The following is a 69,706-nucleotide window of genomic DNA, read 5'->3' as shown; positions in this document are numbered from 1 at the left end:
GAGCACTTGCTGCTCAAATATGAGAGCCTCTAAAGCTGGAGACCACCAAGTTCAACTCCCCAGAACCCACGTAAAAAGCTAGTCATGGGGCTGGAGAGATGGCTCAGTGGTTAAGGCGCTTGCCTACAAAGCCTAACATCCAGGGTTCAATTCCCTGGTACCCATGTAAAGCCAGATGCACAAGATGGCACATGTGTCTGGAGTTCGTTTGCAGCGGCTAGAGGCCCTGGCACGCCTATACTCTCTCTGCCTCTTTCTATCCCTCCCTCTCAAAAAAATAATAAAAAAGTTTTAAAACAATTCTGGCTGGAGAGATGGCTTAGCGGTTAAGGCGTTTGCCTGCAAAGCCAAAGGATCCCCATTCAACTCTCCAGGACCCATGTAAGCAAGATGCACAAGGGGGCGCATGCATTTGGAGTTCATTTGTGGTGGCTGGAGGCCCTGGCATGTCCATTCTCTCCCTCTCTCTCTCTCTTTCCCTCTCTCTCCCTCTCTCTCTCTCACTCTCTTGCGCTCTCTGCCTCTTTCTCTCTCAAACAATTCTAACTTGTATTTACATGCTGCCCTTATTTAGAGATACAAAGTGGAGAGGTGATTAGGCCATGTCAGACAAAGCTGGCTGAAGATTCAGAAGGCAACCAGACAGGGATCTACTTGGTCACCTCAGGAACAACCAGCGAGCCCACTCCTGAAAAGGCTCTCTGGGATGCCACCATCTGGAGGTGCTGTCACCCTTTTGTGATGATATGACATAAGTCAAAACAAGACAGTGGCCAGGCGTGGTGGCGCACGCTTTTAATCCCAGCCCTGAGGAGGCAGAGGTAGGAGGATCCCTGTGAGTTCGAGGCCACCCTGAGACTACATAGTGAATTGCAGGTCAGCCTGGGCTACAGTGAGACCCTACCCCAAAAAACCCAAAAAATTTAAAGATTAAAAAAAGAGAGAGAGAGAGAGAGAGATGGGAAGAACTTACTGTGGCGTTTGGGCTCTTCTGGCTTGGAGATGGTCTTGGGAGTGGCCCGGTAAGGAAGGGACTGTCTCCCTTGAGGTTGCGGTCACAGCTCCCCTGCACGCTTGACAATGCTGGCTGGAAAAGTGCCCACATGCTCTCAAACCTGCTTTCTCATCCAGCACCCAACAAAAAATGCTCGCCAGCCCAGCACGCCATAACATCCAAACCAAATCTGTTGTGTTTTTTCCCAAAATCTAGCTCAAGTCCATTGAATGCAATCCTCTTCTCAGAGGAAGCAAAAGGCTTCCTCATCTCAAGAAAAAAAAAAATGCCAGCTATGCGCTCCCACAGACTTCCAGGCCTGGAGGCCAAGGGCCCAGGGGCTCTCTAATGAAACCTCCCGCTCATCTACAATTCAATTCTCCTTTGTGCACAATCCCAGACGCTGTCCAGCTCTTCAGAGCCAAGCTTCCATCTCAGGGTGGCTCACCCTGGCCCTCAACCTTGAAGCATTCCCTGACCTCAAAAGCAAACTCAGGGGCTGCAGAGATGGCTTAGTGGTTAAGCGCTTGCCTGTGAAGCCTAAGGACCCCGGTTCGAGGCTCGGTTCCCCAGGTCCCACGTTAGCCAGATGCACAAGGGGGCGCACGCGTCTGGAGTTCGTTTGCAGAGGCTGGAAGCCCTGGCGTGCCCATTCTCTCTCTCTCCCTCTGTCTTTCTCTCTGTGTCACTCTCAAATAAATAAATAAAATAAATAAATAAATAAATAAATCCTACTTTAAAAAAAAAAAAGCAAGCTCAGAAATGGAGACAGCCTAACATTGGACCACAGGCTGACATAGCTCTGCTGTCTTGGGAAGAGAGATGGATTTCCTATTTAGCCCAATATGTGCCACCTTGAATGTACCAGGCCCTGGAGGGAAGGGGCACGGTGAGTGGAGAGTGGGCAGAGTCGAGCTATGAAACCTCAAAGAGCTTTATAGACAAGACATAGATTAATCACACACATACCCAAGAAAGCGAGCTAGGCAGTCAGATTGGGAGCTGGGAATGCGCTAGGTGCCAGGGAAGTAACAGGGTGGCACAGAGAAGACGGATCCAGCCTAGGAGCATTGGTTAATGTCAGTTCCCTCAGGAGCTGTGCACCTCATCTCCTCTTCCCTCTGCCTTAATGCCACCATCAGACCCAGTCCTGTCGCTTGTCCCTCCACAGCCACCGTACAGCAACTTACTTAGATCACCATCCAAGGTGAGCAGTGTTGCGTCTATGCTCATAAAGAGCTATGAAGTAGGAAAGATGGGAAGCCGGGCATGGTGGCGCACGCCTTTAATCCCAGCACTCGGGAGGCAGAGGTAGGAGGATCGCCATGAGTTCAAGGCCACCCTGAGACTACAGAGTGAATTCCAGGTCAACCTGGGTTAGAGTGAGACCCTACCTCGAAAAACAAAACAAAACAAAAAACAATAGGAAAGATGGCATAAATTCTAATGGTGGTTACTCATCATATTTGTTGAGCAACCCTCTCACAAAAAGAGGTGGGTGGGACTGGAGAGATGGCTCAGCTGTTAAGGTGCTTGCCTACAAAGCCTAAAGATCCAAGTTTGATTCCCCAGTACCCACATAAAGCCAGACGCACAAAGTAGTGCATGCATCTGGAGTTAATTTTCAGCAGCTAGAGGCCCTGGGTGCCCATTATTTCTGCCAGGCATAGTGGTTAATCCCAGTATTCAGGAGGCCGAGGTAGGAAGATTCCTGTGAATTCCCTGTCTGAGACTACATAGTTCCCACCCTAGGATTACATAGTGAATGCTAGGTCAGCCTGGGCTATGGTGAGATGCTACCTCACAACAAAACAAAAAATCTTCACCCCCCCCCAAAAAAAAAGGCTAGACATGGTGGTGCACACTTTTAATCCTAGCAGTCAGAGGTAGGAGGATTGATATGAGTTCGAGGCCACCCTGAGACTACATACTGAATTCCAGGTCAGCCTGGGCTAGAGTGAGACCCTACCTTGAAAAAACAAAACAAAGAGGTGGATGGCATTCCTAAGGATAACACCGATGAGTACTTTGGCCTCCACATGCATGTATACACATATGCAAATGTGCATGTGTGCATCCACGTACATATAAATACCCCCCACACGCACACAGGAATACCACACACGAAAAAAGAAGAGTATGAGCCGGGCGTGGTGGCCCACGTCTTTATACTCCCAGCACTCAGGAGGCAGAGGTAGGAGGGTCTCTGTGAGTTCAAGGCCACCCCTGAGACTACATAGTGAATTCCAGGTCAGCCTGGAATTGGAATTCACTACCTCGAAAAACCGAAACTAAATATAAATAAATAAGAAGAACATGTGTAAAATGAAAGCACATCTCTGTGTACTACTTGCCCCCTAGGAAGTGACCCTTTCTGCAGGTGAGAAGGATGAAGGTGGAGGAGAGTGACTTAGACTCTTCTGGGCTTAGGTGGGGCTCAGCGGTGGAGTGCCGGCTTCGCACACACAAGAAAATCAATCCCAGCCGGGCGTGGTGGTGCGCGCCCTTAATCCCAGCACTCGGGAGGCAGAGGTAGGAGGATCACCGTGAGTTCGAGGCCATCCTGAGACTACATAGTGAATTCCAGGTCTGCCTGGGCTACAGTGAGACCCTACCTCAAAAAACCAAAACAAAAGACTTAATCCCACTTCTGCTTTTCCGTATTTGTAACTGAAGGCGACGTTTCCTGCCGCTTACCTGAAAGCCCAGTGAACGACGTGAGGTTGGAGCTAAGCTTGTTGAGTAAACAGCTGAGGGGCAGCGGGTGGGCTTGTTGCCCCTTAGACCCTCACGCACCAGCCTCTGGGGTGGGCAGACCAAGACAGTGGCTTCTGATTCCGAATAGATTACAACTCTGCCCAAGGAGGGCCTTGCGACTGGCAGGGGGGCTTCTGTGAGGATTTGGGGTGCCCAGGATTCTCCTCCCTTGAGGTCAGCCTCTCCCTGCTCACTAACTCATTGAAATGACTCAGCCTAGGGTGGCCCTGGGCCAGGACATTCCAGGACGGAGCCGTGGGTGCCCTGTGGGTGAATATAAGCTCCCGGAGTGAAACTCATGGGACCTAAGCATGTGGACAACTGGGAGACCTGTGCCAGCTCAGACGGGGATGTCGGAACAGGGCACCCGTGGAAAACAAGGGACGGCCCAGACGCAGGATGCGATGAGGAAGAAGGTAAGCGTACGAAATAAGAGGTGAGATCATAAAAAAGAACTGGTACTCTTACGCATAGAACATGTAATATAGGTTACTGAAAAATAAAACTTAGGAACCGGGCATAGTGGTTTTTGTATTTTTGTGGGTTTTTTTCTAGGTGTGGCAACACACACCTTTATGAGAGAGAGAGAGAGAGAGAGAGAGAGGGAGGGAGGGAGGGAGAGAGAAGAAAAAGAGATAATTGGCTTGCCAGGGCCTCAACCAAACAATCAAACTCCAGAGGTGTGCGCCACCTTGTGCGCATGTGCGACCTTGTGTATTTTCATCACCTTATGCGTCTGGCTTACATGGGACCTGGACAGTGGATCATGGGTCCTTAGGCTTTGCAGGCAAGCGCCTTAACTGCTAAGCCATCTCTCCAGCCCCACAGTGGTTCTTTAATAATATTTTATTTATTTATTTATTTATTTTTAAATACTTTATTTATTTGAGCAGGGAGAGAGACAGAGGGGGCATGCCAGGGCCTCCAGCCGTTGCAATACGTGCCACCTTGTGCTTACATAGGTCCTGGGGAATCAAACCTGGGTCCTTTGGCTTTGTAGGTGAATGCCTTTAACCACTAAGCCATCTCTCCAGCCCTATTTTATTTATTTATTAGGGGGCCACATTGGATCCTCTAGCCACTACAAACAAACTCTAGATGCATGTGCCACCATGTGTATTTGGGCTCTGTGGGTTCTGGGAAAAACCTGGGTCCTTAGACTTTGCAAGCAAGCGCCTTAACCACTAAGCCATCTCTCCAGTGCCATAGTGGTTTTAGGAGGACTGCCATGAGTTCAAAGCCAGCCTGGGCTACAGAATGTGTTCCAGTAAAGCCTAGGCTAGAGTGAGATCTTGCCTAAAAATGACCAAAAGAAAATTAAAATAAAAAAAAAAAGCTAGGTAGTGCTTGGTTGGTTGGTTTAGACAGGACTCCCAAAACCACAAACCATAAAAGAAAAAAATAATAAACTTCATTAAAATATCTGTTCTTTTGTATTGTCTTTTCCAGGTAGGGTTTCACTCTAGCCCAGGCTGACCTGGAACTCACTCTGTAGTCTCAGGGTGGCCTCGAACCCACAGCCATCCTCCCTACCTTTGCCTCCTGACTACTGGGATTAAAGCATGTGCCACCATGCCCAGGCTTTTTTTTTTTTTTTATTGTTGTCATTTTTGAGACAAAGTCTTATGTTGCCCGGGCTTGCCTCAAACTCACTATTTAGGGGATGGAGAGTTGGCCCAGTGGTTAAAGGAACTTGTTTGTAAAGCCTTTCAGCCTGGGCTCAATTCTAAAGTACTCCTGGAAAGCCAGATGCACAAAGTGGAGCTCATTTGCAGTAGCTCACTGTCTGTCTCTCTCTGCTTGCAAATAAATAAAAAATATTTTTAAAGGTCTCAAGAGATGGCTTAGCAGTGAAAGCAGTTGCCTGTGACACCTAAGGACCCAGGTTTGACTCCTCAGAACCTATGTAAGCCAGACGCACATGGTGGTGCATGTGTCTGGAGTTCGTTTGCAGTGTCTACAAGCCTTGGTATGCCCATTCTCTCTCTATCTCTCAAATAAATAAATATAAATAAAGCAATAAAATATAGATTAAAAATATTTGAATAAGAATACACATTTCTTACAATTAGCAAAAATGACTGGTGACATGGAAACCTGACTTTTTTTTGGTTTTTCGAGGTAGAGTCTCACCCTAGCTCAGGCTGACCTGGAATTCACAATGTAGTCTCAGGGTGGCCTCGAATTTACAGGGATCCTCCTACCTCTCTGCCTCCCAAGGGATTAATCCAAGGGATTAAAGGCATGTGCCACCATACCTGGATCCAAGATGAGTTGTGGGGTTTTTTTTTTACATTTTTATTTATTTATTTATTTATTTGAGACAAAGAGAGGGAGAGAGAGATAGAGTGAGTGAGAATGGGTGTGCCAGGGTCTGTAGCCACTGTAAACGAACTACAGACACATGCACCACCATGTGCATCTGGCTTATGTGGGACCTAGAGAATCGAACCTGGGTCCTTAAGTGTTGCAGGCAAATGCCTTAACCACTAAGCCATCTCTCCAGCCCCCAAGATGCCTTTTTATTTATTTTTAAATTATTTTTTGTTTATTTTTATTTATTTGAGAGCGACAGACAGAGAGAGAAAGAGGCAGAGAGAGAGAATGGGCATGCCAGGGCCTCCAGCCACTGCAAACGAACTCCAGATGCATGCACCCCTTTGTACATCTGGCTAACGTGGGTCCTGGGGACTTGAGCCTTGAACCAGGGTCCTTAGGCTTCACAGGCAAACGCTTAACTGCTAAGCCATCTCCCCAGCCCTGTTTTTTTGTTTTTTTTGAGGTAGGGTCTAACTCTAGCCAGGCTGACCTGGAATTCACTATGTAGTCTCAAGTTGGCTTCAAACTCATGGCTATCCTCTTACCTCTGTCTTCCAAGTGCTGGGATTAAAGACCTGTGCCACATTTGGTGCCAAAATACATTTTTAAATAGAAAAGCCGGGGGGCTGGGGCTGGAGGGATGGCTTAGCTGTTAAGGCACTTGCCTGCGAAGCTAAATAACCCAGGTTCTATTCCCAAGGACCCACATTAGCAAGATGCACAAGTGGGCGCATGCATCTGGAGTTTGTTTGCAGTGAGTGGCTAGAAACCCTGGTGCGAACATTCTCTGTCTCTCTCTCTCCCTCTTTCTCTGTCAAATAAATAAAAACAACATATTTAAGAAAAAAACAACGCTGGGGGCTGGATAGATTGCTCAGTGAGCAGTGCTTGCCTGCAAAGCCTACCAGCCCGAGTTTGATTCCCCAGTACCTTTGCAAAGCCAGGTGCACAGAGTGCTTCTGGAGTCTGTTTGCTGTGGCTGGGCGCCCTTGGTGCTCCCATTTTCTCTGTCTGTGTCTCTTCTCTCTCTCTGTCTGCTTACAAATACATAAAACATTGTAGTTTTCATTTTTTAAAATTTTCTTTCTTTATTTGTTTTGTTTTGTTTTTGTTTTTCAAGGTAGGGTCTCTCTCTAGCTGACCTGGAATTCACTATGGAGTCTCAGGGTGGCCTCGAACTCACGGCGATCCTCCTACCTCTGCCTCCCGAGTGCTGGGATGAAAGGCATGCACCACCATGCCTGGCTTCTTTCTTTTCTTTCTTTAATTTTAATTTTAATTTATTTTTTTATTTGCATTTATTTATTAGAGACAGAGGGAGAAGGAGAGAGAGAGAATAGGAGCACCAGGGTCTCTAGCCACTGCCAACAAACTCCAGACCCTTGTGCCACCTTGCGCATCTGGCTCACATGGCACTTGGAGAATTGGACCTGGAGAATTGAACCTGGGTCCTTAGGCTTTGGAGGCAAGTGCCTTAACTGTTAAGCCATTTCTCCAGTCCAAATATTTATTTATTTATTTGTTTTTATTTGACAGAGAAAGAGGGAGAGGGAGAGAGAGAGAAAAAAAAAGTGGGTGCACCAGGGCCTCCAGCCACTACAAACAAACTCTAGGCGCATGTGCCCCCTTGTGTATCTGGGTCTTGCGGAATTGAACCTGGATCCTTTGGCTTTGCAGGCAAATGCCTTAACCATTAAACCATCCCTCCAGCCCCCAGATAAGATATTTTAAAGGGGAAAAGTTGGTGACATTCTCCCAAGGACAGTTTACCTTTGTGAGGTTGCTGGTGTGGCCTAGTAAACCTTGAGAAGTGGACCCTTCATTGCTCCCAGGTGTTTCAGGGGTTGGCCCACGCAGCCGTAGGAGATGTCTGCCCACTCTGGAGTTCCATTTCTGCCTCAAGGGTTCTGTGATGCCATCAATTACTTAGAATGGTCAAGGTTGCCTAGATACCTCCAGGGCTCCTTCTTCTTCTAAGAGAGCAGAGCAGAGTCATCCGTGGAGAAGGAGGCTGGGCAGCTTCCTCTGACCGCATACATGTGCTGAGAGACCATGACAGGAGGATTGCGACACGGTGACCTGAACCTCTGAGCCAGATCACCTGTCCAGGCAGGATGCTGCAAGCCCAAGGGAAGTGCAAGTGGAAGCTGAGGGTGTGGGGCCCAGAAATGGGAGGACCATGGCTGGGTTCAACTCCCGAGTACCCCCACAAAACCAGATGACCGAGCGGTGCGTGCGTCTGCAGTTCGTTTACAGTGACTAGAGTCTGTGTTGGTACGCTCTTCCCCCGCTTCTCTCTCTCTCTCTCTCTCTCTCTCTATATATATATATATATAGATAGATATATAGATATATAGATATATAGATATATAGATATATAGATAGATATAGATAGAGATATAGATAGAGATATAGATATACACATATTTTTTATTTTTTTCCCCTGGAAGCTGAGGGTGAGGTGCCCAGAAATGAGGGGACTGGGGCTAGAAAGCAAGGACAAGCCAAGTTTCTGGCTGAGACAATCTAACAAGATTTCCCCGGGGTTTGCTGGGTGTTGCATGTCCACCAACCCAGCACTTGCAAGGCAGAGGCGGAAGGATTGCCACACATTCTAGGGCCGCCTGGGCTATATAGTTACAATGTCACAAAAACACCAAGAAGGAAGAAGAAAAGGAAAAGGAAGAGGAGAGGGAAGAAGGAGAAGGAGGAAGGAAAAGGACAAAAAGAGAATAGGAGCCGGGCGTGGTGGCGCACGCCTTTAATCCCAGCACTTGGGAGGCAGAGGTAGGAGGATCGCCGTGAGTTCGAGGCCACCCTGAGACTCCATAGTGAATTCCAGGTCAGCCTGGGCTAGAGTGAGACCTTACCTTGAAAAAGAAAAAAAAAAAACAAAAAAAAAGAAAAAAGAGAGAATAGGAGGGAAACGAGAAGGAAGAGAAGTCTCCAAAGAGATCTAACCATCAAGTGCACACATACATGCATTTGTGCATACATGTATGCATACATACATACATGATTTTTTTTTTTTGTAGTAGGGTCTCACTCTAGCACAGGCTAACCTGGAATTCACTATGTAGTATCAGAGTGGCCTCAAATTCACAGTGATCCTTCTACCTCTGCCTCCCGAGTGCTGGGATTAAATGCGTGCGCCACCACGCCCGGCTTGATTTTATTTCTTTTATGAGAGAGAGAGAGAGAGAGTGAGAGAATTGGAACACCAGGGCCTCTAGCCACTATAATAGAACTCCAGACACATGCACCACCTGTGTGCATGCATGACCTTGTGCACATACATGACCTTGTATGTCCGGTTTACATGGATTCTAAGGAGTCAAACCTGAGTTCTTAGACTTTGCAAGCAAGCCCCTTAAACACTAAGCCATCCCTCCAGCCTCATACATGAATTTTTTGAGACATGGTCTCATGCAGCCCGGGGTGGCCCCAAACTCCATTTTCCAAAATGTTTATTTATTTGTAAGGAGAGAGGAGAGAGAAAGAATGGGTGCACCAGGGCCTTAGCCACTACAAACGAACTCAAAATGAATGTGCCACTTTGTGCATCTTGGCCCCAAACTTTTTAACAAAATATTTATTTGAGAGAGAGAGAGATAAAGAAGCAGATAGATAAAGAGTGAGAAGTCAGGGCCTCCAGACACTTCAAGTGAATTCCAGATGCATGCAGTGCCACCTTGTGCATCTGGCTTACATGGATCCTGGGGAATCGAACCTGGGTCCTTAGACTTCACAAGCAATCACCTTAACCTCTAAGCCATCTCTCCAGCCCCCAAACTCTTTTTTTTTAATTTTTATTTATTTATTTATTAAAGACAGAGAGAGGGAGAGAGAGAGAATGGGCATGTCAGGGCCTCTAGCCACTGCAAATGAACTCCAGATGCATGTGCCACCATTGTGCATCTGGCTTACGTGGGACCTGGAGAATCAAACCTGAGTCCTTAGGCTTCACAGGCATACGCCTTAACCGCTAAGCCATCTGTCCAGCCCCCAGCTCCCAAACTCTTTATGTAACCAAAATGATCTTGAACTCCTGATCCTCCTCCTACCTCCTCAGTGTTGGGATTACAGGTGTATACCACTAAAACTGGCTCTAAAACAATAATTTTTTTTCCAAAAAATTTTTATTAACAACTTCCATAATTATAAAAAATATCCCATGGTAATGCCCTCCCTCCCCCATTTTCCCCTTTGACTTGAAACAATAAATTTAATAAATCCTTTCCAGGTGTGCTGGCACACACCTTTAATCCCAGCACTTGGAAGGCCGAGATAGAAGGATCGCCATGAGTTTGATGCCCCCCCTGAGACTACAGAATGAATTCCAGATCAGCTTGGGCAGGAGTGAGACCCTACCTGGAAAAACCAAAATAAATAAATGAACAAACAAATAAATCCTCACATTTCTTCAAAGAGACTGCCAGAGTTCTATCTCCAGGTCCCACATACCCAGCCGACCACAGGCTCCTTTAACCCCAGTCCCATAGGGGAGCAGAGATCTGACCACTGTGGGAGCCCTGCACGCTCCAGAATCCATAAAGAGACCCCAGCCCAAAACCAGACAGGGCAGAACAGTGGTGGAGTGGGACACCCCATGTTCCACTCCAGCCACCTTACACAAATGCCCCCTGAAGCAGGCGAGCATGTGGGGCACTACCCCCATGGCACCTTCTGGTTCTAGAGGTCCATCATGCCACCAGCTGCACCTGCAGATATCAAGGAAGCCTCCCAGAACAAAGACCAACACCTCACGCCAAGTTCTGTGGGAAACCAGATATGTTTAATTCATTGGCTGGATGTCATATACCTCACAGCCCTTGAAATGACTCACAGCACAAAACGCATCACAGATGCTGCAGTCGTGAGCCACCCGCGACACGCACCTGCTAAGGAATGAAACCCGGGGGCCTCACACAGTCCCTGAGATGGAGAAAGATGTCAGCACCTCTGTGTTCTGAGCTGCCCACGCCCAGAGATAACACAAGTTAGGCCAAGTTACATTTGACCCCCCCCCTCCCAGTTCATCACAGTAGCCTCTCCCTCTCAGAGGTGCGTCCATCAGCCTAGGGTCCAGTCTACTGGCAGAGATAGCTTTCAATATCCTAGGGAGGAGTTGAGCCAGCTGCCTGGGCAAATTCTGTGTACAGTTCTGGGTCTACTAGCCACGGGACCCAAAGCCACGAAGATCTGAGAAAATCAGGCCTCAACTAGAAATTGTTACCAAAAAGTGATCCCTCAGGCCAGATACTTTGATTTCAAACGTTGGCCCGTCTTTGTCCCAAATATTCCAAATAGGGGTTGCTGATGAGTATCATTGCAAAACCAGTAACAAGACGCTAAAAGTACCCCGGGAAACCTGAGGTTCTCGTTCAGCCACGGACGAGGGAGAGCAGGCAGGAGCTCCTTGCTGGTCCCTGGCCCACGGGTGGGCAGAGAGGGCTGGTTGGCACTGGCAGTGCATCGGGCCCAGCAGGGACCCCTAGTTCTCCTTCTGTGTTTGCTGTAACCTCTTGGCCACAGCCGTGATTAGAGCCGCTCCCTTGCCGCTGCCGTCCTCTGACAGCATGAAAGTCACATCGCACTTGGGGGCAAGCTCTTTCACCGTCTCCTGCAGTATCCGAGAAAAGCTGTGGTAAAGAGAGAGAAGTGTCATCAGGCTTTGGGGTGGGATCAGTAAGGTATCCATCATTGTGATCTCATTTCTTCCACCCTGGCCTTAAGACGAAAGGACACGCTCTTTGGTTATTTGTCTGTTTTTCCAGGTAGGGTCTCACTGCAGCCCAGGATGACCTGGAATTCACTCTGTAGTCTCAGGGTGGCCTCAAACTCACGGCGATCCTCCTACCTCTGCCTCCCGAGTGCTGGGATTAAAGGCGTGCGCCACCATGCCCGGCTAGGACACACTCTTTGACCAACCAAGTGGGAGGTTGCCTGTGGCAGGGTAAGAGGATTGTCATGAGTTCAAAGCCACCCTAAGACTACAGAGTGAATTCTAGGTCAGCCTGAGCTAGAGTGAGACCCTACCTCAAAAAACCAGAAAAAGAAAAGTGAGACATTTACTCAAAATAATAGCTCTTGAGCATTCATTGCTCGCTTGTTGCTTCACAATGGACTGAATGTGACCTGCTTACCCCAAGCTCCTACTGCCAGTCTTCCCCACCATGAGCTGTAACCTTGAACTAGACACTGAAATAAGCCTTCCCTTCCTTCCTTAAAAAATATTAGTAGCTCTTATTATTATTTTAAAAATATTTTATTTATTTGTAAGGAGGGAGAGAGAGAATGAGTGCACCAGGGCCTCCTGCCACTGCAAATGAACTCCAGATGTGTGCGCTACTTTGTGCACCTGGTTTACATGGGTGCTGAGGAATTGAACCTGGACTGTCAAGCTTTGAAAACAAGTGCCTTTTTCCTAAAAATTTTTATTACTTTTCTTTAAATTTTTATTTATTTATTTATTTGAGAGCAACAGACAGAGAGAGAAAGAGGAAGAGAAAGAGAGAGAGAGAGAGGGTGGGCCAGGGCTTCCAGACACTGCAAACAAACTCCAGATGTGCGTGCCCCCTTGTGCATCTGGCTAACGTGGGTCCTGGGGAATTGAGCCTCGAACCAGTGTCCTTAGGCCTCACAGGCAAGCGCTTAAGTGCTAAGCCATCTCTCCAGCCCCACATTTTTATTATTTATTTACTTATTTGAGAGAGAAAAAAGCAGAAAGAGAGAGAGAGAGAGAATGGGCACGCCGGGGCCTCTAGCCACGGCAAATGAACTCCAGGCACATCTGGCTTACATGACCCCTGGGGAATTGAACCTGGGTCCTTTGGCTTTACAGATAAGTGCCTTAACTGCTAAGCCATCTCTGCAGCCCCACAAGAGCCTTTTTGAAACTTTATTTCCAAGAGGAAAGGAGTCATGATGTGTGCACCCTGAGGACGGTGCCAAACTCTTGACAGGTGCTGACCCCTTTAATCTACATGCATTTCACCATAAGGGGCAGAGGTCATTGTTGGTGACCTTGTTCAGATGGAAGCCTGGAGTTACGAGACTGGTGCACATGGATAGCCAGGCAGCAAAGACCCCTTGTCTCAGGTTCAGTAGGGTCACCATGCCGGGGTACCTTGCTACCAAAGGCCAGGACCTCCTCCTCCCTCTCTGTGTAGCTGAAAGGCTGTGTGTGTCCATCCCTGGCCACCAGAGTGGCCACCTCCTGCCCATCCCTGTCTCGGGCACTCACTGAGGGTGCAGCTTGTACAGGGTGCCGTCCACACCCACGGTGATCTTCAGGTGCTCCAGGCCCTGGTCCTCCCGCCTTTTTTCCACGATGGCGGCCAGGCCTGCGCCGCAAAGCTGGGCTGCCCGCCGGGACACGGCTCCGCACACCTCTTTCACCACGATGCTGTCTTCGCACGTGCTGTCCAGGCCCAGCTGCTGCAGGATCCTCCTGACCTGCAGCAGGGCCAGCCGGTCGCTGTGGGTGAGCAGAGCCGGCCGTCAGTACCTGCTTCCTGGGGCCTGGCACCTTCTTGCCATGACCCAGGGCCTCCACCTCCCGCCAGGGTCTAGCTGGGGCCAGGGGAGGAAGATCCATGTAGTCGCTGAGGCTGCATGCTGTGGTATGCCCTAAAAGCTAGGACATAAAAGGTCCAGAACCTCAGAAGTCTCATCCTTTTTTTTTTTTTTTTTCTGTGGTGTCTCGCTCTAGCCTGGGCTGACTTGGAAATCACTATGCAGTCTCAGAGTGGCGTCGAACTCACAGCATCCTCCTACCGCTGCCTCCCAAGTACTAGGAGATAGCCCAGTGGTTGAAGATGCTTGCTTGCAAAGCCTGCTGGCCCAGATTCAATTCTCCAGCCACTCACATAAAGCATTCATTTGCAGTGATGAGAGTTTTTGACACTGGCATGTGTCGGACAAAAAAAGAGACAGACAGAGAAAATGGGTGCATCGGGGCCTCTAGCCACTGCAAACTAACTCCAGATAAATGCACCACTTTGCACATCTGGCTTTCATAGGTACTGGGGAATTGAACTGGGTAATTAGGCTTTGCAGGCAAGTACCTTAACTGCTTAGCCAGCTCCCCAGCCCTCTAAATAAATAATGTTTTAGAGGGATGATATGTCAGGCATGATGGTGCACGCCTTTAATCCTAGCACTTGGGAGGCAGAGGTAGGAGGACAGCATAGTGATTTCCAAGTCAGCCCAGGCTAGAATGAGACACTACCTCAAAAAAAAAAAATGATGATAACACACAAAAATTTTTAAAAATTGTAATTGGTAACAAGGGTTCCCTTCCCTGACTTTTCTTTCATGTTATTGGCATATCATCTTTTTGTTTCTTTGTTTGTTTTTCAAGGTAGGGTCTCACTCTAGCTCAGGCTGACCCAGAATTTACTATGTAGTCTCAGGGTGGCCTCGAACTCATGGTGATCCTCCTACATCTGCCTCCCAAGGGCCGGTATTAAAGGCGTGCACCACCATGCCCGGCTTACATCATCTTTTTAAATTAATTATTTATTTGAGAGAGACAGAGAGAAAGAGTATAGACCGTCTAAGGCCTCCTGTCACTGCAAATGAACTACAGGTACAAGCACCACTTCATGCATCTGGCTTACCTGAGTACTGGGCAATCAAACCTGGGCCATCAGGCTTTGCAAGTAAGCACCTTTAATCTCTGAGCCATCTCTCCAACCCACATATCATCTTCTCAGGAATAAAGGAAGATTATTTTTTGCACCTTTTAATTTAATTTTACTTTATTGTATTTTGCCCTCTGCAGTATTTTAGGAACCTCAATGGAGAGCCCGGTCCTTCTGTCTAAGTAACCGAAGACCACTTAGGCAATTGCCTGACGCCTGCCTGCCAGCCTTCCTGTCTGCCTACCTTCCTGCCCTCCTTCCTTCCTTCCTTCCTTTTCTTTCTTTCTGGCAAGCCCAGCAGATTGACCTTCTTTTTAAGACAGAGAAATGGGCATGCCAGGGCCTCTAGTCACTGCAAACAAACTCTAGATGTGTATGCCACCATGTGCATCTGGCTTACGTGGGACCTAGAGAATTGAACTTGGGTCTTCCGGCTTCACAGGCAAGCACCTTAACTGGTAAGTCATCTCTTTAGCCTTCTCCAGCTCACTTGCTCCCTCTTTCTTTCTTTCTTTCTTTCTTTCTTTCTTTCTTTCTTCCTTCCTTCCTTCCTTCCTTCCTTCCTTCCTTCCTTCCTTCCTTCCTTCCTTTCTCTCTCTCTCTCTCTCTCTTTCTCTCTTTATCTCTTCTTTTTGTTTTTGTTTTTTGAGGTAGGGTTTCACTGTAGCCCAGGCTGACCTGGAATTCACTATGGAGTCTCAGGGTGGCGTCAAACTCATGGCGATCCTCCTACCTCTGCCTCCCGAGTGCTGGGATTAAAGTCATGCGCCACCACACCCAGCTTTTGTCTCTTTCCTTTTTTTTTTTTTTTTTTTTTTTTCCTTTTTCATTTCAGATAGGGTCTCTTTCAGACTAGGCTGGCCTCAAACTTGCTGTGTAGCCAAGGATGACCTTAAACTGCTGCTCCTCATGCTGGGATTCCAGACATGCATTGCCACATCCGGTGCATCAGATGCTAGAGAAAGAATCCAGAGCTCTGAGTGTGCTAGACAAGCACCCTGCCATCAGAGCTACATCCCAGCCCTGTTTCCAGTTTGTGAGTGTGTGTAACGTGTGTGGTAGGGTGTAGGGTGTGCAGATACACGCGCCTCGTGCACACATGCAGAGGTCAGAGGAGAATGCCGGACATCTTCCTCTTTTTGCTCATCCACGTTTCCTTGAGATGGAGTCTCTCACCAAACCTGGACCTGCGGTTTCATGAGCTCCAGAGATTCTCTGATCTCCGCTCCTCACGGGACTTGGGGAAACAGAGTCTAGCCTAGCTGTTTCTGTGGGTGTTGGGGACTCAAACTCAGGGAGAGCCAGACCTTCTCAGGCCTTCATGCTCATACAGCATGCGCTCTTAGCCGCTGAGCCACCTCCCCCGACCCTGCTTTCATGCCCCACCGTGGCAGGATGACAGCCCATCCCCTTCAGAGCCTCCCACACTAAGCAGGTCCATTTGAGCACACATCACCTTTCAATCTGAGACAGGAACTTGGTTTCAAAGATAGCCCTGGTCCGGAGGCGCTCTGAAATCTGGCCTCGGAAGAGGAACCCCTGCCTGGTGAGGTCGATCAGGATCTGCCGCACAATCTCCCCCAGGTACATCCCACTGGTCATTTTCTCATACCTGTTCGGGGAGGAAGGATGAGGCTGGTGAGAGTGAGGGACGGGTTTCTGAAAGGAGCCAGGACTGGGTATGGAAAGCGTGTCGCTGGTTCTTCTGGTCTGTGGTTCGGAACGGCCTAGGGAGGCTCTCTCCACAGCAGACCCAGAAGACAGTGCGATGTGAGAAAGGCAGGCGTTAGAGCCACGTGGACCAGGGCTTGGGTCCTGACTGCCCCCACCTTGGCTACAGGGTAAGTGCCAGCTTTGTGAGCCCTCACGAGACTGCAGGAGGCACCGGGAGAAGTCAGTCCTCGCCTGGCCCCAAAGCCAGTTCTTCCTGATGGCTTTGCACTGCCAGTCTATTCTGATGGAGACGGTCTCAGTTTTATCATCTTCGTGTGTGATGTGGTGTGTGTGCAGATACAAGCATCTTGCACACACGTGGGTGCAGGCCAGGGGAGAGCGTCAAGCGTCCCCTTTCACTTCTCCCCTTGTCTCCTTGAGATGGGGGTCACTCACTGAACTAAACTATTTTCTTGGTCTCTGCCCCACAGGACTGGGGTTACAAGTGTACGTGACCGCCTCCAGCTATTTACGTGGGTGCTGAGGACTGAACTGAGTCTTGTTCAGCAAGAGCTCTTCCCCGTTGAGCCATCTCCCCACACCCTCTTTTTCATTTTTTTTGTCTTAGATATGGGCCATTGGCTCTGCAAGAGACCTTGTCTTAAAGGAAGCAAAGCATAGACACCTCAAAGTTGTCCTCTGAACTGGGCATGGTGGTGCACGTCTTTAATCCCAGCACTCGGGAGGCAGAGGTAGGAGGATCACTGTGAGTTCAAGGCCACCCTGAGACTACATAGTGTATTTCAGGTCAGCCTGGGCCAGAGTGAGACCCTACCTCGAAAAACCAAAAAAATAAAATAATGAACCATAAAGAACTCTATGTCACACATCCCTGCTCCGTGACACCCAGGCCCTTCGCAAGCAGACATGTGACAGCTCCTGCCTCACTTCCAGAGCCACCACTGACCCTTATGATGCCTGACGGTAACTAGGAAAAGGGACCCTGTTCCTTCGGCCTATCAGAAACATCATACTGGCCTTCCTTCACTCCAGTCAGACCCTTCACTAACACAGACACGTATGAGCTCTCCCAAAGCTATCATGCCCGTGCTGTGAAGACAGACCGCTCCCCAGGTTGAAGTTGCCTCCTGCACAAGTGACATCAGTGCAAACATCTGCCCTCCTCACCTCTGCTTGCCAGGAAGTGACATCAGCGCAAACATCTGCCTCCTCACCTCTGCTTGCCAGGATTCAAGGAGCCCTCGTCCACCTCCTCGTCATACTGCGTGCGGATATCGTCTATGCAGCCGTTATCTCCAAACCCTCCCCACTCCGTGTTGATGCACATCTTCCCCTCGTCCCCATCCACCAGCTCGATGTTCCTCATCTCCTCCATGTAGCACACGTTGCTTCCTGTCCCTGGAAGGAATCGAGACACCACTGGGTCTGAGAGAGGCAGCAGAGTGCCGTACGTTGGAGCTGAGCTAGAGCTGGGTGGCATTCCAGCTTTACACTCGGCGGCATGGCTTAATGGATAAGGGGAAGGGAAGACTGGTCTTCAGTGGTGTAGCCAATGGTATATTATCCATCCCCCCACCAAAACCTCACCCATGTTCATGCAAGCAACGCTAATTAAACTCATTGGATCAAAAAAGCAAAAAGGCACCAAAAAAAAGAGCTGGGCATGGTGGCGCACGCCTTTAATCCCAGCACTCGGGAGGCAGAGGTAGGAGGATTGCCGTGAGTTCGAGGCCACCCTGAGACTACAGACTGAATTCCAGGTCAGCCTGGGCTACAGTGAGACCTTCCCTTGAAAAACAAAAAAGAAAGAAAAGAGAAAGAGGGGCTTGAAAAATGGCTCAGCGGATAAGGGCACAGGCTTGCAAAGCCTGCCAGCCCGGGTATGACTCCCCAGTACCCATAAGGAGCCAGATACAAAAAGTGGCACATATATCTGGCATTTGTTTGCAGCAGCAAGAGCCCCTGGCAGATCCATGCACACACACACACACACACAAATTAAAAAATAAATAATTTTTAAAATATTTTATTTATTTGAAAGAGAATGGGCATGCCAGGGCCTCCAGCCACTGCAAATGAACTCCAGACACATGTGCCCCCTTGTGCATCTGGCTAACGTGGGTCCTGGGGAATAGAACTGGGGTTCTCAGGCTTAGCAGGCAAATGCATTAACCACTAAGCCATTTCCCCAGCCCAAATAAATAATTTTTTAAATATTTGTTTTACTTTATTTTAATTATTAGAGAGAGAGAATGGGCACGCCAGGACCTCTAGCTACTGCAAACAACTCCAGACACCTGCACTCCTATGTGCAGCTGGCTTATGTGGGTTCTGGGGAATTGAGCCTGGGTCCTTAGGCTTTACAGGCAAGTGTCCTAAGTACTAAAATAAAAAAGAGCGGGCGTGGTGGTGCACACCTTTAATCCCAGCACTCAGGAGGCAGAGGTAGGAGGATCACTGTGAGTTCAAGGCCACCCTGAGACTACAGAGTGAATTCCAGGTCAGCCTTGACTAGAGTGAAACCCTACCTCAGGAAAAAAAAACAAACAAACAAACAAACATCAAAAGGGACTGGAAAGATGGCTCAGCAGTTAAAGGTGCTTGCTTGCAAAAGCCTGATGACCTGGGTTCGATTCCCCAGTACCTACATGAAGCCAAATGCAGAGGCAAGTAACCCTAATTAAGCTGCACATGCATCCAGTTTGCAGTGGCAAGAGGCCCTGTCATGCCCATTCTCTTTCTCTGTCTCATCTCTCTTTCTTTCTCTTTCTCTGCTTACAGATAATAACTTTCTACGTTTTTATTTTATTTTTACCTATTTAGAGAGAGAGAGAGAAAAAAAATGGGCAGAGCAGGGCCACCGACCACTGCAAATGAACTCCAGACACATGTGCCACCTTGTGCACCTGGCTTATGTGGGTTCTGGAGAATTGAATTTGGATCCTTAGGCTTTGCAGGCAAGTGCCTTAACTGCTAAACCATCTCTCCAGACTCAATTTAAAAAAAAATTTTTTTTTTTTGGTTTTTTGAGGTAGGGTCTCATTGTAGCTCAGGTTGACCTGGAATTCACTTTATTGTCTCAGGGTGGCCTCAAACTCATGGCAATCCTCCTACCTCTGCCTCCCAAGGGCTGGAATTAAAGGAGTGACCACCACACCCGGCTCAGAGGACAACTTAGAGGTGTCTGTGCTCTGCTTCCTTTGAGACAAAGTCTCTTGCAGAGCCAATGGCCCATATCTAAGACTGAAAAAAATGAAAAAGAGGGGCTGGGGAAATGGCTCCGTGGGTAAGTGGGTCTGTTGATCAGTGGAGTTTAGAACTAGAAGAATTAGCTGGGCATGGTGGTGCACCTGTCCCCCTGCCTTGGAGGGAGACTCTCCCTCAGGAGCCCTCCCTTGGCCTTAACCTAACCACCGCCAACTTCTTCTCCAGACCCAGGGAGGGCCTGCACCTGCCCAGGCCACCCTCTTCCCCATGTCTAACTTTCCTTCCAACTTTCCACCTCCACATGTACCAGGAGAGCCAGAAGAGTCCCGGGAACAGAGAGATGCCCAGTTGACCAGCGTGAGAACCCATCCAGGTCCCTCCACGATTTCCTTCCCCCCAAGACGGCCAGGCCCACGGCCATAAGCTGAAAATCCCTTCTTCAATGAAAACAATGACCTTGGTTCAGAGCCTTACTGGAGAAGGACGTTAAGGAGAGCTTTGGGAATTCAGCAACCTGGAATCCCAGTCGGTGAGCGAGCGTCTGAGCCCTCACGCCCTTACCTGGGTTCCAAGGGACCCTCAAGAGGGCTGGATGGGGTTGGGCCAGTGGACCGTGCCTGACCACTTACCTGCGATCAAGCCGACCTCACAGTTAGGGTCTTCATAGCCACAGGTCATCATAGTGCCCACCGTGTCATTCACTACTGCAACGATGTCCAGGTCAAACTCCTGCAAAAGAAACAGCCTCTGACTGCAAGCAGAACGCACAAGGGGTGGTGTCAGACCAAGGCAGGCATGGGCCTGCATCACAGGGCCTGGGTGTAGGATGGCAGAACAGAGAGCTAAAGGGAAAGGGGCAAGGTTGGGCATAGCCTACATTTCTCCTCTTGATGGCTTCCCTGAGCATGTCCACCACGTCTTCCCCTTCACATTCAGTGGCCTTGAAGCCTTTGGTCCACCTTATGAGCCGTCCCTGAAAGAGAGGAGCGTTCACCTGGAGCCCAGACAGAGGAACTCAGCCTCTGCTAAACGCAAGGCGCCAACTGTGGTCACTGGTCCCGTGCGTGTGTTTGCAACTCAGTGTCAACCTTCTCGGCCCTCATGTGGCCCAGAGGTGGAGCCAAGCACGATGCCCACACAAGTGCCACTGCCGAGCAGGTTACAGAAGCACTGCGCATTCTCCAAGGCTCAGATGTGTCCCTGCCATGCCTGGGGTCAGACTGACCCCACTTCCAACAGACTGAGACACCATCACATGCAGAGCTGCAGAATGTCTGTCAAGGGCTGGAGAGATGGCTCAGCACTTGAGTATGCTTACTTGCAAAGCCCGCCAGCCCAGGTTCAACTCCCCAGTGCCCACATAAAGTCAAGATGCACAAAGTGGCGCGTGCATCTACAGTTTGTTTGCAGTGGCTACAGGCCCTGGTACACCCATCTGCTTGCCCCCTCCCCTCTGTAAAATAAATAAAATAGTAAACAAAAAAAAAAAAAAACCTTTTTGTTGTTTTATTTCGAGGTAGGGTCTAACTCTAGTCCAGGCTGGCCTGGAATTCACTATGTAATTTCAGGGTGGCCTTGAACTCATGGTGATCCTCTACCTCTGCCTCCTGAGTGCTGGGATTAAAGGTATGCACCACCATGCCCTGCTAAAAAAAATTTTAAAGGAAAGAAATGCATTTCCTTTTGGGGGAAGATGGGTGAGGCAAGGACTCTCAAGTAGGCCAGGCTGGCTTTGAACTCCTTATGTAGCCAAGGTTGGCCTTCAACTCCTACCTCACCTCCAGCTCCATCCTGAATACTGGGGTAAGAGGCATGCGCCACCAGGCCCAGCTCAAGAAATGCATTTCTTAACCAGACATGGTGGAATACACCTTTAATCCCAACACTCGGGAGGCAGAGGTAGGAGGAATGCTGTAGTTCAAGGACACCCTGAGACGACATAGTGAGTTCCAGGTCAGCCTGGGCTAGAGTGAAACCCTACCTCAAAAAAAACAAAATCAAAATAAAGAAAGAAAGAAGAAATAGGACTGGAGAGATGGCTTAGCAGTTAAGTGCTTGCCTGTGGAGCCTAAGGATCCCAGTTGGAGGCTCTATTCCCCAGGACCCACAGAAGCCAGATGCACAAGGTAGCACATGTGTCTGGAGTTCATTTGCAGTGGATGGAGGCCCTGGTGCACCCAATTCTCTCTCTCTCTCCCTCTTTATCTCTCTGTCTGTTGCTCTCAAATCAATAAATAAAAACAAACAAAAAATAAGAAATAAGTAAAAAAGAAAAAGGGGGGGCTAGGAAGCCAGGCATGGGGGCGCACGCCTTTAATCCCAGTACTCGGGAGGCAGAGCTAAGAGGATTGCCGTGAGTTTGAAGCCACCTTGAGACCACATAGCTACAGAGTGAATTCCAGGTCAGCCTGGGCAGGAGCAAGACCCTACCTTGAAAAAGCGAAAATAAATAAATAAGCGGGCTAGGGATATAGCTCAGTGGTAGAGCACTTGTCTGGCAAGGGTTCGATTCCCAGAGCCACAGAAAATTGTAAATGTGGGGGTTGGGAGATGCTCGGTGCATGAAGCACTTGCTGCACAAACCAGAGGGACTGAGTCCGGGTCCCCAGAGCCCACTCGAGACCGCACCCGGGAGCGCACGGGCCAGCTAGCCCGGTGTGGTGGTCAGAACGTCAGGTGTCCCCCATGGCTCAGGGGCTCGTGATGAAGATCCCTACTTAGTCCCCAGCTGGAGGAGCCTTTGGGAGGTGGAGCCCCAATGCAGGAGGTGCACCTCGGGGGACAGGCCCGCTCTCGCTCTGCCACGGCTGTGTGACGTCGTGAGCCAGCTGCCTTTCTGCGCCACGGCGACGCTCCTCCTCCCGACACGGTGAGCCTGAAGTAAGCCCTGCCCTCCCGTGCGCTGCCCTTGCTTAGGTGCTTGGCCCAGCCACAAGAAGATTAACTGCCACACCTGGCATACACGAGAGACCCCCCTTCTCCAACAAGGTAGGAGGAGAGGACCACGCCCGAGATGTCTCTGACCTCACCATGCTGCGTCAGCACACTTACACACACTTTTTTTTAATTCTTTTTTTTTTTGTTTGTTTGTTTTGGTTTTTTAAGGTAGGGTCTCACTGTAACCCAGGCTGACCTGGAAGTCACTCTGTAGTCTCAGGATGGCCTCAAATTCACAGCAATCCTCCTTACCTCTTCTTCCCAAATGTTGGAACTAAAGTCATGCATCACAATGCCTGACTTCATTTTTTTTTCTATTTTATTTATTTAGTTGAGACAGAGAGAGGGAGAGAGAGAATGGGTGTGCCAGGGCCTCTAACCACTGCAAACGAACTCCAGACACATGTGCCACCATGTGCATCTGGCTTACATGGGACCTGAGGAATGGAACCTGGGTCCTTAGGCTTCACAGGCATACGCCTTAGCTGCTAAGCCATCTCTCCAGCCCCCAACTTCAAATTTTAAAACCTGTTTAAAATTTTTATTTATTTATTTATTAGAGACAGAGAGAGGGACAGAAAGAGAGAGATGGAGAATAGGAACACCAGGGCCTCCAGCCACTGCAAACAAACTCCAGACGCGTGCACCACCATGTGCATCTGGCTTACGTGGGACCTGGGGAGTCAAACCCGGGTCCTTGGGCTTTGCAGGCAAGTGCCTTAACCACTAAGCCATCTCTCCAGCCCTTCAATTGTTTTTTTTTTTTTTGTTTTTAATCCTCTGCACCATTTGTTCCCAGCTGCCCTGAACCTCTGACGCCCTACATAATACAAGAGAAATAGAGAAGAATCTTGGGATGCCCATGGTGGAGGATGGCAGCCCCGGGCTGGCTGAGCCTCACCTTGTCGATGCTCGTCTGATCGCAGGGAAAGGAGAAGGTAAAGCCCAAAGGCAGCTGGGCGCCCTTGAGGCCCATGTACTCCAGGAAGTCGGCAATGCACTGCACGATGTGGTCATACAGCTGCAGGGAGAGAGCGGCGTTCGGGCGAGGCAGGCTGCGGCGGGGGCGGCAGCGGGCATGCGGGCCTGGCACCCACCTCCTCCCCAGTGCCCTGCATGATCTCCTGGCACTCACCTCCTCCCCAGTGCCCTGCATGATCTCCTGGCACCCACCTCCTCCCCAGTGCCCTGCATGATCTCCTGGCACCCACCTCCTCCCCAGTGCCCTGCATGATCTCCTGGCACCCACCTCCTCCCCAGTGCCCTGCATGATCTCCTGGCACTCACCTCCTCCCCAGTGCCCTGCATGATCTCCTGGCACCCACCTCCTCCCCAGTGCCCTGCATGATCTCCAGGGGGATGGCGAAGATCTTGTTGTACATCCGCACCGACCTCCGTCCGCTTCTGATCTTCACCAGGAGGACTCGGAAGTTAGTGCCTCCCAAATCCAGGGCAAGAAACTTGCCTTTCTCTGTGGTGGAGAAAGTGGGCGGGGGGGGAGGGGCTGCATCTACCCGTGTGAAGTGCGCAGGGACCTGGGCCACGCGTTACAGGAAGAGGAGATGGCAGGCCCTGGAAGGCAGCCCGAGCCTGTCCTGGGCCAGAACACTTTTCTCAGCCTCGCCTTCCCTGGACACCCAGGCACCACCTACACTATCTAATGAGGTGAAACGCCAAGGGGCCTGGTGCTTCTGAGAAACAGGTTTTCATTGTCAGCAAGGGTGGCGTCCTCGGCGTCCACAGATGGACAGGGAACAGCCTGTGGTTCTTGTGGTCTGCACTAGGGTGCGAGAGTAAAGACCCCCATGATTCTGCCTGTCTTCGTGGCGCCCCGATTGACCTGGGGACTACGTCGGCACGGTAGGAAAGTTGTGCGCAGGTTGGTCCTGTTTCCACAGTAACGCACAGGCGGTGCTCTGCCCCTTTCCCCCGTCATCACAGGTGGCTGCTGCTGCCACCCACCCAACACCCGGACTAGACGAATGGAACTGATACCATCTGGACTTCTGGTTTTGACAGATTTATTTGGACCAGAGGCATTGTTGATTTTTGTTTTTGTTTTTTGAGGTAGGGTCTTGCTCTAGCCCCGGCTGACCTGGAATTAGTCTCAGGCTGGCCTTGAACTCAGTGATCCACCTACCTCTGCCTCTCAAGTGCTGGGGTTAAAGGTGCATACCACCACACCTGGCGAGGCATTGTTTTTTTGAAGAAAAAAAAAAAACGTTGTATAGGTTGTCTAAAAATAAAGTGCATTTAAACTAAAAAAAGGGGAGGAGGGGGCTATAGAGATGGTTTAGTGGTTAAGTGCTTGCCTGTGAAGACTAAGGACCCATGTTCAACTCTACAGGTCCCATGTAAGCCAGACACACAAAGGTGAGGTCAGCGCAAGGTCGCACATGCCCACTAGGTGGCTCAAGTGTCTGGAGTTCGATTGCAGTGGCTGAGGCCCTGGTGTGCCAATTATCTTTCTCATAGAAAAAAATTATACAACAACAAAAAAATTCTTTTAAACATGTCATGTAGGTTGTCTAAAAATAAAGTTCATTTAAATTCAAAAAAATAGAAACAAGAAAGCAGCCAGGCTCTTGTCTCTTGTCTTCCCATGTGTGCAGGAGGAGGTTGGACTTCCATGGACTCTTCTAGTTCTTTTTCTTTTTCTTTTCTTTTTTTTTTTTTTTTTTTTTTTGAGGTAGGGTCTCACTCTAGCCCAAGCTGACCTAGAATTCACTATGGAGTCTCAGGGTGGCCTTGATCTCACAGCCATCCTCCTGCCTCTGCCTGCCAAGTGCTGTGATTGAAGGCGTGCACCACCACACCCAGCCCATTCTTCTAGTTCTAAACACTGATCAACAGACCACAGCCACCATATTCTTGGTGCAATGGACATCCATCCTTCTATCCATCACATGTCTGTCTTTCACCCATCCATGACGTGTCTAGCCTTCTATCTATACTGAATAGTGCAGGGTCCAGGGTCCACTCATGTTCTTACCTGCACACATGTGCATGCACACGCGCACACACACACACACACAGTCTAATCAAGACACCCAGATTCAAGACTAAACTGGGAATTAAGCATATGGCTGTGTCCTGCACACCTGGTATTGGTTTCAGAAGCATGAAAAATGCGAGGAGTGGTCGTGAATTGCACACAGTTCCAGGAGCCGCTGCGGAGATGCGGCATGAGGCAGGGCCTGATGCCCTGATAGGCTGAAGGAGCCCTTAGAAGATGAACCGTGGTTTACAGGAAGACCTGAAGATGTTTTGGGTATTCCAGGACTATGCAAGGGCTACCATGGAGCGCACTGTTGGCCTGAGATGGAAGTGTTCCCTGGCTACTCTGCCCAGCTGGAGGGGCAGAACTGGAAAATCTGGAGACTGTCAGTCTCTGGTTATATTGAACTTGAACTGCAGAAGTTTGATGTTTGTTTGATGGTGGTTGAGTTTGCATTGTTTTAGTCTCTCCTTGCTATGCCTTATACCGACTGAAAATGTTTACTCTGTGCCTTTATATGTTGGAAGTATTTAACTTGTTTGATTTTATAGGACTCAGTATCTTAAATTGATCAAGACTGTGGGGACCTTTGAAATTGGACTGAGTAGTACAGTTTACAATGTGTGATGGTTATGAATCTATTGGGGGCCAGGGGCAGAATGTGGTAGTTTGAATAGATGGCCCCCAATATATTCACTGTTTTATTAGTTTATAGTTTGCATCTGCAGCCACCTGGCTGGAGGCGGTGTCACTGGGTGGATCTTAAGGTGCGGTGGTGGGATTCAGATGTCAATCTAAAGACATGCAAAGCGTGCCTAGCTGGAGCTCCTGAAGTGTGCTGTGCTGTGTGGCTTTTAGCTTGTGGCTTCTCTCTCTCTCTCTCTTTCTGTTTGGACCTGTGAAAACAGGGCCAGCTTCTTCTGCCACTATGGAACCTCCCCCCAGATCTGTAGGCTTCAGTAAATATTCCTTTCTCAAAAAAAAAAAAAAAAAAAGAGAAAGAGAGAGACTAATCTGTTCTCTAATTCCTGTTCCCTTCATTCAAGACTCTAAAACCCCAACTTCCACTGCATTTACAGGCCATGGACAGGGGCTCTGGTCACCCCTTCAGAGCACATGACCATGCCAACCCACCTGTGCCATCAGGCATCCCGCAGACATAGGTAGGGAGCATCTTGACCGTGGCCAGGGCGTGGGTCTTCCTCTTGAGTCCATACTCGAGCTCAGCCCGCATCTTGTCCCGCACCCTCACCAGTCGCTCTCGAGTCATCTGGAACAAGGCTAGCACCTGGTCAATCTGCTTTCGCTGGGTCTGCACGCGGGAGGCCACTGCGGTCACCATGGCAGCCCCCTTGGCACTGCCACTCTCAGACAGGAGGAAGCGCACATCGCAGTTTGGGACCAGTTTCCTCACCACCTTGTGCAGGCGTTTGGGGTACCTGTAGATACAGATCGATGGGATGATAGATAGGCAGATAGATAGACAGACGGACAGATGTGCGTGTTGATAGAAAAGTAGGTGGATGCATGATGGATAGATGGATGGATGACAAAACCTTAAACAGTTATGTGGCTAATCATGAATAATAACAAGAGAGATCTTTACTGCTACACAGCGCTGCGGCGCACTGCACGCTCTGTAAATATGAGCGTGTTTCTGTTGTGTTGCCGTTTGTATTTGGAATGTGATTTCATAGTTTTCCTGTACATGGCTTTAATTCGATATTATCTTTTGGAGATATTAATATACACTTTCCCATAAAAGATGTATCACAGGTCTCATTCAGTCCCTATAAGGTAACAGGGAACCATAGATCCACTGATAAGGCAAGAAGATAGCCGGCTGCCCACCATGAGACTTTCCACCTCTACCACATCTGCCAGGGCCCAGGAGAAATTGCAGAGGAAGTGATGTCATGAATATTGTTCTTACTGCTAGCCTGACAACCAGCCCCAGGATGATGGTGACAGACACTTAGAATAATCCAAACCTATGCAAGCGGAAATCCAGAGGCTACAGAGAATTCAGCACTAAATCAAACTGCCAACCGGCCTGCCATGGCTCAGGGAACTTTGTGCAAGTGAACCCTGGGCAAGGGGTGTCAGGGTGAGGGGACAATAATGTGTAACCTGTTATACTATATATATAATTAAATTTAAAAAAAGAAAAATGTATATTGAACAGTCATAAAGACTGTGTCTGTCCAATGGAAATAAGACCCAGTGGTTGCAGCCAATGGGACGTGGAGGCCCTGCTGGGCCAAGACTCACCCTTTCACCTGCTGGATGGTGGGGAAAATGGCTAGGATGGCTGGGGCATTGGGAGGGACACTGGGGAGGCTCGGGAAAGTGCCTCTTGTTTGTTTGCTTACTTGCTTGAGGTAGGGTCTCCCTCTAGCCCAGGCTGACCTGGAACTCACTGTGTATTCTCAGACTGGCCTCAAACTCATGACCACCCTCCTACCTCTGCCTCCAGAGTGCTGGGATTAAAGGCATGCGCTACCACGTCCGGCAGAGGCAAATGCCTTTTCGATCAGCTAATATTTCAACCCCTAGGCATGTCCACAAATGGTATGGTAAATGGATGTCATCTCTGTCCAGAAGGGGAAGATTTACTTCCTCAGCTCTTTCTAGGATGTACCCACCTGACTTGCAATGCCATCTCTGTTAGCTAAAGGGCCTTTTGCTCTCCATCCTCCTGGGAACTGTTCGTCTCATTTCCTCCTACCAGGTTCTTTCATGAGGATTTGGCAACCTCTGCCATCTCTGGTACTCCCCATCAATAGCAAGGTATATCTTACTTCATAGTCTCACCACCAGCAGGTATTCATAAGTAATAGACAGGTAAATAGATACATTCACGCACAGATAGACAAGCGGATGGATGGACAAATTCATAGATAGATGGATGAATGCATTCATGCACACATGGGTAGATGTATCCATGTATGGCTTTCCTAATTAGGAAACTGGCTTTAGCAGATTATTCAATTTATTTTATTTTATATTTATTTATTTATTTATTTGCAAGAGAGAGAGGTAGATAAAGAAAGAGAGAATGGGCATGCCAGGCCCTCTAGCCAGTGCAAACAAACTCCAGACACATGCACCACCTTGTGCATCTGTCTCAGTGGTTAAAACTCTTGATGGCAAAGCCTAAGGACTCAGGTTCAATTCCCCAGGACCCACATAAGCCAGATGCACAAGGTGGTGCATGCATCTGGAGTTCATTGGCAGGGGCTGGAGGCCCTGGTGTGCCTATTCTCTCTGTCTCTCTTCTATCTCTCTTTACTTGAACGTAAATAAATATTTTCTCCCCCACAGGATGTGATGGCGCACGCCTTTAATCCCAGCACTTGGGAGGCAGAGGTGGGAGGATCGCTGTGAGTTTGAGGACAACCTGGGACTACGTAGTGAATTCCAGGTCAGCCTAAGCTTGGGGAGAAGGCGCTCATTTACAAACCTTACTAGCCTGGGATTCAATTCTCCAGTACCCATGTAAAGCCAGATGCACAAAGTAGCACATTCATCTGGAGTTTGCAGTGGCAAGAGACCCTGGTGAGCTCATCCTCTCCCTCTCTCAAATTAATAAATAAATTATTTTTAAAAAGAAGTGGTTGGCAGAGGTACGGGAATCGCCATGAGTTTGAGGCTACCCTGAGAATACAGAGGGAATTCCAGGTCAGCCTGGAGTGAAACCCTACCTCGAAACCCATCCCCCCACCAAAAAAAAAGAAGTGGCTGGTTCTCCAGACCATCAGAAGCACTAGGACTCAGTTCTGAGGGATGCTCCGTTGTGGGGTGAGGGCTAGCAGGCACACTCACTGAGGGTGTATCTTGTAGAGTGTTCCATCCATGCCCACTGTGGTCCGGAGCCTCTCCAGTTTCCTATTCTCTCGGAGGCGCGTCAGGATGGCCGCCAGAGCTGCGGCACAGAGATTGGCCGAGCGGAAGGACACGATGGTGCAGACGTGCTGGACGGCGATGCAGTCAGCCTCGGAGGGATCCAGGCCCAGATCCACCAGGATCTCTCGGGTATTAGCAAGGCCTTCTTTAGTCCTAGCCAGGGGGACAGGAATGAGGGAATGAATTCCATACTTCTCCATGCCGTGCCCATATTTCTGGGTGAAACCAACTCTTAGGGACATGAAAATCAATGAGCTACTTCATGGTAACTTGTTATGGTCAATAACAATATCAACACTGATAACTACTGTGCATTAAGCACTCACTGTGAGCCGGGTACTTGTCTAAGAGCTTGGCACGCAGGTTAACTCATTTAATCCTCAGGCCAATCCTGATGAATTGCGGCCAGTGCCACATTGTGCAAGTGAGAGATGTGAGACAGATAGAAGGTAAGCGACTTGTCCCCTCACACAGCTCACCTGGGCTACAGCCACAATTTGAACTCGAGTAGCTAGACGGCAGAGACCAACATTGCTAAGCACCCTGTACTAGAATGCCAATCACAGAGACTTCATCCCCTGCCGAGCTCTGCCCAGACACGGATGCTGGACATCAGGGCTGCCCTGCTGAGTTGAGAATTGAACACTGAGTTGAGAATTTAAGGGCAATGCCAGGGATTCCATGTCCGAGGAGCAGGTTCCAAAGTTAACTGAGCCAGGATCCTTCATCAGCCAGCTCTCCAAAGCAGGGGTCTGAGGGTAAGCACCCAGATCAAGATACAAAGCCAGCCCTGCCTGGGAGCAGGAGTCCTTCTCTTAGACCCCACGCGTGAGCTTTCGGGGGTGCAAAGATGCCCTGATACTGCAAGCAACGTGATGTGAAAATTTGTATTTGGGGATAAAGCACCCAGAACTTGAATCAGATTCCCAAAGGGGCTCATAACCCTAAAAATATTACAAGTTATCATGCCAGGGAGGAAGAAGACAGAAAAACATGACAGAAGGTGGCTCTCTGACAGTAGCCTCTGTATAGTTACGCCACAAAAAAAAAAAAAAAAAAAAAAAAAAAAAAGTGGCAGGACAGAAATTGCTAACCTGAGGACTGGAGGGGTGGCTTTACCTGCAAAGCCTAAGGACCCAGGTTCCCAGGATCCATGTAAAGCCAGATGCACAGATGGACATGCAACTGGTGTTCATTTGCAGTGGCTAGGAGGCCCTGCCATGCCCATTCTCTCTCTTTCTCCCTCTCTCAAAGAAATAAATAAAATATATTTTAAAAGCCTGGCGTGGTGACACACACCTTTAACCCCAGCACTTGGGAGGCAGCGGTAGGAGGATCGCCATGAGTTCGAGACCACCTTGAGACTACATTGTGAATTCCAGGTCAACCTGGGCTAGAGTGAGACCCTACCTCGAAAAATCAAAAAATCAAAAATAAAACTGAAAAAAAAAAATGCTAACCTGAAACTGGGAAGACATCTCAGTGGTTAAAGACACTTGCTTAGGGCTGGAGAGATGGTTTAGCAGTTGAGGCACTTGTCTGCAAAGCCAAAAGACTTCAGCTCAATTCTACAGGACCCATGTAAGCCAGATGCACAAGGTGGCACATGCGTCTGGAGTTTGTTTGCAGTAGAGACACTGGCATTCCCATTCTCTCTGTCTGTCTGCCTCTCTCTCATAAATAAATAATAACTAAAACATTTTAAAGACACTTGCTTACAAAGCCTGTCGGCCAGGGCACAATTCCCAAGCCACCCACATAAATAAGATGCAAAAAGTGGTACAAGCCTCAAGGTTCTTTTGCTATGGCAAGAGGCCCTGGCGTGCACATACACACATAAATAAAAATAAAAGTTAGAAGTTGCTGACCCATCTGAAGCCACTCCCAGGCCTAAAGCTCACCATGAAGGTAAGAGATCTGTCCCCATTGGTGCGACTTGGCCAGCTACCCCAACCCTCTTTAGAGACCAAGAAGGAGGGGTGTCCCCGCGGCTTACTTCTCCATGGCAGCCACGTGTTGGGTGTCGATCTTGCCCTTGGTGTGGAGAGCAGAGGATTTCTTGCCCCCAAACAGGAGGCCAGCCTTGGCCATCTTCAGCAGGATGAGCCTGACCAGCTCCCCCATGTACAGGCCACTGATCATCTTCTCGAACCTGCAAGGCAGTCACATGACGCAGCACCATCCATTCCCCGAACGCCACAGGCCAGAGTCAGAAGCCAGCAGGAAAGGAGCTCCGCCCGTCACGAGGTCTCGGTACAGCTGAGGGATGGGGTGCCCTGTCCCATGTGAGCTGCGCCCTCCGAGCCTACGCCAGGGCAGAGCTGAGTGGGAGGAGAGCTAAGGAACCCTTTCCGCTCCCATGCTGGGCTCCGGGATGTCCCTGGCTATTGGGGGACCATTTGTACTGTGGATGTAAGGAACCACAGTGCCTCAGATTTCAGATACTGACTTAGGGGTATTTCTAACTCCTCCTGCACTGAGCTTCTGTCCCAGTGACATGATGTTTGTTAAAGGTTCTTTTGTTTCTATTTTGGGGGTTTTCCAAGGTAGGGTTTTGCTCTATCCCAGGCTGACCTGGAATTCACTGTGTAGTCAAAGGGTGGCCTTGAACTCCCAGTGATCCTCCTACCTCTGCCTCCCGAGTGCTGGGATTAAAGGTGTTGTGCCACCACGCCTGGCTGTTAAAGGTTCTGTTCTCAGTCTATGGGCCTCTACTGAGGGGAGGTGAGAGCCTTTACGAGATGCTCCTATGTGGCGAGACTACATAGTGATTTTTAGGTCCACCTGAGCTACAGTGACACTCTCATTCAAAAAAAAAAAAAAAAAAAAAAAAGGTGCTGGAGAGATGGCTTAGCAGTTAAGGCATTTGCCTGCAAAACCAAAGGATCCTGGTTCAATTCTCCAGGACCCACGTAAGCCAGATGCACAAGGGGGCGCATGCATCTACAGTTCATTTGCAGTGGCTGGAGGCCCTGGCATGCCCATTCTCTCTGCCTCTTTCTCTCTCTATCAAATACATAAATAAAATATATTTTAAAATAAATACAAGGATGAACCTGGTAAAGAGTCATCCAGCCATTTGAGGGTGTTTGTGGTTACACAAGATAATGTTCTTGTTTTTAGATGGTACACCCTAAAGTATTTAGGGGGTAAGAAAGGCAACCTAAGTCTCAAATAGTTCAGAAATTTTGTTTTGTTTTGTTCTCGTTGAAAGAGGGCCTTCCTCCGTAACCCAGGTTGGCCTGGAACTCACTATACAGGCCAGGCTGACCATGAACTCCACCTAGCAGGTGCTAAGCTTGACAGGTATGAGCCACCACACCCAGATAGAAAAAAACATCAGGGTTGGAGAGATGGCTTAGTGGTTAAGGTGTTGCCTGTAAAGCCAAAGGACCCAGTTTCGATTCTCCAGGTCCCATGTAAGCCAGATGCACAGGGTCACACATGCATCTGGAGTTCTGCAGGGGCTAGAGACCCTGGCACACCTATTCTCTCTCTCTCTCTTGCTCGCTCTGTCTCTAATAAATAAATAAAAATAACTTTATACATACAATAGGTGTATATAAACAGAGACTAAATGCAGACATACACAGAGAGAAAGAATGCATTTAGGAAATTTGAGTGAAGGGCCATGTTGGGAAATTTTGCATTATCTTCACAAGCTTTCTGTAAATCTGAAATTGTTTAGGATGCCTTAAAACATTTCTTTTTAGCCGGGCATGGTGGTGCATGCCTTTAATCCCAGCACTAGGGAGTCAGAGGTAGGAAGATAGCCATGAGTTTGAGGTCAGTCTGAGACTACATAACGAATTCCAAGTCAGCCAAGAGATCCTACTTTGAAAAAATAAAAAGAAAAAGAAAGAGAGGGTTAGAGAGATGATTCAGAGATTAAAATGCTTGCTTGAAAAGCTTAACAGCCTGTGTTTGATTCCCCAGTACCCATGTAAAGCCAGATGCACAAAGTGGCACATGCATCTGGACTTTGTTTGCAGCAGCCGGAGGCCCTGGTGCACCCACTCTCTCTGTGTCTATCTCTCTATCTAGCCCTCTCTCTTGCAAATTAATAAATAAAATCTTTTTCTAAAAGGAAGGAAGGAAGGAACAAAAAAAACAACTGTGTAGTAAATGCTCACTGAGCTCAGCAGGTAGCTGAAGAGCTATGAGGGACTCCTCAAAAACTATCCTGAGGGCTGGAGAGATGGCTTAGTGGTTAAGCACTTGCCTATGAAACCTAAGGACCCCGGTTCAAGGCTCAATTCCCCAGGACCCCTGTTAGCCAGATGCATAAGGGGGCGCACGCATCTGGAGTTCATTTGCAGTGGCTGGAGGCCTTGGCACGCCCATCCTCCCTCTCTATCTGCCTCTTTCCCTCTCTCTCTTTCTCTCTCTCTCTCTCTCTCTCTCACTCTCAAATAAATAAATAAAAATGAACAAAAAAATTTAAAAAAACTGTCCTGAGGGCTGGAGGGATTGCTAAGTGGTTAGGGTGCTTGCGTGCAAAGCTTAATGACCCAAGTTCCAATCCCCAGTACCCATGTGAAGCCAGATGCACAAAGTGACGCACACATCTCAGTTCATTTTCAGTGGCTAGAGACTCTAAGTGCCCATTCTCTAGCTCTCTCTCCTTGCAGATAAATAATTAAGGGAAAAAATGTTCTGCAGGTGAGTGAGGCCTGAGGCTGGGAAGATACGGATGGAGGATAATGACAGACATGGAGAGGAAGCCTTACAGGGCTCCTAGTGCTACAAGGTGACGCCTCTGAGAAAGCAGGGTGGTCAGGGAGCCACAGAGACACACACAGGGCACACGACAGATTTCTGTTCCCTTGTGACCCGTGGCTGACATGCTCCAAGCGGGCAGCACCTCTCGCTTTTGGTTCAAGGTCTTGTATGCGCACGCGTGCTCCAGCCACACAGCCTGCCTTGGGACTATGGTTGTGACCTGGGAGACATCACTGTATCCCCTCGTTTCTCATCTGTTGAACAAAACTGCCCTATGGACTAACTGTGCTGGGTGACTAGTGACAACTAGAGATTCCCCTCTCCCCTAAGTACTGTGCCCCTGCTCAGTGCCCACGCCCAGACTATAGAGCCAAAAGGCACTCACAGCTGCTTTCCAGGGTTGAGCGAGCCGAGGTCCAGCTCCCTGTCAAACTCGGTGCGGATGTCCTCCAGGGCGCCGTCGTCCCCGAAGGCCCCCCACTCCGTGTTGATGCACATCCGCCCCTCGTCGCCCTCCACCAGGTCGATGTTGCTCATGTCCTCCATGTAACACGCGTTGGTGCCAGTGCCTGCGGGGACCAGGGTGGACAAAGAGGAAAGGGCGCCCGTGCCCGCTCTAGTGACCACTCCCCGAGTCCGAGGCCAGCCCGGGCTACCTAGTTCGACCTTGTCTCAACAAACTGCTTCGTGCTACTGACCCCCAGCTGCCTTCGCATGGACTCTCCTGGCAGGTGGACACCTCCCTTGCATCCAGTGCCTAGCCCAGGCCCTCTCTGCATCTCTCTTGACCTCATTTCTACCCTGGTGCCAAAACTTGATTCTCACCAGGTGTGGTGGCGCACACCTTTAATCCCAGCACTCGGGGGGCAGAGGTAGGAGGATCACAGAGTGTTCAAGGCCACCCTGAGATTACATAGTGAATTTTAGGTTAGTCTGAGCTAGAGTGAGACCCTACCTTGAAAAACAAAGATTTAATTCTCCTCAGAGCAGACCAGTTGAACTGCTTTCATATATATGAAAGAGGCAGCTAGAGAATGGGCATGCCAAGGCATCTAGCCAGACATATGCACCACCTAACAGGTAATAGGTACTGGGAAATCTAGTCTGCATCATTAGGCTTTTCAGGCAAGCACCTTAACTGCTGAGCCCCCTTTTTCTGTTTTTTTTTTAATATATATTTTATCTATCTATTTATTTAGGAAAGGAAAAAAGGCAGATAGACAAAATGGGCACACCAGGGCCTCCAGCCACTGCAAATGAACTCCAGCTGCATGTGCCACCTTATGCATCTGACTTATGTGGGTACTGGGGAATTGAACCTGGGTCCTTAGACTTCACAGTCAAGTGCCTTAACCACCAAGCCATCTCTCCAGCCACCACCACCCCCCTTTTTGGGGGTAGAGTCTCTCTCTAGCTGGAATTCACTCTGTAGTCTCAGGGTGGCCTCAAACTCACGGCGATCCTCCCACCTCTGCCTCCCGAGTGCTGGGATTGAAGGCGTGCGCCATTATGCCCGGCTCCTGTTTTTTTACTTGTGTGTGTGTGTGCATATGAATGAACGTGAGTATGGGCACACACATGTCACAGCGCTCATGGAGAGGTCAGAGAACAGCCTCAAGGTGTCAGCTGACTCCTTCTACCTCGTTTGAATGAACAAATGGGTTTCTGTCCCCTGTGCTGCCCTCTTGAATAGCACTGGTGCTTTTCCTATTTACTCAGATTTTGCTGAAACTCAGCACTAACGAAGCCCTTCTCACACCTCCAGGAAGCAAGTCCCATTGACTTACCAATGATGACACCGACTTCGCAGTAAGGATCATCATAGGCACATGTCATCATGGTCCCCACGGTGTCGTTGACCAAGGCCAGGATGTCCACGTCCAGGTCCTGGTAAACACAAGGCGCCCAGGTGTGAGTGGAGGAAGGGTGCACCCTCCCCCACACACACACACACAGGAAGGGAAGGCAGCGGAGGCTGCCACAGCGACATCTCTGGGCACCGCCTGTTGGGCCAGCCTGCAAGAAACTGGCTTTTGCCAGGGGAGCAAGAAAGGGGGCCCCAGGCACTTGAAGTGAGGGTAAAAGGCTTCTGTCAAAGGAGGCTACAAGGATAGCCTACCAGGAGCCTAAGCCGGGAGACAGAGAGGTAAACATGTCTGTCCTAGGAGCAGTGGTGTTTCCAAAAGAAAGCCCCGCAGGCCTGGTCCACAGGATGCTGTCAGCCAGGGAGCCCAGCTTCAGTCCGGTCCCCTCGGACAGCACCTGGTTTCCAGCCTGCCTTTCCTGTTCTGCTGAGTCAACTTGAGTCACCAAGGTTCCCCAAAGTTTGGAGAACCATCTTCTTTATTTATTCATTTATTTACAAATGCTTTTATTTATTTATCTATTTGTAAGCAGAGAGAGAGAGAGAGAGAATGGGTGCTCAAGGGGTCTTGCCACTGCAAATGAACTCCAGACGCGTGTACCACTTTATGCATCTGCCTTTATGAGTTCTGGGGAACTGAAACCCTGAGGCTGGCAGGCTTTGCAAGCAAGCACCTTTAAGCAGTGAGCCGTTTTCCCAGCTCCATTGGAGGACAATTGTATTGACTGGTTGACAGATCGATTATTTTTTGGTTTTTCGAGGTAGGGTCTCACTCTAGCCCAGGCTGATCTGGAATTCACTGGGTGGTCAATCCTCCTACCTCCGACTCCCGAGAGCTGGGATTAAAGGCGTGTGCCACCATGCCCAGCGCAGGACAACTTTAAAATGAGCCCAATAAGAGAACTATGCAAGTTACAAAGTACTAGAAACTTGGCTCGAAAGAGAAGAAAAGACCAGAAGTATACACATTCAAGTACTCCCTGTGGCCTGGGGCGCAGCTCAGGAGGGGAGTTCTTGCCACCATTCAAGAGGCACGGGGTCACAAAATGGCCGGGAGAGCCATGACCTCACGGTGCCTGACACCACCTACACAAGACCATCATAATAGAAGGAAAAGATGATGACATCAAAATAAAAGAGACTGATTGAGAGGGGGAGGGGGCTGAAGGAGAGTAGAGTTGCGAGGGGGAAAGTCTGGGTTGGGAGGAGGGACTTCCATGGTTTATTGCCTATAATTATGGAAGTTGTCAATAAAAGAAAAAAAATTTTAAAAGAGGTTTGAGGGCTGGAGAGATGGCTTAGCGATTAAGCGCTTGCCTGTGAAGCCTAAGGACCCCGGTTCGAGGCTCGATTCCCCAGGACCCACGTGAGCCAGATGCACAAGGGGGCGCACTTGTCTGGAGTTCGTTTGCAGTGCCTGGAAGCCCTGGCGCGCCCATTCTCTCTCTGTCTCTCTATCTGCCTCTCTCTCTCTCTGTGTCACTCTCAAATAAATAAATAAAAATGAACAAAAATATTTTTTTTTAAAAAGAGGTTTGATCAGTAGCACTGTGGGGGGGCCCCCTTGCTGTCACCAGCACTGTGGGGGGTGGGATCCACTTGCCATCAGGCAACAAGCGATCCGGATTTTATTAGTAGGCCTTCAGCTCAGCAAGGAACAAGTCTTACTTTTGAAGTTATGTAAATTCTTGTCAAATATATTCAACAGGAATAGAGTGTCAAGTGCAACAGAAAGACTAAAAAGAGAGCTGTGTGTGTGTGTGTGTGTGTGTGTGTGTGGCTGGGGATTGAATCCAAGGTCTTATGCATGCCGGATAAGTGCTGTCCCATTAAGCTACATCTTAAGCCCCATCAGATAATCTTGTAAATTTTAGAGAGAAGTAAACAGTGGCATTTAAACATAGCTCAGGTCTATCCAAGTCCCCCTGAAGAGCTGTGGGGTCCGGAGACCCAGGGAAGTGCAGTGGTGGGCACTGGCCCCACATGTGGAGGTTCACCAGCGAGCTTGTCCAAGCTGGCCACATCTGCACCCCAGTGGGGACCCTCTGTCCCCCCTTTGACCCTCCTTTCATGCAGGTACAGTCCAAGGGCCCCAAGATGAAGAGGCGAGGACTGGAAGACCCCCAGACCAGGGCCAAGGTGAGTCTCTCACCTCGTGTCTTTGCATGGCGTTTCGCAGACGGCTCACCACATCTGTGTCTTGAACTCCCCGCGCCTTAAACTTCTTGGTCCATGAAAGCAGAACGCCCTGTGGGGAGAGTTTAGATCATGCAGGTGCCCAGTGTGGCATGGAGCAGCAGGCTGCCATGCTCGGAGCACCCCATGGCTTCACATCTGGAAGCTGAATCACCTGGGTCTTTGGTTTTCCTCTCTCTCTCTTGTTTGTTTGTTTGTTTGAGCTAGAGTCTCGCTCTAGCCCAGGTTGACCTGGAATTCACTATGTAGTCTCAGGGTGGCCTTGAACTCACCTGAGTGCTAAGATTAAAGGTGTGTGCCAAAACTCCTCCCACTACAGTCTTTTATTTATTTGTTTGTTTTTACATTTATTTTTCAAGGTAAAGTCTTGCTCTCACCTAAGTTGGCCTGGAATTCATTATGTAGACTGAGGCTGGCCTCAGACTCACAGAAATCCTCCTACCTCTGCCTCCTGAGTGCTGAGATTAAAAGTGTGTGCCACCACTCCCAGCAGTCACCCCCCCCCCCCCGCCCCGCCTTGGTTTTTCAAGGTAGGGTTTCACTCTAGTCTAGACTGACCTGGAATAATTCACTCTCTATCCTCAGGATGGTCTCAGTCTCGAGCTCACGGCCATCCTCCTACCTCTGCCTCCCAAGTGCTGGGATTAAAGGTATGTGCCACCATGCCCGGCATTCAGCAGTTGTTTTTTTTAAAAAATATTTTATTTGGAGCTGGGAAGAGGACTCAGTGGTTAAAGGCACTTGTTTGCAAAGCCTGATTTTCTAGATTCAATTTCCCAATACCCACATAATACCAGATGCTCAAAGTGGTGCATTGTCTGGAATTTTTTTGCAGTGGCAGGAGGTCCTGGGGCACATATATTCATTCTCTCTTTCTATTTCTCCCTCTCATAAATAAATTAAATATTTAAAAAAATAATGCTAAGAGGCTGGAGAGATGGCTTAGCACTTAAGTGCTTGTCTGTGAAGCCTAAGAACCCCGGTTCAAGGCTCAATTCCCCAGGACCCAGGTTAGCCAGATACACAAGGGGGCGCATGCATCTGGAGTTCGTTTACAGTGGCTGGAGGCCATGGCGCACTCATTCTCCTTCTCTATTTGCCTGTATCTCTGTCTGTCGCTCTCAAATAAATAAATAAAAATAAATAAAATATATATATAATGCTGAGCATGGTGGTGCACGGCTTTACTCCCAGCACTCTGGAGACAGAGGGAGGAGGATCTCTGTGAGTTTGAAGCCAGCCTGGAACTACAGAGTGAATCCAAGGTCGGCCTGAGCTAAAGCGAGACCCGACCTCAAAAATAAACTTTATTTATTTGCAAGGAGAGAGAGAGTGGACACACCAGGGATTCTTGCCATTGTAAACGTACTCCAAATGCATGTGCCACTTTGTACATCTGGCTTTATGTGGATACTGAGGAATTGAACCCAGGCTGTCAAGTTTTGCAAGCAAGCAGCTTTAACTGTTGAGCCATCTCTCCAGCCCTTTTTTATGTTTTTAAGACAAAGTTTCATTCATAGCCAGGGCTGACCTGGGACTCACAATGTAGCCCAAGCTGGTCTCAAAACTCATAGTTCATGCTTCAGACTCCTATGTCCTGGGTTTACAGGTATGAGCCACCTGGCCTGGCAAAAATCCTTTCTTTTGGTTATAGTGAAATATATGACACACTAGGGACTAGAAAGCTGCCTCTGTGGTAAAAGTGCTTGCTTGAAATATTCGGCACAATGCTGTAACCTGTCCTCACACTACTGTGCGACAGGACAGAAAACTCAGTTCCCCCAGCCAGGCATGGTGGCGCACGCCTTTAATACCAGCACTCGGGAGGCAGAGGTAGGAAGATTGCCACAAGTTCAAGGCCAGCCTGAGACTACATAGTGAATTCCAGGTCAGCTTGAGCTAGAGTGAGACCCTACCTCGAAAAACCAAAATTAACAACAACAACAAAATTTCCTTACAAGTAGCGTTACCCACGAGTTTTGTGTCTGAAATCATAAGTAATGATAGAATTTGTCAGACTAGAAGACAACCTACAAATTGATAGAGTCGACCAAATCCATCCACCCAGTCAAAGGCAATTAAGTCCAACGTCACAAACCCCAGAACCATACCTCTTCCAGCCCCCTCGATTTATGGATGAAGAAACTGAGAGTCAGAGACAAGGACCTTGTTGGAGCGGTCACAGGGAGGACAGCCCAGTTAGAATGCCCGGTTCAGGACTCGCCATAGGCACTCAGGTTGCTTCCTGCACCGCAGCGCCCCCGTGTGGCAGCTGTCACTAACATGTCTTCATTGGCTAAGGCAGCACCCAGGCTTCACCAGGGTGACAGATGTACGGTGGTTCCCCCTCCCCAAAAGTTGTTAGGGACTACGTGCAACCCCGTGGGGAGAGAGCATGTATGGACAAAAGCTGTGACGTAGGCAGGATGTGGGAGCACCTACTGTAACCCCAGCACTTAGGAGGCTGAGGCAGGAGGATCACAAGTTCAAAGCCAGGCTGGGCTACACAGGAGACCCTGACGCCAAAAGTCAAATCAAATTAAGACAAACAAGCTAACAGTGGCAACAAAAAGGAAGACTTTAGCTGGATATGGTGACACACACCTTTAATCCCAGCACTCGGGGGGCAGAGGTAGGAGGATCACCGTGAGTTCAAGGCCACCCTGAGACTACAGAGTGAATTCCTGGTCAACCTGGGCTAGAGTGAGACCCCACCTCAAAAAATCAAAAAAAAAAAAAAGTAGAGATTGGTGCTCCTCCAGACACAAAATGGCCTGGATACCCATGACCTCACAGTGCCTGACGCTACCTACACAAGACCATCATAATAGGAGGAAAAGAGGATGGCATCAAAATAAAAGAGAGACTGATTGAGAGGGGAAGGGGATATGATGGAGAATGGAGTTTCAAGGGGAAAGTGGAGGGAGGAAGGAAATTACCACGGGATATTGTTTACAATTATGGAAGTTGTCAATAAAAAAAAAATAAACTAGGAAAAAAGTGATAAAATACTGAGGAGAAAATAAGCAAATATATACACAACTTATAAATTCTATACATGTAGCATAATCTCAATATTTAATGTGTATTTAGCTTTTGGAAGAAACCTCTAAAGTGGAGTAGTCTATAGCTCTAAGTGTTGGGATGAGAGGTATGTGCTATCCATCCCAAAGACACAATACACGAGAAAAGATTTGGAAAGAAGAAACGTTCATTCAAGGCAATAGTTTTGGTGTGTGATGTGTGCATGTATGTTTTTGCATGTGTGTGGGCACATGTGTATTCAAGCACATGGGGGTGTGTGTGAGTGCAAGTGAATGACAGAGATTAATGTAAAGTGTCTTCCTCGACCTGCCTCCACTTTAGTTACTGAAATATGGTCTCTTCCTTGAACTCAGAGCTCGCTGACTCGGCGAATCTAGCTGGCCAGTGTGCCCCAGGGACGTCCTCTCTCTCATTACAGGTGGGCCACCATGACCACCCAGCATTTGCATGGATGGTAGGGTCTGAACTCACCCTTGCGTGGAAGTACTTTACCAACTGAGCTATCTCCCCAGCCTGCATTGTCCTTTTAAATAACCCTTTGGGGGCTAGAAACATGACTTAGCGGTTAACGCGCTTGCCTTCGAAGCCTAAGGACCCAGGTCTGACTCTCCAGATCCCACATAAGCCAGGCGCACAAAGATGAGGCAAGGGCGAGTTCGCACTTGCCCACTAGGTAGCGCAAGCGCCTGGAGTTTGATTGCAGTGGCTGAGGCCCAGGCATGTGAATTCTCTCTAATTCTATCTCTCCCTCTCTCTCTGTGTAGAAAATAAAAATAAACAATCCTTTCACAGATTGACCTCGGATTGGGTTAGGTCCCATGCTCACAAATGAAAACACCGCAATCCTCCCACCTGGCCAGGGGCACCTATGGAACCACACCGCCCCCAGGTGCCGGGTCTGCTCACCGCAATCCTGCTTCTAAAACTCCCAAGGGAGTGAGGCGCCTGCCCTGTGGCCTCCCACCCCACCAGTAGGCAGCTGCATCAGAAATCTTGAGTGGGTCCTCAAGCCAGCAGCACGGCATGTTCTGGAACCTTAGGGGCAGCGGAGATGGCTCAGTGAGAAAACTGCCTCACAAGCATGAGCTCAGATCCTCAGAACCCACATAAAAGCTGGGTGTCGTCAGACATGGCGGTGCACCTTTCAGCCCAGCATTTGGGGGCAGAGGTAGGAGGATCACCGTGAGTTTGAGGCCAGTCTGAAGCTACAGAGTGAGTTCCAGGTCAGCCTGGGCTAGAGGGAGACCCTACCATGAAACACCCAGTAAGTAGGGGCTGGAGAGATGCCTTAGTGGTTAAGTGCTTGCCTGCGAAGCCTAAGGACCCTGGTTCAGGGCCCCACTCTCCAGGATCCACGTAAAGCAGATGCACAAGGTGGTGCATGCATCTGGAGTTCGTTTGCAGTGCCTGGAGGCCCTGGTGCACCCATTCTCTCTCTCTATCTATTTCTCTCTCTGTCTATCATTCTCAAATAAACAAATAAATTAGGAAAAAAAATACACCCAACATCGACCTCTGGCCTACACATGCATGTGAACACAGTGAACACGAACCCCACGTGGTGTACATACATAGACACACCGCACACACACACATGTACATGCACACGCACGCAAAAGAAGAGAAAAAGGGGCTGAAGAGATGACTCAGCAGTTGAGGCACTTGCTTACAAAAGAGGAGAAAGTAAACAAAAACACTTAAGACCTGACTTCAGTCCCTTGACTCTCCAGGGCCCTCCTGAGGATTCTGCTGCACACCAAGGTTGAGAACTACTGACCCCATTCCCTCCCTCATGCTGGGCCCATGCCGAGTGCACAGTGCCACCTCTTCATTAGCAAAGGCAGAGAAAAGGGGGCTAGGGAGATGGCTCAGCAGTTAAAGTCCCTTGTTTGCAAAGCCTGCCAACCCAGGGCTCAATTCCCAAGCCACCCATGGGTGCAAAAAAAAAAAAAGTGGTGCAAGCATCTAATGTTCGAGAGGCCCTTGTGCACATACATGCATGCACACACATGTGCAAATGCATTTTTAAAAATATTTATTTGCAAGCAAAGAGAAACTGAAACAAAGAGAAAGACACAGAGAGAGAGAGAGACAGCATGGGCGCACCAGGGCCTCCAGCCACTGCAAACAAACTCCAGATGCATGTGCCACTTTGTGCATCTGGCTTACGTGGGTACTGAGGCATCAAACCCAGATTGTTAGGCTTTGAAGAAAACACCTTAACTGATGAGCCATTATCTTTCTAGCCCAAATACATAAAAAAAAAAAAAGCAGAGAAAGAAGGACTGGAGAGATAGCTTAGCAGTTAAGGCACTTGCCTACAAAGCCTAAGAACCCAGTTTTGATTCCCCAGTACCTACATAAAGCCAAATGCATAAGGTGGCGCATGTATCTGGGGTTCATTTGTAGTGACTGTAAGCCCTGGCATGCCATTCTCTCTCCCTCTCTCTCTACCTCTTTCTGTCTGTCTCAAATAAATAAATTAATTAAATTTAATATTTTTTAGTTTTTTATTTACTTATTTGAGAGTGACAGTCAGAGAGGAAGAGGCAAAGAGAGAGAGAGAATGGGCCTGCCAGGGCCTCCAGCCACTGCAGACAAACTCCAGACACATGAGCCCCCTTGTGCATCTGGCTAACATGGGTCCTGGGGAATCGAGCCTGGAACCAGGGTCCTTAGGCTTCACAGGCAAGCGCTTAACTGCTAAGCCATCTCTCCAGCCCTAATTTAATATTTAAAAAAAAAAACAAAAAGCAGATGGTTTAGCAGTTAAGGAGATTGCCTGCAAAGCCTAAGGACACAGGTTCGATTCCCCAGAACCCATGTAAGCCAGATGCACAAGGTGGCGCACATGTCTAGAGTTTGGTTGCAATGGCTAGATGCCCTGGCACACCAATTCTCTCCCTCTCTCGTGTGTAAAAAATAAATAAATAAAATAAAATAAAATTGGTAGATTTAAACACACACACACACACACAAAAAAAAAAAAAAAAAAAAAAAAAAAAAAGCAGAGAAAGAGACCAACAAACCAGAAAGCTTTGTGCTGCACATTTGCAAAAGCGCCAACCCAGGGCCTTACCTCCTCCAACTTGGTCTGTCTGCAGGGGAAAGAGAAGGTGAAGCCAAGGGGCAGTTTCTTGTGCGTCAGCTCTTTGGTCTTCATGAAATCTGCCAGGCAGTCAGCTATGTAATCGAATAGCTGCAGGGAGAGAAAGTGCAGGGCACCAGGCTAAGGCACGGTTTCTCGTGACTGGGAGCCAGGCCTTGCCCCCCGGCTGGCCTGTACCTCTGTGCCATTGCCCCGGGTGATTTCATTGGGCGTCGGGTAGAACTGACTCTCCATGTGGACGTTCCGCTTTCCCTCTTCTGAGACTTTCACCTTCAAGACTCGAAACTTGGATCCTCCAAGATCCAGGGACAGGAACTCCCCATTTTCTACAAAGAAATAAAACCAGTCATCAGGGCTGGAGAGATAGCTTAGCGGTTAAGCGCTTGCCTGTGAAGCCTAAGGACTCTGTTTCTAGGCTCAACTCCCCAGGACCCATGTTAGCCAGATGCATAAGGGGGCGCACGCATCTGGAGTTCGTCTGCAGTGGCTGGAGGCCCTGGTGCGCCCATTCTCTCTCTCTCTCTCTGCCTGCCTCTTTCTCTGTTTGTCACTCTCAAATAAATAAATAAAAAATAATAAACAAAAAGTTTTTTAAAAACAGTCATCATTCAGTGAGGGTCTGTCTGCACCGTGACAAGCCCTAGAGTATAAGTCAGACATGTAATAGATGCCACCAAATCTCAGGATGTGGGACTGGAGTCATGGCGCAATGGGTAAAATGCTTGCCACTCAAGCAAAAGGCCTGAGCTTGGGTCCCCAGCACACAAGTAAAAATGCTGAGCATGGGGCTGGAGAGATGGCTTGATGGTTAAGGCGCTTGCCTACAAAGCCAAAGGATCCAGGTTCAATTCCCCAGTACCCACATAAATCCAGATACACAAAGTGGCACAAGTGTCTGGATTTTGCTTGTAGTGGTTGGAGTTCCTAGTATGCCGATTCTCTCTCTCTCTCTCTTTTTAAAATGATATGTTTTATTTATTTATTGAGAGAGAAAGAGGCAGAGAGAATTGGCACACCAGGGCTTCCAGCCACAACCACTGCAAATGAACTCCAGACTCATATGCCCCGGATCCTTTGGCTTTGTAGGCAAACACCTTAACCTCTAAGCCATCTCTCCATCCCCTCTCTCCCTCTCCTAAATAAATAAGGGCTGGAGGGATGGTTTAGCAGTTAAGGTGCTTGCCTGCAAAGCCAAAGGAACCAGGTTTGATTCCCCAGGACCCACGTAAGCCAGATGCAGGAAGTGGGGCATGCATCTGGAGTTTGCTTACAGCAGCTGGAGACCCTGGTGCACCAAATCTCTCTCTCTTTCTGTCAAATAAATAAATATAATATAAAATAAATATAAATATAAATTATATATATATGTGTGTGTGTGTGTGTGTGTATGTGTATATATATATATATATATATATATATATATATATATATATATATATATATATATACATATACATATATATATATGTATTTAAAATGCTGGGCATGGCACTGGAGAGATGGCTTAGTGGTTAAGCGCTTGCCTGTGAAGCCTAAGGACCCATGTTAGCTAGATGCACAAGGGGGCGCACATGTCTGGAGTTTGTTTACAGTGGCTAGAGGCCCCGGTGTGCCCATTCTCTCTCTCTCTCTGTCTCTTTCTCTCTCTGTATCTGTCGCTATCAAATAAAAATAAACAAAAGAAAAATTTTTAATTCTGGTATAACTGACTAGTTCATTGTCAAACTGTCTCAAAACATAACAGAGAGAGCAACTGAAAAGGAGACCCAACATTGACCTCGGGCCTCCACATGCATACTCACGTGTGCATGTGTACCTGCATACACATGTACACCCACACTCCCATAAACATGCAGCAACACATGCACACCACGCCAACACACACAGATCTCGGGATGTTGCATGGGCTAGTGTCTTCATCCCCCTTGCTGAGGGTTGAGGCATGTGGCCATTTGTCTGCATCATACAGCAAAAGGCAGAACTAGAGGGTGTTTGTCTGTGTGTCCCTGTGTCCTGAGCCCGATCCACTCGCTCATGTTGGGGGCAATGAGCGTGCTCACTGGAAGTGAACTCACTTCAAGAGCGACCCTGAGAAATGAGCTTTGGAGGTGGGGCCTACGCCAACATGCCAGGACAGGGACGAAAACTGTTCCAGCAATCACGAGGGAAATGCAGAGAGGGCGTGAAGGAAAAGATGGGCACACAGCAGAGGGGCCAGCCTCACTCAAGCCTCAGTCTGATGGACCGAGAGACACATCCCAGGAAGGGAGTGCCGGGGGTGGCCCGGGAGCCCATAGCCCCAGTCCCACAGGGGAGCAGAGACCTGAGCACCCGCGGAGTCCCGCAAGCTCAGGAAACAGCACAAAGAGGCTCTCGCTCAAAAACAAGACCAGTGGCTGGAGAGATGGCTCAGTGGCTAAAGGAGCTTGTTGCAAAGCCCAGTGACCCGGATTCCGTTCCCAGCACCACGCAGAGACACGTGCACAATGGCGCATGAGTCTGGAGCCTGATTGCAATAGCCAGAGGCATGCCCATTTCCGCTCTCTACCTCCCTCTCTTCCTCCCTCTGCTTGCAAATAAATAAAAAATAGTTTTTTAAAAGGCAGGGCATGGGCCTGGAGAGATGGCTTAGCGGTTAAGCGCTTGCCTGTGAAGTCTAAGAACCTGGTTCCAGGCTTGATTCCCCAGGACCCTGATGCACAAGCCAGATGCACAAGGAAGAGCACGCGTCTGGAGTTCGTTTGGGGTGGCTGGAAGCCCTGGCGCACCCATTCTCTCTGTCTGTCTGTCTGTCTTTCTGTCTGTCTGTCTCTCTCTCTCTCTCTCTCTCTCTCTCTCTCTCCCTCCCTCTTTCTCTCTCTCTGCCTGTCACTCTCAAATAAATAAATAAAAATAAAAACTAAAATAAAATAAACAAAGCACGGCATGGAGCCAGGCATGGTGGTGTACATCTTTAATTCCAGCACTCAGGAGGCAGAGGTAGGAGGATTGCTGTGAGTTCAAGGTGACCCTGAGACTACATAGTAAGAGTGAGACCCTGCCTCGAAATCCACCCCCAAATAAAAAAAAGAAAGAAAGAAAGATGGGCTGGAGAGATGGTTTCGTGGTTAAGCACTTGCCTGTGAAGCCTAAGGACCCTGGTTTGAGGCTACATTCCCCAGGACCCACATAAGCCAGATGCACAAGGTGGAGCATGCATCTGGCGTTCGTTTAGGTGGCTGGAGGCCCTGACGCGCCCATTCTCATTCTCTCTCTCCCTCTCCCTCTCTCTCTTTCTGTCTATCTGTTGCTCTCAAATAAATAAATAAAAATAAACAAAAAAATTTAAAGAAAGAAAGAAGAAAAAAGCATCATTTCACACGGAAGCAATAGCCAAACACCACTCATGTGGATGCTGACATCAGTATGTAACCACCTGGCCCCTCTCCCAGGAAGGGGAGATCTGGTACTGCTGCAATTTGACTGTGTCCGACCCACTCACCATGTCACAAAACTAGCAAGCTACCGTAACAAAAATAAGCCTTGGGAGCTGGTGGCGCACGCCTGTAATCCCAGCACTCAGGAGGCAGAGGTAGTAGGATCACTGTGAGTCCGAGGTCACCCTGAGACTACATTGTGAATTCCAGGTCAGCCTGGGCTAGAGCAAGACCCTACCTCAAAAAAAAAAAAAAACAAAAAATAAAATAAAATAAGGCTTAGGGCTGGAGATACAGCTCAGAGGTTAAGGCACTTGGCTGCAAAGTCTAGTGACTGGGGTTTGATTCTCCAGTACCACATACACAAGATGCACAATGGCACATGCATCTGGAGACTGTTTGCAGTGACAGGAAGCCCTGGTGTGCCCATACTTATTCTCTCTGTTGGTCTCTTTCTGTCTGTCTGTCTCTCATATGAATAGTGAATAAAATACAAAAAAATAAGGCTGAGGATGGAGAGATGGCTTAGTGGTTAAGGCATATGCCTGCAAAGCCAAAGGATTCAGGTTCAATTCCCCAGGACCCACAAGATGTCAGATGTCAGATGCACAAGGGAAACATGCGTCTGGAGTTTGTTTGCACTGGTTTGAGTCCCTAGTATGCCTATTCTCTTTCTCTCTCTCTCTAATAAATAAATAAAATATTTTAAAAATAAAAAATAAGGCTTCTTTAGCCAGCATCTTATCTTCAACTCACCCCCAGCTTACAAATGCCATAGCCTTACCTAAAGAGCAAGGGAGGGTGGAGAGATGGCTTAGCAGTTAAGGCACTTGCTGCAAAGCCAAAGGACCCAGGTCCGATTCCCCCAGGACACACGAAAACCAGATGCACAGGTGGCGCATGTGTCTGGAGCTCATTTTCAGTGGCTGGAGGCCCTGGAGTGCCCATTCTCTCTGTCTCTTTCTCTGTCTCAAGCAAATAAAAGTTAAAAAATATTTAAAGAAAAATAAATAAAGAGCACAGAGGACGCCAACTCCAGTTTTTGTTCCCATGGAGACTTCTGGAGATTATCTCCCCAGATTAGTCTTGAGAGGAGCCATTTATGACTAAGTGTTCCAGGGAATCCAGGGACAGAATCTGGCCTGCTTATCACAATGTCAGCAAGAGACACTCTCACTGGGTGTGTTATATTGGTGTGGAAGTCGTGCAAACATCCACAGAGCACCTACTCCAAATCACATGCCAGGTGCTGGGGAGGCAAGGATGGCTGGCTGTGGGCATTCTGAGGAAGTTATTAGAAATATCAGGATGAGGAGGATCACTATGAGTTCAAGGCCAGACGACATAGTGACTTCTAGGTCAGTCTGGGCCAGAGTGAGACCCTAACTCAAACAAAAAATTATTTGGGGCTGGAGACATGACAGGGTTCAATTCTTCAGTCCCCACGTAAAACCAGATGCACAGAGTGACACATGCATTTGGAGTTTGCAGCTGTGGGATGCCCCGGCACGCCCATTCCCTCCCTCTTCCCCTCCCTCCCTCTGTCCTGACAAATAAAGATTTTTTTTTATTTTTTAGGGCTAGAGAGATAGTTTAGTGGTTAAGGCACTTGACTGTGAAGCCTAAGGACACACATTCCACTCTCCAGATCCCATGAAAGCCAGACGCACAAGGTGACGCATGTGCACAAGGTGGCACACATGTCTGGAGTTCAAGTTCAGTCACTAGAGCCCTGGTCTGCCAAAGTTCTCTCTCATTCTGTCGTTTGCTCTTTCTCTCTCTCTCTCTCATAAAAAAAAAAAAAAAAAAGATTTAAAAAATAAATACCAAGCCAGGCGTGGTGGCTCACGGCTTTAATCCCAGCACTCAGAAGGAAAAGGTAGGAGGATCACCATGAGTTCGAGGCCACCCTGAGACTACAGAGCGAATTCCAAGTCAGCCTGGACTAGATCAAAACCCTACCTCAAAAAAAAAAAAAAAAAAAAGATAAATAAATAAATAAATAAGAAAAAAGAAAAGAAATATCAGTATAGGAAATGGAAATGATAGATCAGAGGATAAAGGCACTTGTTACAAAGCCTGACGGTCTGGGTTTGATTCCTCAGAACCCATGTAAAACCAGATGCACAAAGTGGTACATGAGTCTGGAGTTGGTTTGCAGTGGCAGGAGGTGCACCCATATTACTTATCTCTCTCACTCAGATAAATAAATAAATAAACAAATAAATAAAATCTTTAAAAGAGAGAAAGTGGGAGTGCTGGCTTAGTGGCTAAGGAATTTGCCTGCAAAGTCAAGGACCCAGGTTCGATTCCCCAGGACCCACGTAAACAAGATGTACAAGGTGGTGCATGTGTCTGGAGTTCATTTGCAGTGGCTAGAGGCCCTGGCATGCCAGTTCTCTCTATCTGCCTCTCTCTCTCTCTCAGCCTATTTCTCTCTCTCTCGAATAAATAAAGAAAAATAAATTTTAAAATAAAGAATGGAAGTTGTCAAAAAATAACATTAAAAACCCGGGCGTGGTGATGCACACTTTTAATCCCAGCACTCGGGAGGCAGAGGTAGAAGGAGCGCCGTGAGTTCGAGGCCACCCAGAGACTACATAGTGAATTCCAGGTCAGCCTGAGCTAGAGTGAAACCCTACCTCGAAAACCCAAAATAAATAAATAATTTGAAAAGAAAAAAATAAGTAAATGAAAATAAGAAAAACATAAAGAAGAGAGGAAGATATTAGTTAATAAATTAATTGATGCCAGGGTGGACAAGCAGCATGCTGGTGGGAAGTGTAGACAGAGGCACCCATATCGGAGGTGGGAGCTGGCAGCCAGCTCCCCAGGGAGGTGAGACAGCCCTGAGAAGAGAGAGAATTAGGCAACCAGAGAGGGGCCAATGGGTGTCCCAGTAAGAAAGGGTCATAGTTGGGCTGGAGAGATGGTTTAGTGGTTAAGCGCTTGCCTGTGAAGCCTAAGGACCCCGGTTCAAGGCTCAATTCCCCAGGACCCACGTTAGCCAGATGCACAAGGGGGCGCATGCATCTGGAGTTTGTTTGCAGTGGCTGGAAGCCCCGGCGCGCCCATTCTCTCTCTTGCTCTCTGCCTCTTTCTCTCTCTCTGTCGCTCTCAAATAAATAAAAATAAAAATAAAATAAAATAAAATAAAATAAAAAAACAAGAAAGGGTCATAGTGGACGGATGAGAGGATCTGCAGATCTGTACCAGAAATGGGGCTGGACGGTGTTGGGGTAAATCAGGAAGGTTTTGGAAACACTCCCCTTCATTCCAAACCCCCACAGGCAATGTGGTCTTCATACGGGTGAGAGTGAGCTACAGGCAGGTTTTTTTGTTTGTTTGTTTGTTTATTTTTATTTATTTATTTACTTGAGAGCAACAGAAAGAGAAAGAGGCAGAGAGAGAGAATGGGCGCGCCAGGGCCTCCAGCCACTGCAAACGAACTCCAGACGCATGCGCACCCTTGTGCATCCGGCTAACGTGGGTCCTGGGGAATTGAGCCTCGAACAGGGGTCTTTAGGCTTCACAGGCAAGTGTTTAACCGCTGAGCCATCTCTCCAGCCCTACAGGCAGATTTGAAAGAAAAGAATGCCAGATCTGATCCAGATTTGGGGGCAAACATCTCTGGCAGCCAGCCAGGATAGACCAAGGGTTTGACAAGGGATGAAGTATCACATGAACAGGGGTGTAATGAGGAAGACTGACTGGTGGCCGTCCCTTCCTCTGTCCCCCACATACTGTCCTTCTCCCTGTGCAAATGCTTGCCTGCACCAGTGACTCCAGGTGCCCCTCATGGAAACCATGTGGCACGTCCCTTCCAGGGTGTGACTCTGACCCCAGAGGACTTCCTGGGCCCTGGGGGAGGGAGGCCCTGCCCAGGCAGAGGAACCTTGCAGGGTCACTACAGAAACCAGAGTGCTAAGAGAGGAGAATTCTGCCTGCTTCTAATGGCCACCATCAGGACCCATGCCTCTGCTCCCCCCTCATTCCCTCAGACAGTGTCCCCTTAAGGATACAGTGGCCCATACATAGATTTTGGAAGCTCAGGGTCCAGAGGAAAGAGGCCTAGGAAACTGTCTTGGAATCCCAGTGGCAGTTGAACATTCAGTTCAGGCAGATCTGGAACCAAGCCCTAGCACAGTCCCAGGCCCAGCAGCCAGCCCTGGAGGACCACCTCAGGGTCCGGTGTATATTCTCAGCACAGGGAAGGCAGAGGTAGGAGGATTGCCGTAAGCTCAAAGCCAGCCTGGCCTAGTCACCCCTCTCACTGAAACGTCATTAACCACACAAAGTTAAGCTCAAATCACAGGGTGGGGACTGAAAGTCAAGTCAGACCCCAACCCCTGGAGATGCTTTGTCCAAGCCTTGGTCTGCTCTTTGGGCTCCTTCATTACTCTCTATTTTTATTTGTTTATTTATTAGAGAGAGAGAGAGAATGAGAATGAGCACGCCAGGGCCTCTAGCCACTGCAAATGAACTCCAGATGCATGCGCCACCTTCTGCATCTGGCTTATGTGGGTACTGGGGAATTGAATCTGGGTCCTTAGGCTTTGTAGGTGAGCGTCTTAACCACTGAGTCATCTCTCCAGCCCCTCACTCCTCTCTCAATCACTTTCTACTCTCTGAAATTGCTTAGAGCCTCACTTCCTTCCCCCCTCCAAGAGAGGCATTGAAGCCACAGCCCTTCCTGGATCTTCGCGTTGTATATGGCTCCCACGCACACAGGCCTGTTAATAAAATGGCAAGCTCTTTCTCCCGCCGCTCTGTCCCTTGTCCGTTTATTTCAGCAGACTTAAAGGCTTGGGTCTTCAGAGGGACTCAGAAAGTTCCTTGGCCTCTCCATCAACAATCCTACAAGTCTGTGGGCCACACCGAGACACCCTTCTACGATGAGGGTGATAGCACAATATCCTGGGGTTCACCATAGCACCTGCTCACTGGGGACCCTGGGTCCAGACACATCAGTGCAACCAAATGACAGGCAGGGCACCGCGTCCTGTGAGGAGAGGTCTTCAGGGGACAGTAAAGAAAGAGGGCAGGCGTGTCTTGGCTTGAGGAGGAGGGAGTGGAGCACTTGGTCAGTCTCACTTCTAAACCTTCTGGAAGCAGACTGCTCAAGGTCACTTTCCCTTGCCACTGGGGCCACACCCCGCTGGTATCTGCAAGAGGTGTGGCGGCCCAGGAGAACTTGGATCCAGCGCTCCTCACCACACCCCCCCACACCCCATGACTCAGATGCCAAACGGCCTTGGCTGACCTGTCGGGAACCACAGGCCCCTCAGCGTTCTTACCCCGTGCCAAGGCGCAGCAGAGATTTCCAGAACACACGCTCCTCTAGGGAGGCACACTGCCCATCACGGGCAGAGAGGAAGCAACGTCTCTCCCTTCACTGTCCTGGGCTTCTCCCGCGTAAGGCAGCCAAGCTACTTTGCCGAAGCACTGCCCCAGAACTCTGCTAATCCAATCCAAGCCCCCTCCCCTGCCGGAAAGGACACACACCTCAGGCCTTGCTCCTTCAACAACAGCACCCTGAAACTGGCTCTGAGCGCTGATGCTCTGACATTGGGGGAGCCCCATGCTTCGGGCGCACTCACTGGTCGGTGTTCTGGCAGCTGCTCCCCAGTGTTCCAGGAGGCCCACATGATGCAGGGAGACCCTGGCATCCTAGGATGGCAGCACATGCTCAGAAATAATAATAATAGTAAAATAATACAGCCGGGCGTGGTGGCACACACCTTTAATCCCAGCACTTGGGAGGCAGAGGTAGGAGGATCACCGTGAGTTCAAGGCCAGCCTGGGATATAGAATGAGTTTTAGGTCAGCCTGAACTAGAATAAGACTCTACCTCAAACAAAAAAAAAAAAAAAAATAGTTCTTCCGGGCTGGAGAGATGGTTTAGTGGTTAAGGTACTTGTCTGCAAAGCCAAAGGAACCAAGTATGATTCCCCAGGACCCACGTAAGCCAAATATACAAAGGAGAACATGCATCTGGAGTTGGTTTGCGGTGGCTGGAGGCCCTGGCATGCCCATCCCATCCCCCCACCACCTGCATCTTTCTCTCTCTCTCAAATAAATAAAGAAAAAAAATACTTTAAAAAAAACTTCTCTCTTATGCTTTTTCCAGAGCCAGGTGGGTCTTACAAATCCCTCTGCAGAGAGTTATAGGCTGTGGTAGGCAAAATTGTACCTTCATCCCCTAAGATCTCCATGCCTCAATTCCCGGGTCCTTGGGGCCCATGGGGACAGGAAATTAAAGCCGCAGACTGTAGATGGCATCAAAATTGCTCATCTGCTGGCTCTGATGTCGGGAGCTTACCCTGGGTTATCTGAGTAGGCCGGATGCTGAATGTGCAAGAGGGAGGCTGAAGGCCAGAGCCAGAGGGAGATTTAAAAAAAAAAAATAAATTAACTTATTGCTGGGCGTGGTGGCTCACGCCTTTAATCCCAGCACTCGGGAGGCAGAGGTAGGAGGACCTCTGTGAGTTTGAGGCCACCCTGAGACTACAGAGTGAATTCCAGGTCAGCCTGAGCTAGAGCAAGACCCTACCTCAAAAAAAAAGAAAAAAAAAATTCAACTTATTTATTTAGTCGCAGTGCATACGTGTGTGCATGCCAGGTCTCCTGACACTCACTGCAAATGAACACAAGATGCTTGCACTACTTGCAATCTGGCTTTATGTGGGTGCTGGGAAATCAAACTCAGCCCACAGGTCTTGCAAACAAGTGCCTTTAACCCCTGAGCCATCTTCCCCGCGCTCAGGGAGAGATTTGAAGACACAACGCTGTTGGCTCAGAAAGGGGCAGAAGGCTGCTGGAAGCTGCTGGAAGCTGGAGGAGATAAGGAAAGTCATCCTCCCCGCATGGCCCTGAGAAGGAATACACCTGCCACTGTTTGATTTTAGCCTAGCAAGACCCATCTCAAACTTCTGACCGTATGAACTGTAACAGAATAAGTCTGTGTTGCATTCATCCTGGGAGTTTGTGGGAATGTGTTACCAGGGCCTCCAAGGGCAGAGGTCCAGGGAATGGCATGTGGAGAACTGTCCAGGAAGAAATTATTTACGCTCAGGTAACTAAGGAGCACAGGTCCTAATGCAGACTGCTGAGTGCATCAGCTAGCCCATGCTGACTTATCTTAGGCCTCCTGAGCTCACCTCTGAGAACAGAAAATAGCAATAGAATCCTACTACATAGATGTTGGGGACAGCTCAGTGGTAGAGCATTTACCTAGCTTAGAACACACACACTCTCTCTCTATTCTCTCTCTCTCTCTCATTAGCACATAGCTAGGCCAACTCTCCTATTAGACAGATGTAAAAACCAAGGCCAATCACTGCATGGGGTCACTAAGTAATGACAGGGTAGGCCAGAACCTAAGTTTTGTTTTGTTTTGTTAAATATTTTATTTATTTATTTATTAGAGAGAGAGAAAGAGGCAGAGAGAATGGATGCACCAAGGCCTCCAGCCACTGCAAACACATGAGCCACCTTGTGCATCTGGCTTACATGGGTACTGGGGAATCGAACCTGGGTCATTAGGCTTTGCAGGCAAGAGCCTTGACTGCTGAGCCATCTCTCCAGCCCCCTTGGTTTCTTGAATTGTCACTTAATAATACTTTTACTACATACTTCCTTTCACTAGTTACTGTCTCAAGCCTAGAATCTGAACCTAGAAGTGAAGGTCACGTACCACTGACTCAACACTTGTGTCAAGGTCTAGCTGGGACCACTGGTGAATAAAACCTGGCCTCCAGGGACTGTCGCCCACAGCTGTGGCAAGGGCATTGACAAACTCCCATCCCGGAGTGAGGAAACTCCACAGAGAGAGGCAGTGAGTGATGCGTAGACTGGGCTTGGGAAGCTAAGATGGCACTTGCCAAGGCAAGAGTGGGGGATGCGGGGCTGGAGAGATGGCTTGGTGGTGAAAGCCCTTGCCTGTGAAGCCTAAGGACCCCGGTTCAATTGCCCAGTGCCCGCGTGAGCTAGATGCACAAGGTGGTGCATGCCTCTGGAGTTTGCAATGGCTAGAGGCTCTGGTGTGCCCATTCTCTCCCTCTAGAACAGAGGATGTAGCAGGAGAGCAAACAGCATGAGCAGTGCCCCTGCATGCAGGGAGCCCAGGTCTGTGGAACCCAGGGGTGCTCAACAGGACCGGAGAGGGACGAGGGGACAGAGAGAGAGAAGCTAAGGTGCAGGGAGAATGCGCCAAGCCGCTGAGGGGCAGGGGGTCCCTGGAAGCCCCACTCACCCGAGCCATCTGGAATGGCCCTGACGAAGGTGGGCAGCATCTTCACCGAGGCCGTGGGGTTGGTGTCCCTGGCCAGGCCTTTCTCCATCTCCGCCCGGAAGCGCGCCATGACGTCCAGCAGGGTCTCATCTGAGAGCCGCAGGTGATACAGGAACCTGTCCACCTGGAATGGAGGCAGGCCGGGGTGTCCAGCGATCGTGGCTGGCAGCGGATGCCCTCCACCGAGGGTGGGCATGCCCAGACTCTCCAGAAAGCTGCACTCCTGACTCTAGGCATGGCTTTGTAACATGCACTCCCAAAGGCTCCTTACCCAAGGCCCCCCATCAGCTAGGGGGCAAGGCAGGGAGTTGGGAGAACAGAGCTAAAGGTTGGTGCAGGGCAGATCTGTTCCTCTGAAGGGGAACCGAGGAAGACGTGACTCTCCGTTATTCTGATGGGACAGTGGGAGGAGAGCGAAGAATGAATCAGGGTTTCTCATTCCTACTCTCTCTCTCTCCACTGGAAACGACTAGCTATACCTTTAGTCATAAGTTCCTAAGCCATTTTTCCCCCTGGTCTTTTAAGATCAGGTCATGTAGAACATGCAGCCCAGAGTGGTCTAAAATTTGCTAAGTAGCCCAGGCTGGACTCAAACTTGTGATCTTCCAGTCTCTGCCTCATGGTTCTGATTACAGACACGTGTCACCATGCCTGGATTAACATCCCAGTATGAGAACAATATATTGGCCAGGCGTGGTGGTGCACGCCTTTAATCCCAGCACTCGGGAGGCAGAGGTAGGAGGATCACCATGAGCTCGAGACCACCCTGAGACTACCTAGTGAATTCCAGGTAAGCCTGAGCTAGACTGAGACCCTTCCTTAGGAAGGAAGGAAGGAAGGAAAGAAGGAAGGAAGGAAGGAAGGAAGGAAGGAAGGAAGGAAGGAAGGAAGGAAGGAAGGAAGGAAGGAAGGGCGTGTGCGACCATGCCTGGTTCAAGTCTAATTTTAAAACTTTTTTTTTTTTTTTTCATTGAAAGAGAAGCTGGGTGTGGTGGTGCACACCTTTAATTCCAGGTCAGCCTGGGCTAAAGTGAGACCCTACCATGAAAGAACAAAAAAGAAAGAAAGAGAGAGAGAGAGGGAGAGAGGGAGAGAGGGAGTGAAGGTGAGTGCAGGCACTCCAGGACCACTTGATGCTGCAGACAAACTCCAGTTGCACACGCCACCTTGTGTGTCTGGCTTTACATGGGTACTGGAAAATTGAGACCAGGCCAGCAGGCCTTCGCAAGCAAGCGCCTTTAACCACTATTTTTTAAAGTTATTATTTATTTATTTATTTATTTGAGAGAAAGAGGCAGAGAAGGAGCGAGAGAGAGAAAGAGAGAAAAAGAGAGAGAGAATGGGTGTGCCAGGGCATCCAGCCACTGCAAATGAACTCCAGATGCATGTGCCAACTTGTGCATTTGGCTTACGTGGGTCCTGGGAAGTCAAACCAAGGTCCTTTGGCTTTGCAGGCAAACGTCTAAACCACCCAGCCATCTCTCCAGCCTCTTTTTTTTTTTTTTTTAATTTAGCCTTGTTGTTTATTTCTTTGCAAGCAGATAGAGAGATAGAGAGAGAGAAAGAGAAGAATTGAATTTGGGTGGTTAGGCTTTGCAGGCAAGCATCTTAACCACTGATCCATCTCTCCAGCTCCTCCTTTTTTTCCCTCTTTTTCGAGACGGGCTCACCCGTTCCTCGGATTGGCCTGCAGCTCGCATGCTTGCTTCCTCCCTGCTGGCTGCCTGCCATGCTGAGCTTCCCCTGAAAGGGTGAGCTGAAATAAACCCTTCCCTTCCATGCGCTGCTGCCGCTGGCCAGATGTTTTGTCCCAGCAAGGAGAAGGTCACTGCTACAGAAAGTTGGCACCGGGAGTCACGGATAACCTTGAACTTGGTATCCTTCTGCATGCACCTCCCAAGTGCCGGCATTCGGGCGCTCACCATCACACGTAAAGGATGACGCACTAGGGATTGAACTCAGGGCTTGGTGCATGCTCAGCAGGCAGGCACGCTGCCCACGGAGCCACATCTCAAATCCCCAGAATTTTTTTTTAAATTTAATTTATTTATTTGAGAGACACAGACACAGAGAGAAAGACAGATAGAGGGAGAGAGAGAGAGAGAATGGGCACGCCAGGGCTTCCAGCCTCTGCAAATGAACTCCAGACGCGTGCGCCCCCTTGTGCATCTGGCTAACGTGGGACCTGGGGAACCGAGCCTCGAACTGGGGCCCTTAGGCTTCACAGGCAAGCAGTTAACTGCTAAGCCATCTCTCCAGCCCTTTTTTTTTTTTTTTTTTTCTTTTTTTGAGGTAGAGTCTAACTCTAGCCCAGGCTGACCTGGAAGTCATTATGTAGCCTCAGAGTGGCCTCGAACTCATGGCCATCCTCCTACCTCTGCCTCCCAAGTGCTGGGACTAAAGGCGTGCACCACCACACCCAGCATGAAATCTAATTGTTGCAGTCATGTCAAAACTGGGGCACAGCAGCACATGGCTGTAACCCCAGCACTTGGGAGGTGGTAGCAGGAGGAACAGAAGTTCAAGGTCATCTCAGTTCCATAGGGAGTTTGAGACCATCCCAGACTATATGAGACCCTGTAACAAAAAAGAGGAAGGGCCAGGCATGGTGGCGCACACCTTTAATCCCAGCACTCAGAGGCAGACGTAAGAAGTTCGCTGTGAACTCGAGGCCACCCTGAGACTACATTGTGACGTCCAGGTTGGTCTGGGACCCTACCTCAAAAAAAAAAAAAAAAAACAGGACATGAGGAAGGGCTTGTCAAATTTCTCTTGGAAATGAGAGAGGATGTCACTTAAATAAACAGGGACTGGGGCTGGAGAGATGGCTCAACCGTGAAAGGCGCCTGTGTGTAAATAATCAGGACATTAAAGCAAAGGGCCACTGTCTCAAGGAGGAAAGTTACAAAAGGAATGTAAGTCACTGTGACGTGTTCAGTCCATCTGATGGTGACACGTCACATTAGGGATGCAGAAAGGCCACTGGCCTTCTGCGCTCCCAGGACGGCTTGGGCACGGTAGGCGGGAAGATCGATCCGTCATAGAGCACGTGCTCCTCCCCGCCAGGTCACGAGGCCAGCGGAGTCCAGGCCCGCTCCTCAGGGGAGAACCCTGCATGCCAGAGTGTTGTCCTGCACGTCGCCTTATCGAATCTCCTTGACAGCCCTTGAGCTGACCAAATAAGGCCACAGGTACCATCCCTAGCTGAGGAATGAGGAAGATAAGGCTCAGAGCCACTGACCGGCACAGAGAACGGCGCTGGGGCTGGTTAACGCAGCGCACGTGCGCCGTCGCGCCTCAGCCTGTGTCTGGCTCACATCGCTCTGTGGGATCCACGCGCCCATCAGACAGCTTAGACTCAAGGTGTCGCGGGACAGGTGCCAGCCTTCAGCCAAACCTCAGAAGACAGGAGGACCCAACCCAGAGGCCTAAGACAGTGAAACAGCCCCAGGACTTTGGGGACGAGAGAGGGTCCAGAAAACCATTAGAGTCGTCAACAACAATAAAAGGACAATTGAGCTTTCAGCTCCCTGGGGAAGATAAAATGTAACCAGGTCATGCTTCATTAGAGCTCAGACTGCATAACTAATTGCTTGGCACAGCCACACGCAAATGGAGAAAACTGCTCAGGAAGGACGTGACCCAAGTAATTGGGATACAACAAAGGTGGAGTGCCCTACGTGGGAAGTAAACTTGAGCCTTTGTTGTCATGGCAAAGCCCCCAAACAATCCCCCGAACCTAACGATCACTGTTGGTTGGCCCAAGAGGATGGGGCTTCTCCACATGTCCGTGTATCACCGTCCTGTGTAAGTCACTGTTTTTCAGATGCTTCTAGGTCACATGTGAGGTACAGCCTAACAGCCATTCAGCTACTTGGGTAACTGCTGGTCTTTCCGTTAGCTTAAGCTATGGCAGAAAGAATGTCAGCTTAGCAGTTTCTTGTTTATTCCTTGTATCTTCCTAGAACAGTAACTAGAAGGAACGTATGTTGGAGCAAAACAAACAAACAAAAATAATAAGCCAGGTGTGATGGCACATGCCTTTAATCCCAGCACTGTGAGTTCAAGGCCAGCCTGAGACTACATAGTAAATTCCAGGTCAGCTTGGGCTAGAGCAAGACACTACCTTGAAAAACAAAAACAAAAACAAACAAACAAACAAAAAAAAGCAAAGGAAAAAAATGCCTTTAAAAAAGAACCCAAACAGGGCATGGGTGTGAACAGAGACACATGCCCCAGGAATTATGGGAGAGAACTTGAGTGTCAGAAGCCCAAGCCCACTTCTGGAGGGACTCACAAACTGAAATGGGACAGGAAAGCCAACGGCCTTTAAATTAGAAAGAGTTAATAATCCGGGCATGGTGGTGGACGTCTTTAATCCCAGCACTTGAAAGGCAGAGGTAGAAGGGTCACTGTGAGTTCGAGGCCACCCTCAGACTACAGAGTGAATTCCAGGTAAACCTGGGCTACAGTCAAGACTCTACCTCAGGGGAAAAAAAAAAAAAGTAAATGTAGGCACTGGGGAGAAGTCTCAGCACTTAAAGCTGGGTGTTTGCTTGCAAAGCCTGCCAGGCTGCTTTCAATTCCCCAGTACCCACATAAAGCCAGATGCACAAAGTAGCCCATGCACCTGAAGTTCATTTGCAAGAAGCCATGCTGTGTACCCATTCTCTCTCTCTCCCTCTCTCCACTCTTTCTCTCATAAGTAAATAAAATATTAAAACAAGAAAAAGTAAATGAAGAGCTGCAGAGATGGCTTAGCAGTTAAAGCATTTGCCTGCAAAGCCTAAGGACCCAGGTTCAATTCTCCAGGACCCACGTAAGCCAGATGCACAAAGTGGCACATGCATCTGGAGTTCGTCTGCAGTGGCAGGAAGCCCTGGCGCACCCATTCTCTCTCTCTCTCTCTGCCTCTTTCTCTGTCGCTCTCAAATAAATAAATAAAAAGAAACCAAAAAATTTTTTTTAAAAAAGAGAAAGAGAAAGTAAATGAAAAAACTTGAAGCTCAAGACTATCTGACTAAAGAAAGAAGGAACCCAAAGGAGCTGCAGTGACCACTCAGTCCAAAGTTCCAGTACTACGGATTGAGTCATAAAGTCGTTCCACTCTTTGACCTCCAGAGCTCACTTCCAGGAGCCCGTTCTCAGGAGATGGTCTGCGGCGTGGAGAGCGGCAGGTGCCCACACCTGCTCTTTTCCTCGGAAGGAGTTTGCCTGTGATGATGGGTTCAATCAGTAATTTTTTTTTTTTTTTTGAGGAGAGAATTTGAACATTTTGATTTATGTATAGCAATGTTATTATTATTTACTTTTCTTTTTTGAGGTAGGGTCTCCCTCTAGTCCAGGCTGACCTGGAATTCACTATGTAGTCTCAGAATAGCCTCAAACTCAAGGCGATCCTCCTACCTCTGCCTCCTGAGTGCTGGGATTAAAGGCGTGTGACACCACACACGGCTGTATAGAAATGTTTTAATTGTTGAAAAGATGCCTCTGGGCTGGAGACATGGTTTAATGGTGCTTGCTTCCAAACCTGATGGTCCAGGTTCAATTCCCCATTACTCAAGTGTAGCCAGACAGACTCACAAAGTGGAGACTCACTCTTTCTCTCTGTGTCTTTCTGTCTCTCTCAAATAAGTAAATAACATTTTTTTAGGGCTGGAGAGATGGCCTAGCGGTTAAGGTGTTTGCCTGTGAAGCCTGAGGACTCACAGTTGACTCTCCAGGTCCCACTAATCCAGACACACAGTGACAGAAGCACGCCAGGTCACACATGTGTATGGGGGGGCACACATCTGTAGTTCAATTGTAGTGGCTGGAGGCCCTGGCCAGCCAATTCTCTCTTTCTTTCTCACTCTTGTATAAAAAAAGCAGTCTGCTGGGTCTGCATAAAAAAAAGTTTGCTGGGTATGGTGGCGCACACCTTTAATCCAGCACTTGGGAGGCAGAGGTAGGAGGATTGCCATGAGTTCAAGGCCACCCTGAGACCACAGAGTGAATTCCAGATTTGCCTGAGCTACAGTGAGACCCTACCTCGAAAATCCAAAGAAAGCCAGGCATGGTGGTACATGCCTTTAATCCCAGAACTTGGGAGGCAGAGATAGGAGGATCGCCGAGAGTTCGAGGCCACCCTGAGAATACATAGTGAATTCCAGGTCAGCCTGAGCTAGAATGAACCTACCTTAGAAGACCAAAACAAAACAAAACAAAAAAATATATTTATTTATTTGAGAGAGAGGAAAAAAAGAGACAGAGGGAGAGAATGGGCACACCAGGGCCTCTAGTCACTGCGAATGAACTCCAGATGCATATGCTACTTTGTGCATCTGGTTTACATGGGTACTGGGGAATCGAACTTGGGTCTTTAGGCTTTGCAGGCAAGTACCTTAACTGCTAAACCATCTCTCCAGCCCCAGCCCAAACATTTTTTTGTTTGTTTTTTTTTTTTCAAGGTAGAGTCTCACTCTAGCTCGGGCTGACCTGGAGTTCACTATGTAGTCTCAGGATGACCTCGAACTCACAGCAATCCTCCTACCTCTGCCTCCCAAGTGCTGGAATTAAAGGCATGTGCCACCACACCCAGCTCCAAACATTTTTTAATATATTTTTATTTATTTATTTATTAGAGAGAGGGAGAGAATGTGCACGCCAGGGCCTCCAGCCACTGCATATGAACTCCAGATGCATGTGCCCCCTTGTGCATCTGGCTTACATGGGTCCTGGAGAGTTGAACTGGGATCCTTTGGCTTTGCAGGCAACCGTTGTAACCACTAAGCCATCTCTCCAGCACCCCCCCCTTTCTTTAAAAAAATACGTTTTATTCAAATAATTTTTAAATAAAGAGAAAACAATGTTTCTGAAAGTACCCAAATGGAGGCTGGTCTGGGTTCAATTCTTCAGATACCTACATAAAGCTGGGTAGGTGTTCGTTTGCAGCAGCCAAACACCCTGGCATGCCCCAAACCACCCCACACAAATAAATAAATTTTCAAAAAGAAAGTATCCAAATTACCAACAAAAAGAGGAATGGTAGGGCTGGAGAGATGGTTTAGCAGTTAAGTGTTTGCCTGTGAAGCCTAAGCGCCCCGGTTCGAGGTTCGATTCCTCAGGACCCACGTTAGCCAGATGCACAAGGGGGCGCACGCGTCTGGAGTTTGTTTGCAGTGGCTGGAGGCCCTGGTGCGCCCATTCTCTATATATATGTACCTGCCTCTCTCTCTCTCTCTGTCGCTCTCAAATAAATATTTTTTTAAAAAAAAAAAAGAGGAATGGTAAGCAAATGTTGGCACATCTACCTAGTTGAAGGTGAGGAAGACTGACGTGATGAGCAGGAAGACAATGGAGAGACCCACATGGGCGGTTACAACATAGGTGGTTACATCAGAAGTCGGGGGGGGGGGGGGGCGGGGGGCAGAGCCGGGCGTGGTGACGCACTCCTTGAATCCCAGCACTTGGGAGGCCGAGGTAGAAGGATCGCTGTGAGTTCGAGGCCACCCTGTAGAAGGATCGCTGTGAGTTCGAGGCCACCCTGAGACTACACAGTGAATTCCAGGTCAAGAGGGAAACCTTACCTCGAAAAACCAAAAAAAAAAAAAAAAAAAAAGCCAGGGAGGTGGGATACGGAGCCATGACAGACAGCACAGTGGAAGTGTGACCATGAACACAAACACCATGGAAGAAATGAGAGGTGCCACAGAACTGTCCCCACAGCACATGTGACAGCTAAGTTAAAGGGGACAGTAAAGTTAACATTTCTACTTCGTTGTACTGTTGACTTAGTAAGCTGGAAAAAAAAAAAAAAAAACGCACGTTGAAAGCCTAACCTATCCGGTCCTTATGAATGAACAGTCGATGGGTCAGTGACCAGGCCGGGCCTAGCGTTATCAATAGATCAAATAGGTCAATATTGGAAAATTGGAAACAAAGCTGTCTTCAAAGTCGATATGAGATTTTAAAACATTCATCAAGGCTATAAATGTTAATCCTCGCAGGCCAGTGTAGCTCAGGAATACAAACTTTTAGACACCTGACTACGGAAGAGAGAACAGGCCGGGCGTGGTGGCGCACGCCTTTGATCCCAGCACTCTGGAGGCAGAGGTAGGAGGATTGCCGTGAGTTCGAGGCCACCCTGAGACTCCATAGTGAATTCCAGGTCAGTCTGGGCTAGGGTGAGACCCTACCTCAAAAAAACAGAAAAGAAAAAAAGAAAGAAAGAAAAATATATTTTATTTATTCATTGAGAGAGAGAGAGGTGCAGGTAGAGGGAGAGAATGGCATGTCAGGGTCTCTAGCCACTGCAAAGGAACTCCAGACAGCACATGTACCACCTTGTGCAGCTGGCTTTACATGGACACTGGGGAATCACAGACAAGCACCTTACCCACTGAGCCATCTCTCCAGTCCATAAATTCTCCTAATTCTTTACAAATGACTCTCCACCATTATGGTCTCTTTCCCTAAACATTTCTGAGCTGGGCATACACTTTGTTAAGCTTTTTTTTTTTTTTTTTTTTTTTTTTAAAATAAAGAGAGATCTGGCACAACAGGGCCTCCAGCCACTGGAACTGAACTCCAGACGCATGTACCACCTTGTGCGCTTGCGTCATTTTGTGCATCTGGCTTACATGGGACCTGGAGAGTTGAACATGGGTCCTTAGGCTTTACAGGTAAGTGCCTTAACCACTAAGCCATCTCTCTAGCCCTTCTTTAAGCTTTTTTTTTTTTAATTTTTTTTTTATTTGAGAGCAACAGACACAGAGAGAAAGACAGATAGAGGGAGAGAGAGAGAATGGGCGCGCCAGGGCTTCCAGCCTCTGCAAACGAACTCCAGACGCGTGCGCCCCCTTGTGCATCTGGCTAACGTGGGATCTGGGGAACCGAGCCTCGAAGTGGGGTCCTTAGGCTTCACAGGCAAGCGCTTAACCACTAAGCCATCTCTCTAGCCCTTGTTTAAGCTTTTTAAAGACCTTCTCTTCATCCTATATGTGCCAGGAGATCCTGACTGAAAGTCAAGGCTTGGAATAGTAACACCATGCCCCAGTATATGGAAGATTCACTATCATTTACCCATTGGGATTTTTACTGGCTTTGGCTCCCAGTATCTTTTCCAACAGGATTTCTTAAGTTCTTCCTTTTTTTCTTTCCAGTGCTGGGAAGTCGAACCCAGGACCTTAGACAAGTGCTCTACCTGCGAGCTACCCCCACTTCAAAATCCTCCCACCTCCACCTGTTTATTTATCTTTGCAAGGAGATAGAAAGAGAGAACAGGCATGCCAGAGCCTCTAGCTACTGCAGATGAACTCCAGATGCATATGCCACTTTGTGGATCTGGCTTTACATGGGTACTGGGGATTCAAACCCAGGTTGTTTAGGCTTTGCATGCAAGCGCCTTGACCACTGGACATCTCTCCAGCCCCACTTTTTTTTTTTAATTGGGGATACAGTCTCATGGAGTTCAGACTGGCCTCAAACTCAGATTCTCCACACAGCCAAGGACGACCTTGGACTCCTGATGTTCCTGCCTCCACCTCCCAAGCGCTGGACTAGAAGCATGTACCACCATGTCCAATGCTAAGTCCCTGTTTTTAAAAATATTTCATTTTATTTTACTTATTTGAGAGAGAGAGAGAGAGAGAGAAGAAAGAGAGAGAGAGAATGGTCACATCAGTGCCTTCGGTTACTGCAAACAAACTCCAGACGTGCGCGTCCCCTTGTGCATCTGGCTTACGAGGGTCCTGGGGAATCAAACCTGGGTCCTTTGGCTTTGCGGGCATGTGCCTGAACTGCTAAGCCACCTCTCTCCAACCCTCTAAGTCCCTTTTGATGAAGAGAGGGGGCTCAGTCGAGTGTGTCATTGAATGGACCAGGCATCTCAGCTTTGGGGGGGGGGGGGTTGCTCCTTACCTTCTTGATCTGATCCTCCTTCAGCTTGGAGAAGTAAAACGCCATCAAGTGTACGGCAAACATATTTGTTCCCCAAGTTTGCTTTCTCCCAGACGCGCAGTGTTTAGTCCCAGTGCCTGCTTCCAGAATGGGCCGGGAGCCGCTTGCTGCCGACTAAATAGCCGCCGCCGCCTGGCTCAATGATTAAACTTCGCCGGGCTCGGTCCCTCCCTCCGCCGCACGCTGACTTGGCTGCGGGGGAAGCTGCCGCGAGGGAGGCCAGGAATTGATGAGGACCTGACCGCTGGAGAATGGGGTGCAGCGACCCCCGTTGCTAAGTGACACTCTCACATGGGCAGCGCTCCACGAAGCCACTCAGCCGGGGAAAATCTTCGGAGAAGTTGGGCACAAAACAAAGCCATCTTTCAACCGGGGTGGCTGCTCTGCAAAGAATTTCCAGTCCCAGGCTGTCCCCTTTCCTCCTCTACCTGGTAACATAACCCCATGAGCCCCACCCCAGGCCCCCCCAAAGCACCATCTGAAAGAGACTAAAGTGTCCCGGTCAGGGAGAGCCCAAGAATGCTGAGGCAAATTCCTCCACTAGTAACAGGTCAGCTCTCTTCGCTGACAGCCTCTGGTTAATGGGAAACAATCAATAAAGGTTGTCTGTCCACAGTGCGAGGCCAGACAACCTTTATTTTAACAGGTAGTGACCCAGGAAACAAAATGTGTAAGAAAGAATGAACTGGAGCCTGGTGTGGTGGGGCACGCCTTGAATCCCAGCACTCGGGAGGGAGGCAGAGGTAGGAGAGGTAGGAGGATCGCTGAGAGTTTAAGGCCACCCTGAGACTACGTAGTGAATTTCTGGTCAGCCTGGGCTAGAGCAAGACCCAACATGGAAAAAGCCAAAAAGGAAAAAAGGAAAAGAAGAAGAGGAGGAGGAAGAAGAAGAAAAATTATTATTTATGGATGCTGGAGAGATGGCTTAGGGGTAAAGGTATTTGCCTGCAAAGCCAAAGGACCCAGGATCAATTACCCAGGACCCACGTAAGCCAGATGCACAAGGTGGCATATGCATCTAGAGTTTGTCTGCAGTGGCTGGAGACCAGAGTGTGCCCATTCTTTGTCTCTCTGCCTGTTTCTTTCTCTCCTTCTCTCTCTCTCAAATAAATAAATACAATACTATATATATATATATATATGATTGGTTTTTGGATCTCCCTCTAGCTCAGGCTGACCTGGAATTCATTATGTAGAGTCGGGTAGCCTCAAACTCACAGCAATTCTCTTACTTCTGCCTCCCAAGAGCTGGGATTAAAGGCATGTATCACCACGCCTGGCCAAAACCAATTTTTTTTATTTTTTTATTTATTTATTTTTTTTAGTATTTAATTTATTTATTTATTTGAGAGAGAGGGTGAGAAAGAGAGAAACAAATAGAAAGAATGGGTGCACCAGGGCCTCCAGCCACTGCAAATGAACTCTAGATGCATGCATCGCCTTGTGCCTCCAGCCTGCGAAAAACAATTTTTTAAATATTTTATTTGTTTATTTATTTGAGAGAGAGAGAGAAATTGGCAAATAGAGAGAAAGAGAGAATGGGTGCACCAGGGTCTTCAGCCTCTGCAAACAAACTCCAGACACATGCACCCCCTTGTGCGTCTGGCTTACATGGGTCCTGGAGAATAGAACCAGGGTCGTTAGGCTTCACAGGCAACATCTTAACCACTAAGCCATCTCTCCAGCCTTCAAAAAACAAACTTTAAAGCCAGAGAGTAATTGAGGGAGACACCGATGTCAATCTCTGGCCTCCACACATATGTGTATCCACAGACATGCACACACACACACACAAATTTTAACTAGTATTTTACAGTGGAAAAAAGGGGGCTTCCTGAAAGAAATTCCTGATTCCCATCTCCCAAATACTAATCAAATGCTCTGTAAAATTAAGAACTGACTAGAAGGTCCACTTGTCACCCCAGTGTTTCTCTCTCCCACACAGCCCCGTTCTACTGCCGTCCTGGTCAGCTGCACAGCACAGTCTTGATAAAACAATGACTGAAGGGGCTGGAGAGATGGTTAAGTGCTTGCCTGCAAAGCCAAGGATCCAGGTTCGATTCCCCAGGACCCATATACAGCCAGATGTACAAGGTGGCACATGTGTCTGGAGTTCATTTGCAGTGGCTAGAGACCCTGCACACCCATTATCTCCCTCTCTCTTTCTGCCTCCTTCTCTCTTAAATAAATAAACATACAATGACTGAAGGATGGAGCAGGCTTTCAACAGCCACCTCTTCAGAAACCAGTGGAAGTCTGGATGGGAGACAGGGTCTAAAGACACTTGATTAAAATGACTTTCAAGCCGGCTGTGTGGCGCACACCTTTGATCGCAGCACTGGGGAGGCAGAGGTAGGGGGATCACTGTGAGTTTGAGGCCACCCTGAGACTGCAGAGTGAATTCCAGATCAGCCTGAGCTAGAACAAGACCCTACCTAAAAACAAAAACAAAACAATAATCAAAAAATGACTCAGATAAAGGGAAGAGAAAGGAAGGGAAGAGGGTACTTAATAGGTTGATATTGTATATACGTAAGTACAATGATTGTAATGGGGAGGTAATATGATGGAGAATGGAATTTCAAAGGGGAAAGTGTGGGGGTGGGGAGGGAGGGAATTACCATGGGATATTTTTTTATAATCATGGAAAATGTTAATAAAAATTAAATATACAAAAATAAACAAGTTTTTAAAAATGACTCTCAGATACTTTCCTCAGATGACACTGGGCGTGCTCAAAGCTTCCTCAATAGAGAAATCCTGTTCAGTCTGTTTACCCCAAACAATGACTTTTAACTCCTTCACTTATCATGCAAGTGGACAAAAGGTTGACCTTTCTCTTCATCTGGGTTCTGCAAACACGAGAACTGTTGGAGTTCAGAAACAGGCTCTGTGCTCCCCCGCACCAGCTGACAGTATGCCATCCCGGGCCGGTGGCCTATCTGTGAATAATCACGTCAGTCTTAATTCCTCCACTCAGTGCATACGGCACTACGTTGGTTGACTCATCCCAGCCACGAGGCCACAGTGGCCAGTGGGCAGAGGGGAAGAAAGCAATAACCAAAGATCTCCGCAGTCTCCGGTTGTTCGTGTGAGTCAGACGGGCAGTGTTTGGAAGTTCAGCTGGGTAAATGGCACCAGACGCCTTCCTTATGTTACCCCATGCCATCTTTCACCTACTCACATTAGCATGGACCTTCCAGGTGTGTGAGGTGGCTGACAGGTCAGCTGACTAATCCAAGATGTTTAATGATTATTGAAGATCATCACATGCACTTTCATCTGGCCCAATCTCACCTGGTAGAACCAAGATAAAATAATTAGGTTAGTTTGCCATCCTACACTGATTATCCCCACCCAAGACATTTGATCCTTCCTGAGGCATTTATGGCGCTAGTCACAGATAGCTGGGAATAAGTCTTATGAACATGGGTTTGGCTTAAGAACACTGGAGGGTTGTCACTGACCAATGAGGCTTTAGTTAAAGTGTATGACCCATTTGGAATAGCTTTCCCATGTATGTAGGGAAACTCTACACCCAGCTCCATTTCCACAGAGCTCCGTTTAATTTTATACTTACTTATTTATTTATTTAAGAGAGAGACAGACACACAGAGAGAGAGACAGAGAGAATGGGTGCACCAGGACCTCCAGCCACTGCAAACGAACTCCAGACATATGC

General features: G+C 48.6%; 1 protein-coding gene and 1 non-coding gene across 3 annotated transcripts; one reads left to right on the top strand and one right to left on the bottom strand.

Annotated features, from left to right (window-relative positions):
* Positions 1-10,843: 10,843 nt before the first annotated feature.
* Hkdc1 (hexokinase domain containing 1) lies at positions 10,844-66,435 on the bottom strand. Of its 2 annotated transcripts, XM_045137488.1 has the most exons (18): positions 65,986-66,435; positions 56,047-56,209; positions 44,554-44,702; positions 44,347-44,466; positions 38,179-38,274; positions 35,950-36,049; positions 34,548-34,731; positions 31,437-31,592; positions 29,360-29,593; positions 26,669-26,973; positions 23,862-24,007; positions 23,438-23,557; positions 20,477-20,572; positions 20,229-20,328; positions 17,607-17,790; positions 16,175-16,330; positions 13,317-13,550; positions 10,844-11,712 (listed from the first exon to the last, which is right to left on the bottom strand). In XM_045137488.1, exons 1-18 carry the CDS (start codon positions 66,046-66,048, stop codon positions 11,565-11,567), a joined length of 2,754 nt encoding a protein of 917 aa, XP_044993423.1. In that variant the 5' UTR covers positions 66,049-66,435; the 3' UTR covers positions 10,844-11,564. The 2 variants fall into 2 exon arrangements, with proteins under 2 accessions (XP_044993423.1, XP_044993424.1); XM_045137489.1 differs by lacking the exon at positions 56,047-56,209.
* On the top strand, positions 24,268-24,391 carry LOC123455890. The gene has a single exon (XR_006634193.1). It is a non-coding gene; the product is annotated as a small nucleolar RNA SNORA31 (small nucleolar RNA).
* Positions 66,436-69,706: the final 3,271 nt, after the last annotated feature.

Source organism: Jaculus jaculus, chromosome 18, assembly GCF_020740685.1.
Source record: "Jaculus jaculus isolate mJacJac1 chromosome 18, mJacJac1.mat.Y.cur, whole genome shotgun sequence".
In the NCBI taxonomy this organism is placed as follows: Eukaryota; Metazoa; Chordata; class Mammalia; order Rodentia; family Dipodidae; genus Jaculus; species Jaculus jaculus.
This window is presented reverse-complemented; position numbering and strand designations above follow the sequence as displayed.

Bases quoted from the DNA above. Each gene is read 5' to 3' on its own strand.
- Hkdc1 (XM_045137488.1), bottom strand. From the start codon at position 66,048: ATGTTTGCCGTACACTTGATGGCGTTTTACTTCTCCAAGCTGAAGGAG. The intron at 34,732-35,949 runs GTAAGTCAATGG...TGGTCCCCGCAG, and splicing joins CGAAGTCGGTGTCATCATTG to GCACTGGCACCAACGCGTGT. The intron at 20,329-20,476 runs GTAGGCTATGCC...TTTCTTTTGCAG, and splicing joins AAGCCATCAAGAGGAGAAAT to GAGTTTGACCTGGACATCGT.